Here is a 72,089-nt window from a genome sequence, read left to right on the forward strand (position 1 = left end):
CCAAGGGACAGATCAACCAGACAGAAAATGAGCAAAGAAATAACAGAACTGAATCACACCTGTGAACAAATGGATTTGATAGACATATACAGAATGTTCCACCCAACAACATCAGAATACACATTCTTCTCAGCAGTACGTGGATCATTCTGTAAAATAGACCATATATTAGCTCACAGAACATATTTAAACAAATGCAAAAGTGTTGAAATCATCCCTTGCATGTTATCAGATCATAGCACTCTGAAATTAGAAATTAATGATAAAAGATACTGCCAAAATCCCACCAACACATGGAACCTGAATAACACACTCTTGAGTAATCAGTGGGTCCCAGAAGAAATTAAAGACGAAATTAAACAATGCGTACAAGAAAATGAAAATGCAGATAAAATTTACAGGAATCTGTGCGATGCAATGAAAGCCATCCTCAGAGGAAAATTTATTGCACTGAGTTCCCACATCAGGAAAACAGAACGCATACAAATAAATAACTTGATACTACACCGCAAACAGCTAGAAAAAGAAGAGCAAGTCAAGCCCGAAGCCAAAAGAAGACAGGAAATTATAAAAATAAGAGCAGAAATCAATGCAATAGAGACTAAGAAAACAATCCAAAGAATCAACGAATCAAAGAGTTGGTTCTTTGAAAGAATAAATAAAATCGATAAGCCCATAGCCAACCTTATTTTAAAAAGGGAAGAAAAAGCTCAAATTCTTGCAATAAGAAATGAAAAAGGTGAAATCACTACAGACTTTACAGAAATACAGAAGACCATCAACACCTATTTTTTTTTTGTCTTTTTCCTTTTTAATTGTACCGGGGATCGAACTCAAGACTGCCTGCTTGTAAGGCAGGTGTTTATGCCACTGAGCTAAACCTCCAGCCACTCAACATCTATTTCAAATACCTCTACACTCAAAGGTTTGATAACACAGAAGAAATAGACAGATTCTTAGAAACATATGAAGTACCAAAGCTAGGTCAAGAGGATGTAAAACTGTTGAATAACCCAATCTCTGTTAATGAAATCAAAAATGTAATTAAGTCCTTACCTACAAAGAAGAGCCCAGGCCAAGACAGATTCACTGCAGAATTCTACAAGAAATACAAAGAAGACCTAATGCCAACACTCCTCAAACTATTCAATGAAATTGAAAGACAAGCAATCCTTCCTAAGTCATTCCTTTAAGCAAATATTACCCTAGTACCAAAACCTGAGAAGGAGCCAACTAAAAAAGAGTACTACAGACTGATCTCCCTAATGAACACAGATGCAAAAATCCTCAATAAAATATTGACAAATAGGATGCAGCAAATCATCAAGAAGATTATACACCATGACCAAGTGAGATTCATCCCAGGAATGCAAGGATGGTTCAACGTATGTAAATCAATAAATATAATCCACCACATCAATAAAGCCAAAAGTAAGAATCACATGATCATTTCTATAGAGGCAGAAAAAGCCTTCGATAAGGTAAAACATTCATTCATGATAAGAACTTTACAGAAAATTGGAATAGATGGTCTTTACCTCAATATAATAGAGTCCACTTATGACAAACCAACAGCCAGCATCATACTAAATGGCCAAAAATTGAAAGCCTTAATTTTAAAATCAGGCACAAGACAAGGATGTCCTTTATCACCACTCCTATTTAATATAGTACTGGAAGTACTAGCCAGAGCAATTAGGCAAGAGAGAGAAATAAATGGGGTAAAGATAGGAAAAGAAGAAAAATTGTCATTGTTTGTAGATGACATGATACTCTACATAGAAGACCCCCTAAATTCCATTGAAAGACTCTTAGATACAATAAATAAATTCAGTAATGTGGCTGGATACAAAATCAATACTCAGAAATCAATAGCATTCCTATACACAAACAACAAAATCACAGAGAGGGAAATAAGAGAAAGTACACTCTTCACATTAGCAAGCAAAAAAATGAAATATTTAGGAATTAGTCTTATGAAAGAAGTGAAAGACCTATAAAGGGAAAATTATAATACACTGAAATGAGAAATTAAAGATGATCTCAGAAAATGGAAAGACATCCCTTGCTCATGGATAGGAAGAACAAACATTGTGAAAATGGCCATTCTCCCAAAACTGGTATACAGATTCAATGCAATCCCAATAAAAATACTGTCAACATACCTTATAGATCTAGAGAAATCACTCCTAAATTTCATCTGGAACCAGAAGAGACTTAGAATAGCAAAGGCAATTCTAAGCAGCAAAGACAAAATGCAGGTGGCATCACAATCCCTGACTTGAAGTTATACTACAAAGCAACAGTAGTAAAATCAACATGGTATTGGAATCAAAACAGAGCCGAAGATCAATGGAATAGATTAGAGATACAACCACAACTACAAACACACTCAACTACCTTATCTTTGATAAATGAGCCAAGCAGGTTCATTGGAAGAACGACAGTCTCTTTAATAAATGGGGCTGGAAAAAAACTGGCTCTCGATTTCCTGAAAACTAAAGCTAGACCCCTGTCTATCACCACATACAAAATTAAAATCTAAATGGGTCAAAGATCTGAATATTAACACAGAAACACTAAATCTATTGGAAGACAAATTGGGTAGAAACCTTGAAGACATAGCAGTAGGGAGAGAATTCATGACCAGGACTCAAACCGCACAGGAAATACTTCCCAGAATCAATAACTGGGACCACTGCTTATTAAAAAGTTTCTGCATGTCAAAAGAAATCTCCAGCATAGTGAAAAGAAAACCCACAAACTAGGAAAAGATTTTAGTGAACTCTCTCTCAGACTAGGGACTCTTTTCTAAAACATACAAAGAATTAAAAAAAACTCAGACCCCCAAAATTCAAAGATCCAATCCAAAAATGGGCATCTGAGATGAATACTCACTTCTCAGATGAAGAAATGCAAATGGCAAATAAATACATGAAAAAATGTTCATCATCATTGGTCATTAGAGAAATGCAAATTAAAACCACACTGAGTTACCATCTCACTCCTGAAAGAATGGCCAGGATCAAGAAAACCAACAACAACAAATGCTGGAGTGGCTGTGGGGAAAAAGGAACTCTCCTACAGTGTTGGTGGTAGTGTAGACTGGTGCAGCCTTTTTGGAGGTCAGTCTGGAGATTTCTCAAAAAGCTGGGATTGGAAGTCCCATTTATTCCAGCTATTCGACTTCTAGGCATATTCCCAGAAGAACTGAAAGCATCATACCACAGTCATATACGTGCACCTATGTTTATAGCAGCACAATTTGTAATCGCCAGATCTTGGAAACAACCCAAGTGTCCATCAACTGAGGAATGGATAAAAAAGTTGTGGTATTTCTATACAATGGAGTATTATTCAGCTATAAAGAAGGATCACATTGAGATATTTATAAATAAATGGGCGCAGCTTGAGACCATACTCATAAGTGAAATAAATCAATCTCGCATGTGTGAATAATGAATAGTTTCCCTAATGTAAGTAATGATTCAAATATATAAAAATATGTGGTAATCATGATTCCTCATTGTGTGGCCTTGAAGCCTTATAAAGTTTTCATTTATTAATTGGAAAGGCTTTATTCTGGGCTTCTTGATATGGAAGTATTTGAAGCTATAGTATATGAAGTTTTATTCAAATATTTCAAGGAAAAGGACAAACACTATGGTAACTACTATTAAGTCAGGTTATTTGGTGGTGAAGCACTGGGTTGCTGAAACAGTCATGCTTTGACCTGTATTGTTATATTGTTATGTCCTGTTTTATCTCAATCTCTCCCTTATTCATTAAAAAATTATTTAGTTATTTCTTATGTTTTTTTTTTAATTAATGGGAAAATTTTTAAAAAAAATTAGCAGGATATATAATAGTAACTTTTTTTGATTTCCTATTAACTTGTTTTGAAGTCCTGTTATACTCCCACAATCTTGTTTTGACTGATTAGACTCTGTTCCATTCTGTATGATAGTATCAAGTTTGATGGTATAGGCAACTACTTTCAAGGCAATAAGATTCACTAAGATGTCCATTCTAGTTTGACTATTGTCTCCTTTGGAAGTCCTGTAATGTTTACAATGCTTAAGTTTTATTGGTCTTGTTCTCTACTGTTTTGTTCAACTTTATAATATCTAATGAGATAGACAATTCTTTTTAAGGAAACAAGAGACATTGTTGATAACCATTGTCGATAACCTTGTACTCTGTTTTACATCATCTGCTATATCTATCCTTGGTTTTGACTGACAGCTCTGTTTTGCCATATTTGACTTTATTCTCCCCCCCCAAAGTAATAAGAACTAAGGTGTAATAAAACCCAAAATGTGTAAATTTTGTTGTAAAAAAGAGAGGGAAAAAAAGAGCTCTAAAGGATACAACAGCAAGTGTGTTTAGGGGTGTTAAATAGCTGACCATATTAATGTTTTTGGTTGGATCATTGAACACAACTGTTTGCAGTCTCACTGTTTGAATGTCCGCTTTGTATGCTTTGATACTGTGATTTGAGCAACTATCTCTAAGATGATAATATGTAATCTATTAACTGGTGATTTCTTACTTTTTTTTTTTGTATTTCTGTATTACTTGTACCCTTACACTTCTTTGTTTTGTTTTGTGTTTTTCTCTTTTTCCTTTTAAATAAAATAAAAAACTATACATTTAGAATCCTTCATTACTATGCTTCTATCTGGCAATAAATTGGTGTAATCATCACTCAAGAATGCCCCATCACTAACACTTCTCATCCTCAAAATACTAGTGGCAGCGCAACTCCCAAAACAGGGAGCAGTCATTCACCACAGGGGACACCAAACAACAGCAGAGCCTGATTCTCAGGGTAGTACCTTTGTTTCCTCACAGATCAAACTAGCTACACAACAATCACATCACTCATCTGTCTCCCTTATGCCACACATGTCCATTTTCACCAACAGAACTACAATTAACTTACAAACCTACCTTTGGCCAAAACACTCAGGGATGGATTTTCCAGGGGTTCAAACTACTCTGCAAAAACCAACAGCCCTTAAACATCAACACTAACTTATACAATTGCTTTCATACAGGAATCAAACTCTATATAAACTCCTCCCCCCTATCTAAAATCATTATTCATCAGGTCACTTGCAACTGTCATGTTTGTGCTGTATCTTCTTCTCATGACACTTATCTCCCCCTTCCTTCAAACTGTAGTGAATGGGTATCTGGTGGCCAGTTTAAACACCAGAAGAAATTAACTGTTGTAATGCTGAGCATGGAGGTTTCTACCTCAGGACTGTTTCCAGCATAAGGAGGAGGCCTGGAGAGGAAGCATATCTTTGATGTCTTTCCCAAAATTTTTTGAGACATTGGTTTTCATAAACAAGCTTAGTGTGCTGGTTCCCCTAATAGGAACTGACAGTTATCATTAGAGATTCTTGAGATCTTGTTACTGAGAATGGCTGTGGTTTACTTTGGGGAAGCCTGAGTGATTACTTAGAACATTGCTTCCTAGCTTCAGAAGGCAAGTTGTGTGCTATATACACTCCTGGGGAAGCTATTCATTCTGGTTTCCTGATATGAACTCAGCTGTGCTCATTGTTGGAGGAACTTAGAAACTGGTTGTCACTAAGGATCGCTGCTGCACTTTTCAGGGGAGCCCTGGTCCTTATTTTGAGTGTTGTTTCTTGGCTCCACTACAGAGCCTTTGACCTACTGGCACAGACCCTTCACCCTACTGGCATAGACTTCCTAGCTTCCACCACTGACTTTTGGGTCTTCCTTATGTAGATTTGTGGGATTGGCTTGCATGAGTCACTGCTATGAGCGCTGGGATTTCACCTGAACTTATGCAGGATATTGCCATGGGATCCAGGTCCTTTCCTGGATTTGGGGGGTTCTTTAGGGTTTCAGACAGAGTTTCACTTTTTAATTTGACTCCTTGGGTGACTATCATAAAATAATACTATAAATTATTTGTCCTTGCAATCTCTGGTTACAATGCCAACCTCCCAATTTGGGGGACATACACCAGATGAATACTGGCTGATAGACTACACACATGCCTAAACACAGAACTGTCAAATATCTCTTTACTTTTGTATGCACTTTCTTGAGAAAGATAAAAGCTTTTTTTCTCATTGCTCAAAAGGCTGCAGAAAGTTTGTGTAATGTTTATACAAGAGAGTATTCCCTGATTTGGATTACCTCAAACTATCCAATCAGACAAAGGACTAACTTTCTTTTTTTACTTGAAAAACAAAAAGTCCAACAAGAAAAACAAAAAACAAAAGATATAAACAACAGCAGATTCAAAACAATAACAATTCAGGTCTTCAAAATAGAAGGAAAGAGATTTAACAATGGTTGTTATGTTGCATATTGTTAACTTTTTTCAAATATAAAGAAAAATATTAAAGAAAGTAGAAAAACAGAAGTGTAGAATAATACCAAATTCAAAAACATTATCATTGTAGAATCCTTAGTTGTTACATTTCTCATTATTGTCTTAACAAATAGTTGCCAAAGTCAAAAAATGAAAGCATAAATAGTGGCTAGACACTCAAACATTCATACTGCAAATCATTCTGTTCAATATTCAGAGATTCATGGTCATCTATCTTACACACTATACACACCATGAAAGAACTCTAAAGAGTTCTTTCCTTCCCTTTCATTTTCACAGTATCAATTATGCATTTGGGATCCCATTATTCTGTAAGATTTAGGTTTAGGATTAGGGTTATTGTTTCTTACACTACAGAGACATTGTGATATTTACTCATGTGAGTCTTGTTTATTTTGCTAATGAGGATATTTTCAAGTTGTCCATATTTACCTATAAAGGCCTCAGGATCATCCTTTTTTATAGCTGAGTAGTATCCAATTGAATAAAAATACTACATTTTTTTGGTCCAGTCTTCAGTTGATGGGCATTTTGGTTGTTTCTTAGATTTAGCTATCACAAATTGTGCTACAATAAACATGGGTGTACGTCTATCTTTGTGACATGACCTTTTCAATTTTGGGGGGAAAATACCCAGGGGGAGGGAATAGCTGCATTGAAACTTCTAATCCTAGCTTTTTGAGGAATCTCCATGCTGATTTCCATAGTGGTTACACCAGTCTGCACTCTCACCAGCAGAGAAGAGGAGTACCTTTCCCCCTGCATCCTCGCCAACATTTGTTATCAATTGTTTTCTTGATTGCAGCCATTCTTTCCAGGGTGAAATGAAGTCTCAATGTTATTTTAATTTCCACTGCTCAAATGGCCAGTGATGGTGAAGATTTCTTCAAATATTTATTTGACATTTGTATATCTTCATCTGAGAACTGTGTGGTCATCTCAGATACCCATTTTTGGAGGAGTCTTTGAAATTGGGGGGCTTGGTGTTTTTCCCCTCTGTATATGTTCTGGATATAAGTCATTTGTATGAGGAATTGTTGGCTAAAATTTTTCCCATTCTGTGAGTTTTCTTGCCACTTTGTTGGTGATTTCTTTTGAAGTGCAAAATCTTTTTATTAATATGAGATCCCAGTTCTTGATTCTTTGCAGTATTTCCCATGGAGTTTGTGTTTTATTCATGAATCGTCTTCCTTCCCCTCTGTCTTCAAGGTTTTTACCTATTTTGTCTTCCAGTAAGTAGATTTAGGTTTTCTTTTTAAATATTTATATAATTGATCCATTTTGACTTCAGCTTAGTGTATGGTGATAGACATATTTCTATTTCCAGTCTTTGTCATGTGGAATGCCGACTTTTCCATTAACATTTATTAATGAGGCTATCCTTCTTCCAGTGAACATGTTTAGTCCTTTTGTCAAATATAATATGGCTGAGTGTTTTGTAATAGTGTTTGCATCTTCTAATATCTTCCACTGATCTTCAGATCTATTTCTTTACCAATAGCATGATGATTTTATTACTGTGGCTTTGTCGTATAGATTCAAGTCAGGAATTGAGATGCTTCCTGTCTGCCTTTGTTGCCCAAAATTGCCTTTGATATTCCAGGTTTTTTCTGTCTTCAGATGAACTTTAGGAATATTTTTTCTAGGTCTGTAAGGTATTTTGATGGTATTTTGAAGGGGATTGCATGTAATCTGTATGACAGTTTTAAGAATATGGCCACTTTCACAAAGTTGGTTCCTCCTAACTAAGAGCATGGAATACCTGTCATGGTTTATGTTGGTGACCCCCAAGCTTGATGTGTTTGCATTATGCATTTGTTTAGAACTTGGAATGATAGTGTCGGTGCTATATCCACAAAGGGGTGGAACTAGCATACACTGTAAAGGTACAAAATAGTTTTTTCTTCCTCTCTTGCTGGTTTCTGACTTGCTGTTTGCATTTGCCATGAACTGCATCCACACTATGGCACCTTGCCTTGGAGCCACCTTTGTATGGTCTGAAACCTCCAAAAACTGTGAGTAATAAATCTTTCTTTTCCCAACATTGGGCAATAGATGTTTTTTTCAACAGTGAGTAAAACCTAAGTAAGACAATATCCTTCCATTTTCTAATATCCTCTTCAATCTCCTATATTATAGTGGTATAATTTTCAGCATTTGGATCTTCTACATTCTTGGTTAGATTGATTCCTAGGCATTTTATTTTTTAGACGCTATGGTGAAAGGTGATATTTACATAATTTCTCTCTCAGTGAGTTTTTGTTTGTGTACAGGAATGTTGTTGATTTTTGAATGTTGACTTTGTATCCAGCTACATTTCTGAATTTGTTTATCAACTCTAGCAGTCTTTTAATGAAGTTTTAGGGCTCTTCTTTGTAGAGTATCATATCGTCTGCAAATAGTTATAACTTAATTTCTTCTTTTCCTATTCTTGTTCCTTTAATTTCTTCCTGTAGTCTGATTGTTCTGGCTAACATTTCTAGAACTATTTTGAATAGAAGTGGTGATAGTGGGCATCCTTATCTTGTTCCTGATTTTAGAGGGAAGGCTTTCAGTTTTTGTCCATTTACCATAATGTTGGCTGTTGGATTGCCATAAATGTCCTTCATGAGATTGAAGCACATCCCATCTTTTCTGAGTTCCTGTAGGGTTTTTATCATGAAAATGTGTTTGACTATCAAAAGTTTTTTCTGCATCTATTGAGATGATCATGTGATTTTTATTCTTTGCTCTGTTGATGTGGTATATTATATTTATTGATTTGTGTACGGTGAACCATCCCTGCTTTCCTGGAATATGTTCCAATTGATCATGCTGTCTTATCTTCTAGATGATTTGGTGCATTCTATTTGCCAGTATTTTATTGAGAATCTTTGCATTAGTGTTCACTAATGAAATCCATCTGTAGATCTCCTTTTGGGCTGGGTCTTTCTCTGGTTTTGATATCTGGGTAATACTTGCCTCCAAGAATGACTTAGGGAGGACTGCTTTTCTTTCAATTTCATTGAAGACTTACTTTAAGGAGTGTTGGCATTAAACTTTCCCTAAATTTCTTGTAGAATTCCGTGATGAATCCATCATCACCTGGGCTTTTCTTTGTTGGTAAATTTTTAATCATGTTTTCAATTTCAGGATCTGACATTGGGTTCTTCAAGATTATTATATCATTTTGCTTGGGCTTTGGTAGTTTGTATGTTTTTAGAAATCTTTCCATTTCTTCTGTGTTTTCCATCTTATGTGGGTAGATATTTTCAAAGTAGGTGTTCATGATCTTTTGAATTTCCATGGGATCCATAGTAATTTCCTTCTTTTCAGTCATTATTACATGGATTTGAGTTTTTACTTTCTTTTTCTAGATAAGGTTGGCTAGATGTTTATCAATTTTTTGTTTATCCTCTCAAAAAAACAGCTCTTTGATTCATTAATTCTTTGTATTTGTTTCAATTTCACCAATTTCTGCTCTACTCTTTACAAATTCCTCTCTTCTATAAGATTTGGGTTTGATTTTCTTTTTCTTTTCTAGGAGCTTGAGATCTAGCATTAGGTTATTTATTTGTGCTTATTCCATTTTATTGATGTGACTATTGATTACTCTACATTTTCCTCTTAGGCCTGATTTCATTCCATCCCATAGGTTACAATATGTTGTGTATGCATTTTCGTTGAGTTATAGGTATTGTTGTATTCCTTCTTTAATTTCATCTATAACATAGTGGTTGTTTAGAAAGTTGTTATTTAATTACATGTACTTATGAAGTTTTCACAGTTTTTTGGCCATTGATTTCCAATTTTAGTGCGCTATGATCTGATATTATGCATGGAACAATTTCACTCAGCTTGCATTTACTTAAGAATGTTTTATGAATTAATACATGGTCTGTTTATAAGAATGTCCCATGTGCAGCTGAGCAGAATGTATATTCTGATGTGGTTGCATGGAACACTCTGTAAACATCCACTAAATCAATTTGTTCACAGGTGTGATTCAGTTGTATAATTTCTTTGCTGACTTTTTGGCTAGTTGACCTCTTTGTGACAGTGGTGTGTTCAGATTTTCTATTACAATTGTGTTTTTGCATACTTGGTTTTTCATGTCCATTAGATTTTGTCTTATACAGTTGGGTGCTCCTATATTTGGTGCACATATATTTATACTTGTCAGTCCTTCCTCTTCTAGTTTTCCACTTAAGATTATACAGTGGCCTTCTATATTTCTTTAAACATTTTAAGTTAGAAGTTCACTTTGTCTGCAAACATGTCTGTTGCATGAAATACTGTTTTCTATCCTTTGTGTTTTAGTCTATGAGTTTCTTTTTGAGACAAATGTGTTTCTTGTATACAGCATATGGTGCAGTTCTGTTTCTTGATCCATTCTGCCCACTTGCTCCTTTTGACAGGTGAATTGAGCCCACTTACATTTATGGACATCACTGATCTGTACTGGCTTGACTTTACCATATTATGTTCCTATTGTTGGGTTCCTGATTTTCTCCCTTGTTTAATTTCTTGTCCATCCTGGTGGTTTCTTTTTATAGTTGTTCTGGTGATAGTGGTCATTTACATCTTTTTCTAGTATGTTTTTCAATACTCTTTTTTAGTATTGGTTTGGTGGACATGAATTTCTTCAGTTGTTCTTTATCATGGAAATATCTTGTTTGAAAGATCAATTTGAAAGATCATTTTACTGGGTACATTAATCTTGGTTGAAAATTGTTTTCTTTTAGAGCTTCAAATACTTCACTCCAAGCTCATCTTAATCTGAAAGTTTGTGCTGAAAAGTCTGCCAAGATTCTAATTGGTATTGCTTGATACTGAATTGTGTCTTTTCTCTGACAGCTTTTAGTATTCTGTTTTTATGCTGTATGTCTGGGATCTTAATTATTATGTTTGTGAGTAGATCTAGGTGTGTTATGACTGTTTGGGTTTCTGTATATCTCACTTATTTGTATATCAGATTTTTTCCCATGTTTGGGAAATTTTCGGCTATTTCTTCTGTGAAAAGCTTGGTTATGTGCTTTGCATTCTCCTGCCTCCTCACTGATCCCAATTAGTCTTACATTGTTTCTCTTGGCATCATCTTGGACCTGCTGTATTGTCATTGCATGCTGCTTTGTTCTTCTTAGAAGTTCTATGTTTTCACGGTTGCTATTTGTGATCTTATCTTCAAGGTCAGAAATTCAATCCTCACCCCCATTTAAGCAGTTTTTCCAGCTTTCAATAGAATTTTTTTCTTTCTCAGATATCTCTTTGAAATTGTTTCATGGATTCTGCTTGTTTTCTGCATTGTTCAAAGTTTCAATCAATTTCCCATGCTTCTGTGTTTTTAAAATCTATTTCTTCCCTTGCTATGTTGAGTAAATCCTTTACTAAGGTTGTTATTTCTGTCTTTACAAAAGACATTACTTCTAATTTGATTTCCTCTATATCCTCATGGATTTGTTTCTTTACTTCATTTGCTATGTTTTCAGAGATTTCTGGCATATGACTTTCAAAGTCCTTCATTCCACTCTCACCTGTTCTTTCCCCTGATGTACTAGATGTTTGCGATTGCATTTTGGTTTTTCATTTTGTCATTTTCACCTTCCAGGCAAATATCTGATTGTTTAATCCCAAAAGCCACAACTGTGGACCATATATGTCCCAGAGTTTTAATGTGTGGTTGATGTCACCCTGATGGTTGGGTACATACTGACCAGTAACTACCAGGATCCTCTGTCTGAGCAAAGTGCTACTGAATCTCCCATCCAACCAGCATTGCAGTCAACCAAGTTCAAGACTCGTGGAGGGACATTGGGAGCTAACATTCACACAAATGCTTGGTCTAAGAGTTGTGGAGGATAACCAAGGGCATCAGGTTGAGTCAGCATGAGTGTGGTGGTTCTATGGGTGAGAATAGGAGAGGAGCATGCTGGGTTAATGGGAAGGCTCAGCAGCCTCAGCCAGGAAGGAGCATGGCAATCATCCTCTGTGTTTTGGCAGAGAGAAGGCAGTGATGCAGACAAGTACAATGCAGATGCCTGAGCTGGAGCAGACCTTTGTGTTCTTCCAACAAGCAGAAGGTTGGCCGGTGGTAGCCTGAGATGCTGAGGCACTCAAGCAGACCCAGTGACTTGAGCCTCTGTGGACCTTGGTGGCCTGCTCAATGCAGCACCTTCCACTGTGCAGAAGCAGCAGGGGGAACGCACTGAGGATCACCGGGAATCCCAGTGGATGGGCAGGAACAGAGCTTGGTGTTCTTCCTCCGCCCTGTTAGTCAGCTGTTAGTGGTCAGGGACACTGAGGCACTCATGCATACCAATGGACATGCTTTCATCTCCCAGCTATCCTCAAGCCTAAACATCACTTCGCATTTACACATACAACACCACCCACAATCTTTAGGAAAGAAGAAAAGAGAAACTGTACTTTAAAAACAAACTTCACAAAACACATTCTTGAACTACATCTCCCTGGCTCCAACTAGTTTCCTTTCCCTAACCTGACTTAGGCTGCTTCCTTAAACACCTAAGCCTCTTTGAATTCATGTACAGTAGGCCTTTTTTATTCCACAATATTCTACCCCACAAGACCTTTCTCCTACATCCAATTATGTCTCAATTTTTGATTTCTCAGACACCTGCTATAACTACATGCTGATCTTTGTCTCCCACAACCAACAGATAACCCCAAACTGGAATGCCCCTATAACTCCGTGGGATGTAATACATCTCAATGTTCTAAGTCCACATGTCTAAAATCCAACTGGAAGGAACCACACTTGGTTCCTCTCATTACATCAATAGCCATCAAGGTCACTGGACTTTCTTCCTTGTTACACTTCACCTAGGCTAGCCACCCATGTTCATCTCACTGAAAATCCCTAACTATCTTCACTTTTAACTGGCGTGCTAAACCCCCTCCTTATTAAGCACATTATGAAGTCTTTTATATTCTAGGCCCTCATCCCACTTGCAGTGACACTAATACAGCCCTCTTCACCTCAAGTTTATAAGGTCTAGGTCACCAACAAGGAGGATCAGCTGATTCCCACCATGTGAATATGGCTCAAAAAATGCCATCGAGCACAGATACACTTGATGTTCAGAGGTTTTCCCCAAATTCTGTCATAGACAGCAATGGTAAGAGCCTATGCTCAGTCTTGTCTTGGGGTCCATCATTTTACTTTGTCCAGAATTCCCCAACTATCCATTTTTCCATGATGATTCACCCTTTTATTGTCTCTATTGTTGCTGAGTCAACAGGAGTAAAATCATTGGCCAACTTTTGGATGAACCATGGTAATTATCTTTATTTAAACATTACCTGCAATTAGGTTATAATTCATCATACACTGCATCATTACGCACCCATTATCATCTGTGCTACTCCCAAAGAGCTGAACATGGAGACTGTGAACCTATGTGGGCTATACTGATGTAAAGACGTTCTTAACCCTCAACAAGACACTAATTCCTAGCAGTCTGTCTCTCTTGATCTCCTTCCCTCCTATTCGTCTTCTTGTTACACCTCCATTTCATGCTCCATTCCTAAGCTTCTTAACCAAAACTTTCACAGTTCAAAAACCACTCTTCAGTCCTTTCCGACTGTTGGCTCTGTATGCCCTTTTAGCAAGACCAGTACATAATTTATCCAGACACACAAAACACGTTCTCACTCCAGCCAACTTCAGTGCCAACACTGTTCTAGTCTATGTTCCAGGACAGATATGTTCAGATAACCTTTCTTACTTATATCATCCCAGGCCCTCCAGGTGTGCCTCTAAGATGAGAACCCTAACCTCCTGTATACACATTTACCCTATCCTGAATCCTCATCTCCCATCTGCCCACCCTGTAGATGGTTCTTCTTCTGTGGTCTAGGAGCACAACATTCCACTGATACAACAAGGTTCCTATACTGTTTTTGCTGTAGCACCACAAGTTATACTCCTTACTAAACCCCAAATCATGACAGAGTTACATATTTTGATGCCTACATCAATAAATATCCCACAGGGACATATGTGTTACTCCAAATCTAATGAGTATAGGTCTCTTTTGACCTATTAGCATCGGTGCTGGAGGTGTTGTGATGAGTACCCACTTTTATACCCACTTATCTTATGAACTAAAGACAAATATCTCAAAGTGGTTTTGGGGATGATAGGTCATACCCATAAAGAATCTGATTCCAGGGGTGTCAGCTAAGATGAGAAGTTCTTTGCTGGTAAGGGTCCACATCCTGAATCAGAGAAATCTCTCTCAAAGTCCATTAACTTTCTCCAAGATGAAACCAGCTTGTTGGCTGTGGTAGTCCTCCAGAATCACAGAGTTCTTGATGTCCTGGCAGTTGAAAAGTGGTGGCACTTCTGCCAAGCTGGGAGAAGAAGACTGTTACTTCATAAATCAGTCAGGTATTCTCAAAAATGAGGTTAGAAAACTTCAAGACCTTGCTGGAAACATACAAAAAAGTTCTGGCTCCTCTCTCTGGTCTCCTTGGTGGCCTTCTATACACTGCAGAGTCCCCATCATCCTCACCTTTTGAGGCCCCCTCATCACAATTATGTTTCTGTTACTCATAGCACCTTGTGTCTTTAATATTGTCTCAAGATTTCTCCAACTCAGAATGTGGGCCCTCACCACAAAAGAACTTCTCATCTTAGCTGATACCGCGGCACCAGCTGCTACTTGTGCATTACCTATCATCTCGACAACCACATCAGCCTCTGTCATGGTGTTTCCGTTCAGCAGGTAGCAGTGTAAGAGAGCCACTGCCCTTGTAATAGCCAAAAGATGAGAATTATGGTTTTCCTCTCACATAGAACTTCCCCAGTCATCATGGCAGCAATCTAATATTCTGAAGGACCCAGAGACAATACAATATCAATTTATTCTTTTTCTTCCCTCAGCACAAAACAATTTTTTCTTTCCTTTTGTGTGTGTGAGCCAATGCTCCTCCAATCAGTAGCTAATATGTCACCTTGCCCACCCCAGTGAGATCTCATAAGAGTCCAACCACCTCTTTGTTTGGCTCAGAAGGAACTCCTCCATGTTCTGTTTTCACTAAGTGTGGCCCATGGAAATCTATCATTTCCCGGTGATATTGCATACAGAGTGCCACTGCTCTCTCCCCCTGCTTATATTGTGGGAGCCTAGGTGTGGTCACATTGGATAGTTCATGATGTCTGAATACACAGAGCAGCCACTGATAGCTCTTCCCCTAATAATAGAACCCTCAGAACTAAAGAAGATATTTCAAAAATTTCTGCTATACTCTTGGCTCATAGGGAAAGCTCAGGCCCCCAGCTACCCCATGGACCATGGAAGCCGGTCCCATTCTTTGTTTATGGACCAATCTGATCTTCACTGTCATCACTGTGCTCCTGTCACTTTTTCTTTTCTTTAGATAAATTCCTTCCAATTTTTCCCTTTTCCTCAACTAAATCTTGGTGTTGTTGGCTGAGGTCTAATTTCTATTATCATTGAAGCAGACTACTCCCATCTAAGTAGAGCATCACCAAATACCTAGTAAGCCCTGCATTCAATGATTAAGATAATAAAACCAAGTGTGGAGAGGCCCTGGGACTCAGATTTGAGCTTCAAACTCCAATACAGTCCCACTTTGCCCTTCGTGTTCTCCATTTCCGTGAGAACAAGGACCCTCAAGCTCCTAGTGACAGAGGAACCACCTGGCTGCAGATTTTCAGCCCATTTCTTCCTCAAGAAGTCACCAGATCGTTCCTCCCTGGGGTGCATCCATATGTCCTGTCCATGGCTCCTAGTCCATCTTGCTTCACAGATCCCAGAGGACATCTTTTCACCCCACGCAGACTCTGAGTTCTTTCATATCACTGCTTAACACGAACTGCTTTTGAGAATCTCTGCTGTTGAAAGGGCTGTGTGTGCAGCTGGTGATGTTGGGGTGGTTGGGGTGCACAGAGCTTCATGTTGAGGAACAAGCTGGAATTCAATGCGGCCAGTTCCCCTTTCCTTTACCCTGTGCTCTATGTGTCCTAGGCCAAGAAGTGTGGTGTGAGAGGGAGCCCACTTCTGCATCTCACCTATTTGCTCATTAACTTTTGAGAGAAATATTTGTGACACTTTCAAAATATATTCTGTCTTATAATCTATGGTTCTCATATGACAGAATAAGTGCCCTTGAGGTGCTGCATCTGGGATATGGGCCCATGGATGCTCTGGGAAGAAGACGTGACCTGTTTCCTGCTCTGGTCTGGTTGGCAGCTGCACACATGACTCAGTATCTGCAGCTCAGTGAGATGTTGATGGATGATATCTGTACTTCCCGGTGGGTGTCTGTCTTTTAACGATCACTCTTAAGCACTAGTTCTCTCTCAACACTCAGTCCTACAGTTCTTCCTGGAGCTTCAGTGGATTTGTTTGGGTCTTTTCTACAGGAGTTGCGCATGAGTTTTGGGTCTTGTATTCTGTTTTTGATTGGTTCTGAGCAATGAACTCAATGCTTCCTTCATGGCAGGAAAGCATGATTTCTGGAAGAAACAACAGCTGTTCTGATTAGTCAGGTCTGTAATTTTCTTCCTGTTTGATTTAACTCAATGACTGATATAGAAATTTCTTGTTGTGTCTTTTTTTTAAATGCGGGGTACAAGGAAAGAGCTTCTACCCACAAAATGTTCACTGTGAATCTGATATAAATAGTACAACTCTTGCAGTCATACAGGCCTTTGTTTCACTAGGAACACAATTTCTCTAACAAATCACAGAAGAAAAACAGAAAACAATGTGTGTGCAACCCAATTGAATTAAAAGCTGTATGTAAATTGTACAATCTCTGCATGATAAGGAGACAAATACCTCTGTTAAGTGGAGAACTAATGAGCCTAAAATTCTGCCTGAACTGTGAAGAGGTGTAGGGATTTTTATGTAATGGGTGTAGATCTATGTGAATTAAAATTCTTTGTTCAACCTGTATGTGAACTACACTAAATATTTTCAAATACTCATCAAGATTTTATTAATACATTCCTGCACTTTACTGAAATGCATCAGGAGGGAATTCTCTGTTCAATGCACATAGAATCAGCTTCTTTATAATTCCTTGAGGGCAAAGATACTGGTACCACGATGAGAAATAAGCCACAAATATTAAACATAATTCATTTTTAATTATACAAATAGCTGAATTCACATACATGAAAATAGAGAATTATGAACTGTATTAAATGAAATTTTTCTCTATATATTCATTTAAAATTTTTAGTTTCTCCATAGTCTTCTAAAAACTTTATGTACAGAATACAAAATTTAATAATTTCCACTGTACTTTATAATATTTATTGTTGCATTCTTTTTCTATTGATTAAAAATCTTATATATAATTCAATATTTGTAATCTCAAATTCTTGCTCAAATTTCCTGAAGTTTTTTTTAAATTGATATTTACAGAGTTTTCAAGTACACCATAAAAGTAGTTCACTTGGCCAGCACTTACCATGCAGTTAGATAATAATGAAGATTACAGTTCAAAGAAATTTTTCTAGTTCTAACTATCAAAGAGAGAACATATTAGTAAGATTGTATCGAGAAATCAAATCGTTGGCTTCTCATAATTGTAAACAATTAACCAAATGACGCTCTGCTAAAGCAGTAGCCCTATAGTACATCGTACATGCAGTAAAATTAGAGCCACTTCTACAGAGTGGCTGTGTGGAGACTTAGATTTGTGCATTGGTCCGTGTTTCTATTATGTGCATGTAAGGTCAGGTTGCAGGATCTAGGACAGCTGAAAATGAAGTCTTATTTGTGTAGACTAGTTTAATATGATTAGTTTCACAAACTGCACAAAAGAATCAAGTACTGTTCAATACTTAAGTACTAAAAAGACAAGTTCCATAGTCATGTGTCAGCATCTTTCTGTCCCACAAGTGCCCCCACAATGAACAAGGTGTCCCTCTCGGTGAATCAAAATAAATGGACTAAGAACTGCATAACCAAGGGTGAGAAATTCTCGAGCATTTATGACAGTAGACTGAGACATTAATGAGGAACTTATAAAAAAGGAAAGGAGACAATCTATCCAGTAAAACACAAGAAAACAAAGCATCAGAAGGAGAATGCTTTGGGCAGCTTTGATTTCAGGAGGAGCTGTGTAGAGGAACTTGGCATTCTGCAGATAAAGAACCTGCTGGTGATGTTTGTGGAGAACCCACACCATGTAGCTGCTGGCCCCACACATGATGCCTTGAAACCCCGCATCCCGCAGCACCATGCAGATGAGAAAAATCAACTTTATCTTCTTACTTTCTCTTAGAAAAAAACAGTAACTGTCAGTGTTACTAACTTTTGATGTGTTCGTGCTGATATTTGTGATGGAGTAGAGTAAGTTCGTGGCTATCAAGGAGTTTAGACTCCAAAAAGAGAGAAGCACAAGGAGGACATAGCGTGCAAACCGTGGCTTACTCCTCTTCCATCCTGAGTGTCTGGGACAGATGGTGACCGCCTGGACCACCGTGAGGAGACTGGTGGTACACATGGAAAGGCCCCAAGCCACCCTCTCCATATAAACAACAATCTTGCAGCCTGTGTCATCTAGGAAGTTTCTCACACCCAAAGCTGCTAAGGTCCTTGGCACTCCCTTGGAAAGCAGATTCATGGCATTTGTAACAGCCAAATGGATGAGAATGAGATGTATAGGTTTCATCTCACTGCCTCCAACCACGAGCATGTACTTCACAAAAACAAAGACATTCCCTATAGTGCCAACTCCAGTTAGTGAGGCAGAGATTGCTCCCTTGACAATGTTAGCTGGCATTTCTAACATAACAGGTAAGAGTGGATTCTGTACATGCATAGCTTTCTGAAGAAAACTTCAGTAATAATGACACATACGTGTCTGTAACACATAGTCTCATAGCAATTTTCTGCCCTGTGAGAGACAGCAGTGCTAAGTAAAGGTGCAGATTCTGTTGAAAGGTCTCTGTGCCTTTTGCTGCTCACTCTTGCAGGTTATTCCAGATGTATTCTAGTGCAGGTCTGGGCCTCGTATTCACAACTGCCAGTTAATGAGACAGATTTATTTTACCTCCAAAGTTGTAAAAGTTTCTGCTTGTTCAAATCCTCGTATACTCAGCTATGTTCAACAGTTACATGCCTGAGTTGAACCCCAAATCTCCCCAAGCAGGATGGATTTTTATGCTTGTATTTAATTCTACCAGATTTCTATCAATTTATATCAAAAACCATGGGTAGCATGAAATTATGTCACTCAGTGAGTGTCATCATCACATCTGAAACCTGTGGTGTGACAATGGAAACCATGTTTCGGTTAACTTTTCAGCTGCTTCTTCTGTGTTGTGTTTTCCCCATTAATTAACGATAACAGTAACTTTGCTTTCATCATTTTCAGCTAAAGCTGCTCATGTGTGAACTTCAGACCTGGAGAGGATTTTATCTTTTCACTACTAGGAGCTCCTATGTCACTTTGTCACAGAGAAATTTATGTCCTCTACTTCCTACAGAAAACTAAGGGAATCTGTTAGATTTCTTTGCACTGAAGGCCTCTGATATCGTAAAGTACACAGAAGCAGATTTGACCACAGGATTGACTTCAGCTGATGTGATGACTGCAGGACACCAGTTAATGTTTAGGCCTTGCCGACCAGGCAAATAATTCTTCACTACATCAGAGAAGCACAGGAACAGGACTCTGTGCTTCCTGTCTAGCACAGAATGAAGTTGTTCCTACCTCAGCAGCACTGACTAGTAATCTAGTATAAGAACTGCTTAAGTGTTCAGTCACATACTGCAGTTTCTTCAAAAATCATGTGATTAATGCACCTCCAAATCCTGAAGTCATTTTTAAACGCTTTCCTATTCCTTTTTGTTTCTGTGTCTCTAGTCCAGGGCTCCCTACTTTCACCTGCTCCCTCCTTCCTTCCTCAAACTCCAAAGCTCGGAGTCATACTAAACCCAGAAGTCACATCCTCAGTAAGTGACATCCTTTTCTCCCTGTCAAAACATCAGAGGAGAATGAAGGAAATTGTCATGCAGTATGTCTGGGGAGAATGTTTTGCTATTTCTAAAGAAACAGACAGCATTCAGATGCATGTATGCTCCATTTAGGTGAATGAACTTACACTTTAGAAAGGTAAGAACAGTTATGTCAGGTTCAATTTTCATCAGTAAAAAGCTAAAATTAGTGCTGTTTCCTTCATGACACTAAGATAAAATTAAAGTGAATTATTTCTAGTTATTTAAAATCAAAGCCTAGGAACTTCATGCTAAAAAACAACTGCAAATTTTATTCTTAATAATGATTAATTGTCTTCCTATTAAACATATGTGTATTGAACTAAGCAAATTGGCCTGTTATATTATGTGTTAGCTGAAGGAGGCTTATGTCTTCCTGCAGAGACTAAGTTACAAGGTAAGGCATTAGGGGAGTACACAACACAGTGAGAAACCACAGTTAGCCCGTATTGAAGAATAGAACTTAACCAAACAGGAAACATCCACATTTATAAAAGGCTGTGATGCTGACAAAGCCCTAGTGCAAGTGAAATCTGAGGAAAAAGAAAACACGTTTTCATAGACACTCAAAGGCTTCTGCAGCTTTCCGCTTGCACAAGGCATGCCTAGGAGGAAACATTATGCAAAGGCCAACATACCAGCTCCCTGGTGCTGTCAGAGCCCGGCACAGGAACAGAAACGGCTTGGTATATCTGCAGTACCGATCTCTGGACCTGCTGCCCCCTTTTCACCTGAAGTGCTGGCATTTTAAAGATCTCAGGAAGAGTGAGGGTCCTAAGGCTCACAGATCTTCTCAACAACTTTTTGCTAAAGCAGAGATAGATAAGGTTTAGGATTCTGGGAGAACATCTGAAGACAATTTGATGCAAGTAAACGCGCCTTGTGAGGGCTCCTCACCTTTCAAAATGTGGTGTAGTCAGTTCTGTGATGAGTCTCATTTGGAGGTGTTTCTCCAGCCACTGTTTTGCAAGAAAGCTCCCGTCATATTTATATGTTCAAGTTTGTTGAGCTCTTGGCTATGGTAAGTTATGTTCTGGAGTTTAAATTTCAGTACTGTCGCCTTGTCAGGGAAAAGGAAAACTTCTGCAGGATCCTAGTCCCTGGTGTACAACTGTCCCTCTATCCTCGCAATTACACCGTTGTTTAGTTCAGAAGTTTTCTGAGGCTCAGTTGGGCCTTAATTATCTCAAGAGAAGATTGCGCAGTGATGAAGTAAAGATCTAGCCCTGTTATTGTGTCTAGGGACACCAGCTATTCAGATCCTCCCTTCAGTTCCTAAATTCCAAGCTGGGAGGGAAAATGAGGAACAGTTTCTCAATCACGGAAATGAATTGCTTTCCTCTCATTCTCATGGGAGTGAGCATTGATGATCTCTCAGCTTTCTGAGCACATCCCAGTCATGCACATGTGCAGGGTCAAGTCATCCTGCTTTATCAGTCTACGGGCACTGGCCAGTTATGGTCCTTGGTAAAATAGCTCTTTTCCCATCTGTGTGAACGTTCCGCTTGAAGTGAATTCCAAAAATACGTGGACTCCCAGTACCAGTCTACCAGTCTTGCCCTGAAATGCTGTATCTGCAACACAGAGGGATGAAAAATTCTTGCCCCACAAGGGAAAGAAGAGCTGTCTGAGACCAGTGAATTTTGGTCTGCAATTCTGAATAAAGAAATTGAAGCAGAGTCATGTGAATCTGTTGTCAAAACACAAAGCACCCTAAATGAAAATGTACATATGAAATAGTTCTCTGGGGAAAAATAATGGCCTTTAGGTTTTCTTCCCTTTTTGTACATTTTTGTAGAAATTGTATATTTAAAAATCATTTCCATAGACATCTTTCCCATGCTAATTTTCTTTTCAATTTTGCACCCCAGTAAGCTTCCGCAAGGCCCCAGAAAACTTAAAAAGGTCCTCATGCAGGAGCACTTCCCTTCTCCAACTTTCCACTGAAATTATGGGTTTTAAGTTCGCTGGGTGCCTGGTTCTGATTTTCAAACTTTCCTCTCTCATCACATTCAGAGAAATTTGTTTATTTACTTTGTGATAAATGTATTATAATTTGATATACATCACATTTTATTTAACCGTTCAAGTGTTGACAGGCACCTAGGCTGGTTGGATATTATGAACTGCACCACAGTAAACAAGGCTGTACAGCATCTGTACCCTGACTGCTCCTTCCAGGTGAACCCGAGGAAGACACAACAGGCATGAATTCGAGCTCATAAGGGAACCCTACAGGAGCTCTGCCAGTTTACATCCCACCAGCAGATTACAAAGCTTCCTGTGTCCAGTGGCCTGACCAGCACTTGTGGATTCTTGATAGTGTCCATGCCAGGGCGTGAGAGGGAATCTCAGTGGATTTGTGCTTTCCTATGGCTGAAGATATCGAATATGTTTCACATACTTTCCATTTGTATTTCTTTTGAAAAATATGTGTTCAGCTTATTTGCCTGAGAAGTGTTTTGTGGGGTATTTGGAGATTTTTTTTTTTTGAGCTACGTCTGTATTTTGAACATCAGTCCTCTGTCAGAAGAGTTGTGAGGATGTATTTTGCTGTGTTTTGAAGACTTGTAGGTTATGGATGCATTTTCAGTTGATTTTGCATAGAGTAGCAGGCAGGGATCATGCTCAGTCTCCTACATCTGGGTATTCAGATTTCCCCGCACCTTTTGTTAAAGAGATTATGTTTCTCACTTTTGTTTTTGTCTTCTTCCCTGAAAATTAAATGGCTGAGTCTGGGAGCATTCATTCAGCCCTTTGTTCAGTCTCGGCAGTTTAAATGCTCATTTTGAGAACGATGCTGTTTTATGACTATGTTTTGGTTGTGTATTTTTAAATTTTGTACTGTGATATGTCTAACATGGTATATGAGCTTGGGGTTTTTTTCTAGTTGTCTAGGTATTCTGTTGTTCCATAAAATATGTAGAATTTTTTTCTGTTTTTGTGAATCATGTCACTATAATTTTGATGGAACTACCTTGATTCTGTGGAAAACTTTTGATAATATGATTATTTTCACAGTATTCATCCTGCTGGTTCATGAACATTCGTGGCCTTTCTAATGCCTAGTTTCTTCTTCATTTTTTACATATTCTTCATATTCATTTCAGAATATGCATTGTCTCCGTCTCTTACTAAATTGGATTCAGTTCATGTCCAGACATTTTTTGAAGATATTGAAAGTGGAATTACTTACTTAATGAAACTTTTACTGGTGTATAAAACAGCTATTGATTTTTATGTTGGTTTTAAAATTTGGCTCATTGCTAGTTGTGTTTTATCTGATTGAAAAGTCTTCTGGTGGAAATTTCAGAATATTCTAGGAAACCCATCAACTACAAATCAGGATGATTTCTTTCTTAAATATTTGTGAAGTGTTTATTTTTTTTTTTTGCACAATAGTTCAAGCTAAGAAGTAAAGTAGTATATCATGTAGCCGTGAGGCACCCTTGTGTTCATTCTTGTATCAGCAAAAATGCTTTTTTTTGCAATGTTCCGTAACATGCTGATGATGGACGGACTGTAGTACACTAAGGTAAGAAACTCCTATACCTTGTATCAGCAAGACTGTTTGATTTGAAAGAATGCAGAACTTAGTCCAGAGCTTTTATCTTGTCTGTTGAGATAATTAGTTGATTTTCATATCTAAGTGATATTATAATTGCTAATTTGCATATGTCAAATTCTTCTTGCATCATAAAGTTGATCATGATGCAAGATACTTTATTCTTAGATTATAAATATTTCATTGACTTTTACATTTGTGTTCATTCCCACCTCTAAAACTGCAGTAGTAACATAATTTGATAAAATGAAGAAAACATATTTGAATTAGCCAAACAAGCTGACTCATAGCTTTCCCAATGCTCTTTGATTAGCCTTTTTTATAGACAAGTCTATGTATTGGCTAATACAGAGCTGCAACCTAAAATTTAATGCATCTTTTAAAGTTCAAAGAAGTGAAGTATGTCCCAGAGAGAACACAGTATTTCAATCAAAGGCATCACATTTGAAATTTTATCCGATTTTGGTATCAATTTGCCTGAATGAATTTCTTACATGTGTGAAATTTTAATACTTGTTTATATTTATCTTACATGTGAGAAGTTAATGAAAATATATAGTGGCCATTTATAATTTATGTGTAATTAGGTTTATTGATATACCTGTGATATACATAATGATCATATTCATCACAGTGATTTGTACATGATTTATTTTAATTTCTCTATTTTTCTCAATCCTCTCTCCTTACTACAACCCATGTTCACCTCCAAATTGACAAAGATTTGTTCCCAACTTAATCGTTTAAAAATCTTTTTTCACCTTTTCCCTGCCTTCTTTCCCCATTTCCAAAGACTTATGTTTCTTTCCTTTTAAAAAAACACTTCCCATTGCAAAATAGTGTACATTTTGGTCCTCATTTACTCTTTCAGTTTCTCACAGCAAGTAGACAATGCAGTGTTTACACATGAGATTCCAATGTATTTCACTTAAAATCGTATTTTCAAATTGCATACATTTATCTTGAAATAGCTCCCATTTATCTTTTATAGCCAAGTAGTACTACTCCATTGTATAAAACAAACCACATCTTCTCTCTTCATTCTTTGGCTGATGGGTATTTCAGTTGTTTTCAAGATTTACCTGTGACAAACTATGCTTCTATAAATATGGGTGGGTATATATTTTAATTCTTCTGGGAAAATACCCAGAAATGGAAAAACTGGATCAAATGGGATATTTAACCCAATTTGTCAGAACTTTTCGATAGTGGTTGTGCTAGACTGCAAACAAGAGTGGAGTTCTCCTTTTTCCACAGAGCCCCTTCAGTATTTTTATTGTTTGGATTCTAGATATTAGCCATTTTTTGGAGTGAGCTTGAATATTAGCATTATATCAATTTGCATCTCACTAATAACCAGTGATGATGAATATTTTTTCATATGTTTATTTGCCATTTGTATTAACATCAACCTGTTTTTAACAAAATTAAGCATGTACCACACTCTTGTCCCCTTAGTGGCATGACTTTAACCTGTTTCAGGGCGGGAGGTGTTAAGAGGGGTAGGGGACGGATTAAGATATGAATGCAGACAAATATAGTAGAATCAGTAGTATGCCGGGCAAAGACTGACCTTGAAAATTTGGGGAATTGAAGGACATGAGAAAAAAATGAAAGAGAAATGAAAATAATATTGAAGTAAGTAATAAGGAGAAGACAAAAGATTCCTGCCAGAAAGTATAATAAATTCAGGGGAGGTAGAGGAAAGAAAGAAATGAAATCAATATAGAAAAAAAAGTGAAACATAAGAAATTAAATACTGAACAAAGGAAAGAAGAAAGAATAAAGCAGTTCAAAGCCAAAGGCAAAATAACCACAAAATACAAAGCAAAACAACAAAGCCCAACCTGACAGAAAAGGATAAGCAATCATCCAAAGTGAGTAAAATGAAAGCTTTAACATTTCTGTCATTTCCACAGATTGGGGTACTGGCCACTTCACGTGTCGGAAATGTGCTGTGTAGTCCAAACATATTTGTTGTGGAATTTATGCTGGCTGTGGAGATAATTTTGACCTCTACACATGAGGCCTGGGACTGGTCTGTTAGTGGAGCTCCCCAGAGCTCTGTGGTACACAGTGGTGAACTAACCTGCTTCTATTCCACATTTCTGTCTTCCACATCTCAATACTGGTTCATGTAATTTACTAGCTGCTGACTCCTCACTGCTGCTTCACAATTTTCAACACCCCTGCTCATGCCTGTGAGTGTACCTTCAGCTGGGACTGGCCTGGTCTCACTGGTTGGTCTTCCAGGCACTGGCCAGCTTTGCCTCTGTTGTGGAATGAATCTGGCTGTGGGCCTGTGGGAACCATTTTCAATAAAATAATAAAAATGGAAGAAGATGGATGTCTCGCAATGGAAAAGGGATGAAGCGCTGAGGTTTGTGGGTGACAGCTGGTAGTGACAGAGGTCTTCTCCCAGTGTCCTGGTGCCCTGCTTCTTCTACACATGAGTGGAGGGCTAAATTCCTCCTCTCTCCCCACTGAACCAAGCCCAAAATTTCCTCCAGTGGATCCCTTTCTGCAACCAGGGAAGTGACAGTCCTCTGAGTTAGGAGTGCTACCCTGTATGATCTGTGTGGTGGGCTAAGGGTGAAGTCTGCAAAGTGACTCAGCCAGGCCCTGCATATCCCTCATGAGTCCCAGGGCTCCTGGCTGACTCTTTTTGCTATCAAAACATCAGTGTCATCAGCCTGGGCTTCACCAGGGGAAAGGCCCCCTCTACTCCATTTCCATCACTGGGGTACAGATCTTCCCTCTTCTTACTGGTCTGCAGTATTATAGAACTGCAGTCACATAGCATGTGAGGCATCCTTTTGGTGTGATCATGCCATGGTGCCCCTGGATCCCTCTCAGAATATTTCCATTAAAAATACTTTCAGGTGAATAGTGTCTTGCTAAGTACTTGTAGTCTAGGTCACTTTTCTCTCATTGCTAAGACAAACTACCTGATGCTCAAAACTAGGGGAGGAGAGAAGCATTTATCTTATACTTTTTGTAGTTTGCACACCATACTCTGCTCCCTTCAGGACAGGGGTGGCAAGGAAGAGGGGCAGCTGTTGATGTTGGTCACAAACAGGGCAAAAGAAGGGGAAACATCCCTTTTTCCCTCCCTTATATATTATGCCAGGGTGGGTGCAGCACTCATACCAACAATGCCAGTGCTAGAAAATGAATCAATTCAAACACTAGATTCAGCCACCTCCATGTCTGCATGAGGCTTAGGGGGCACCTAGATTCATAACATAGCATTCTACCCATAAGCACCCAATGATTCATGCGCATAATTTATGCAAAAGATACTTAGTCCATCTCCTACAGTTGCCAAAGTCTTAACAGTTTCAGCACTACTGAAAAGTCCAAGGCCCAAGTCTCCTCTGAGATCTAAGGCAAACTCTAAGCTGCAAGCCCTTGTACTAATGAATACAAAGTTGAATACTTCCAACATACAATGGTACAAGACAAAATTATTATTCCAAAGGGTACAAACAGGAATATGCAAAAGATTGGGACTGAAGCAAGTCCAAAATCCAGAAGGCCATACTTAAATTCTGGAATTCCACACTAGCCATATGAAGCAATCTGGTGGCAAGCTCCAAAATATTTGAGTGATCCACCCCCATGGAACGTCTACAGGTTTTACCTCTGACAGCTTCTTTTTAGGGCCACTCTGTTAAATCCTTGCAGCTTTCCTTAAATGTTTCACATTCCTGGCTTTTCAAACTTTTCGATTCTCCGCTACAATTTTTGCTTCACACATTGCCTCCCAGGGGCACAGTGCCTGACCTCTCACACCCTCTGATACTGGGGTGGAATTTGCCTTCAATTCAGAGCTTGTACATTCTCCATTCATCTAAAACCAGTGCCATGAGTATTATATTAAGGTCTGTTGACATCTGGAGCTGTAGCCAAGGTTTCCTCTCTCGTGGCTATAAGGGTCGGGTGACCGGGTTGCTGGACATTTTCAACCTGATTGTGAGGTACAGATTCTCTGTGTCACTGCCGTTCTGGAGCCTGGTGTGGCTGCCTTGATTTTGGGACCTCATGTGTCCTCCATTGCCATTCTGGAGCATGGTACTCTTTGGTCTTCTCTTCCAAGTAGAGTCTTTGAAACTGCAATGGGTGGAGACCCACCATCGATTACTGTGATGACCCAGGCCATCTTTCTTATTCTCTGTTGCTTCTCAGCAATTGAATTCTTAGCTCTATCTTTACAGCCCACAGTTTCTGGTTAGACTCACAGCATATTGAACTGTCCTACTGGGCTCTTTGTTCTTCATTCACAACACAATTCTTGCTAAAACCCTCAACTCTACCGATCCCACCATCTCAACATTAGACAGCTTGAAATTTATTCTGCCAGATTAATCAGTACAAAATCATTACTGACAGTCTCAAGAAAATCTCTAGACATAGCAAAAGGCAGACAAACTTTCTGCCTATCCATAGCACACACTGTGTGGAGTCTAACAACTGATGCAATCATTCTTCCCTGTACAAAACTCCCAAGCCTGGAATTGACTGGCAGACTTTCTATCAGCCTTCTGGTCTTCTAGGCTCTGACCAGAATCTCCCCTACAGAACAGCCAAGGCTGCTCTAGCTCTATGCATTCAGACAACATCACTGAAACTTTCCAAGAACTGCACACAAACTTTTCCCAAAGATTCTTGAACCACATGTTCAGGTACAATCACACAATGCCCCCACTCCACTGGTACCCATTTCTGTCTTGGTTACTTTTCTCTACTTGTGGAGATAAAATATCCTATGCCTAAAGTTAGGGGATGGATGGTTTATTTAGCTGACAGTTTTGTGAAGCTTTCAGTCCATATTCAGCTGGCTCCAAGGCAAGGTAGTGTGGCTGAGGAGCAACCTTTCACTAGGGCTTCAAACAGGACAAAGGAGAAGAGAACATGCCTTCTTCTCTCTCTTATATTGTATTTTGGATCTGCCCTTGTGTGGGTGTAGCACTGACACTGTCAATCCCAGTGGTAGCCAATGAACCAATCACAAATGCTAGACTCAACCACCATGAATGAATGAGGCTTTAGGGGCATGTAGATACAAACTGTAACACTTGTCTCTTTTGATCAAAAGTATTTTGTTCAATACATCTCTTATCACAGTTATTTCACTTTAATTCTGAATATGTAATGCTTATTTCATAAAAAACAAAATGCTGTCATCTATACAGTTCAGTAATTAAAAGTAAGATCTAATTCTAGATCAGATTTTTATGTTAATTTCCTGGCACTTGATGGGAACATATAAACCACCACATACAAAGGAGGGAGGGGAGCTGGAAATGATAACCAGTGCACTGAGATTCCTGGGACTGACTGGTGCCAGAAACATGACCAACTCTATATCCAGACTGCTCATGAATTGAAAGCAATACCTATGTTTTTAGTAAGAAGTAGACAGTAAAGTCTTGTAGAAGTGCATTTCAAGGACGTAGGCCACACAATTTTACATAAATTATCAGGGGAGATATGCAATACAAAAACGTAGGTATGAAAGAACAAAGTAAATTTAGGCCTGGGTCATGAAAATCAACTGATAAACCCCAATTAATCCTTATTGTTCAGCAGGCTGAGAAAAAGAAACAGGAGAAGCAAACTACAAAGTGACCTGATTTGATTGTCTTTCTGAAGTCATGCAGCAGCGACCTCCTATGGCATGATCTCCTTTCAATGTTTCCTTGATCTCTGCTGTTAATGCAGTGATTACTGGGCACCCCAAATTCACAAGCTTCTCTCATTTAATGATGGCACAGGGCACACGGTTTGTACTCTTATCCTTACCCACTGTGATAAATATCACCATCTGGAATTTATCCAGGCTATGTTAGATTCCCCTGATTTCATTCACTGGGAACTCAGACCTCTGCTCACTTTCCAGCAGTGAATGACACTGTGTGTGCTGTAGGGCACGTGCCCAGCTTCAGCTGCTTCACTGAGTTTCCAAGGAAGAGACTTGTTCCTGGTTATCTTTACATGCATCAGCATTAACTACTAGGTGTTTGGATAATTATTCAGTGTAATTCTATTCAGAAGACATGAACCACCAATTATTTGTGAACAGTGAAATCACAGAATGAGCATGGGCTTTGGAAATGCCAGGATATTAAGTTATAAGGATCAAAAACATAAATACTTACAAGTATAAGATAAACCTTGAAATTAACACACTAATTTATGGATAGAAAAAAACATTGAACAAAATACAAGACTTTGGAAGAAGAAATGCATTTGAATTTGAGACTTTCTGAAGTAGTTAAAGTAACAGGGTTGTACAAGTGTTTGTGGGGCTGTGGGGAAGGCAGACAGAGTGTGCAAGAACTCCAGGTCTTCAGATTGAGTGATGAAGATGCAACAGAATTAAAGGAAAACCCAGAAAAATTCTTGTAGGGAAAATTTGGGTTTAAATTATTGCATGTTGCGATTGAATGCAGGATTGAACAAATAGTCTGGCCTGCTAGTATAGAGCTAAAAATATCTGGGTTGACAATAGATATTTTTATTACTAGTCTTCAAAAAGGCTTTTGAGACTGCAGAATAGCCCTTAAGAGATACACAGAAAAAGAATTGGAATTCTTTGTACAAACATCTGCACCATTACAGATGATCATAGCTGAACCATGCATCAAAAACGTGCTATGAATGAAATAATTTGTGAAGATCCCTATGCTCACTACTGACTTTTTTCATGAAGGTGGTTACTGTATGCATCTCTTCTGTTTGCAAAGCAATGCTTTAGAACTTGGCCAAGGGAATTGTTTTCCTTCTTCTAACTGGATTTGCCCTCATACTGGTTTTTGTTAGTTACATGTGTATTTTTGGACACATTCAGAAGAAATCTGTGCACATTATTTTGGTTCATTTGACATTTAAAAATTCCCTCTTGATTCTTTCCAAACGGATGTCAAAGATGACAGCAGCTTTTGAGTTCAGAACCTTGGTAGATGATATTGGCTGTAAGATGGTTGTTTCCCACCAGAAGATAGCCAGAGGACTCTGTCTGCACCAGCCTCTCCTCACAGTGGTCCATGCTGTCACCATCCATCCCAGGTGCCACAGTGGGGATGGTTACAGCTGAGGTCTGCATGGCAGGTCCTTCCTCTTTTTCTCTTTTTATAGATTCTCAGTTCTTTGTAGAGTGTACCCTTACTCCATATCATCACATCAGGGCTCAAGAACACATCACAAAGCACAAAGTGTGACAACTATTGTTATCTGCCTGGGAAGTCAGCATTAAGGTGGTTTTCTTCCCCTTCATATGGCTCCCTGATGCTGGGAGGTGCCAGCAGCTACTTGGTGTTTCTTCTTTATGGATACCACTAGTGTGTTCTCCCCCTGTATAACTCCAACTTCTACTAAACCCACACTGAAATGAAAGCTACTGAAATGTTCTATTTCTGATGTTCTGTTTTCCATTCTTCCATTGGATTGAATATGCCTTTTCTCTGTTATTAAATTTTTATCTCAAAAACAATTCTGTAGTAACAAATATTCAAGAATTTCTGAATCTTGGTTATGCAATCACCAGGCTCTTTGTTCTGATTCTCAGAGATGGACACCGGGCTGAGTGCTGGCCTTCACAGTAGGACAGCAATGCAGAGACACTTTAATTTTAATCTGCAGAGGAACAATACACAAACAATGGAGTTTAAAACATAGTAAATGTGTTAGTAGTAGTAGTAAATTTGATGTTATCTGCATGATGATACTTTGGAGAAATATAAAAGAAATGAAATTTTAACAGAAGTGGGTAAATGATTGCACAGTATATAAAATTTTTAAAAATGATTCCAGCCTTTCTCAAGATAAATAGATTAACTATATTTCACAGTATTTTGTCACCTCTTTTGGAGAAACATTTGGTAGATTCCTGGCACTCCCAACAATGCTACAGTTCTCTTTATGATAATGAATAATCTAATTCAATTTTGATTATTTTTTTATTCTATGCAGAAATGCTAAACAAAGATTCATAACAAAATAATATGAAAATGGCAATAGCTAATTAGTTCTGTATTATTATTTTTAAAGTTCATGCTTAGAGTACAAGATATAAATACATATTCTCTAATCGATTCTAGCACAAAGCTTTCTTTTCAATGAACTAAAAGTAGTATGAATGTATTAGTCTAACTAGCTTGCATTTGTTTTCCTTTTTAATTTTTCCTTTCCCCTCACCCATCCTAAGTTTCCTCTTCCTTTTCAACAATTTCTTCCCGCTTCACACAATCTATTGTTCCTTTTAGTATTTATTTACTCTTTCAGTTTCTCATATCAGGGAGACAATACCATGTTTTCGCATGTGAGTCTGATTTATTTCAATATGAGTGTGGTCTCAACTTACATCTGTTTGTGCACAAAAGTCTAACGTTTATCCTTCTTTATGTCTGAGTATTACTCTATTGTATAAAAATTCCATGTCAGCTTTATTCATTTTTCTCAGTTGATGGACATTTGGGTTTTTCCCCATGATTTAGCTTTTATAAATTGTTTTGCTGTCAACAGGGGTGCCCATATACTGCTGTGGTGTGATGCTGTTTTTGCTTTTTGTTTTGTTTTATTTTGTTTTTGGTACAAGGAATAGCAATCAGGACCATCCCTTCCATGGTGGGCACCTTGCAGCTGAGATTTATTCTTGGCTAATGTTTTTAATTTTTCTGAGAAGATACCCTGAAGGTGAATTGCTCATTAAAATGGGTCCTCTCATCCTAGCATTTTGAGGAATCTCCATTCTGATTATGGTAGGAATTACAGTAGTCTGCACTCCCCCCAACAATAGAGAAGGGGCTTTTTCCCCACAACTCCATCAGCATTTGTGATTCATTGATTTCTTCATGTTAGCAATTCTTTCTGGAAGGCAACAGAATCTCAGGGTTGTTTTTATTAGCACCTCTCACGATTCACTATTAATTTAAACAAAGAATTCAGCTTTACATTTCTTACATTGAATCCATTTAGTGTGGGGTGTGAAACTATGTGGTTCCAGCAATGAACATGTGCTGAGGTCAACTAAAATGTGTGTTGGTCAGCCTTGCTGTTGCTGAATAGTCTCAATGTGGCTCCAGTGTCAAGGGGACTTGGTTCACAGTCAACTGCTCCAATGCAGAAACATCACAGACAAAGGCTCTAGTGGAGAATTGACAGACGAAGCAGGGCAGTGAGGAGTGCAGAGGACAAGAGCAAGCACCATGTGTGTGACCATCAGACATGGGTGGAAGTGTGGGCCCATTCTCCAGGGCTCCAATGCAGACGACACACTCACCTAACCAGTACAATGTGGTCTTGAGGTCTCCCAAAACAATTGTATGATAGCTTATTTGATTTTTCATATCTGTTAGTAATTGTTTTATATAGTTGAATGAACTGGAATTTGTTGGATATATATTTATAATTGTTATGTCTTTCACATAGATTTTTCCCTTTATGAGATTGTAGTGACCTTCTTTATCTCTCTTAATAAGCCTTGGCTTGAAATTCAATTTGTTAATGGAACAGCTATCCCTGCTTTTATCTGGTTTCCCATCACATAGAGTATTTCTTTTCTGTCCTTTAACTTTCATTCTATAAATTTCTTTTTGAAATAAATCTGTTTGGCTGATTGGGTACACAGCATATTTTTGTATCTTGCTTCTTGATCCATTCTGCCAGTGTGTGTCTCTTGACTGATGAATTAAGACCATTAACATTAATGATTATAACCTGATATTTTTTTAAATTTTATTTAAGGAGAAAAAGAAAAAAAAAGAACAGAAAAGGGGTACAAGTTATACAGATTTCAGAAAAAAATAAACAGTAGGAAATCACTAGTTAATAGATTACATATTGTTATCTGAGAAATAGTTGTTCAAGTTACAAAATTAAGGCATACAGAGTGGACTTTCAAACAGTGAGACTGCAAAGAGTTTTGTTCAATGATCCAACAAAACTCAGTAATATGATTATCTATCTTATACACTTAAACATATATGCAGTTATAGCCTTTAGAGCACTTTTTTTTCTTTTCTTTTGTACAATGACAATTACACATTTTGGGTTTTATTACTCTCACAGTTCTTATTACATTTTTGAAGAAAGTAAAACCAATGCAACATATCAGAACAGAGTCAGTCAAATCAAAAGGATGGACGCAATAGATAATGTATAAACAAATACAAGGTGATCAACAATGGTTACCATACTGCCTCTTGCTATCTTAAAAAGAATTGTCTATATCATAAGTTATAATAAAATTTAACAAAACAGTAAACACTAAAACCAAAACATTGGAGACAATAGAGGACTTCAAAAGAAGATAATAGTCAACCAGAATGGGTGTCATAATGAATCTTATTGTCTTCAGAGTTATTGCCTATACTTTCAAACTTGATACTATCAAACAAAGCAGAATAGGGGAAAATCAGTCAAAACAAGATGGTGAGTGCAATACAGGGTTTCAAATCAAGTTAATAGGAAATCTAAGTAGGTTACTATAATGTATCCTGCTATTTTTTATTTATTTTTCCCCGAATTAAAAAGATAAAAATAGAAAAGTAAATAATTAAAAAAGGAGATTAAGAAAAAAGAGGGCTTAAGAACAAAGCAGCACAGGTCAAAACATAACCATTTAAGCAAAATACTGTTTCACAAGATATCCTGACATAAAATTAGTTACCAAAGTGTCTCTTTCCTTGAAATCTTTGAGTATAACTTCATATACTGTAGCAACAAACATACCGAGAAAATGTAAAACCATTCAAGAGAATGACAGTATTACAGGGTATTTAGAAGCAACTAACAGAAAATGAACAATGGTTTCTGTATAATCTCCTTGTCTATAAAAGTTTTTTGCTTATATTATCACATATAATAAAATCCAATAAGATACAACCTGTTAAGACCAATGGAGACAGGAGAATAAAACTTGATGGGACTTCAAAACAAGATGATACTAAATCAGCACTAGCTATTATAATGTCTTGTTTTCTCCAAAATAGCTGTTCCTACCATCCTGTCTTCTCTGCCTCATTTCTGTTGAGATCTTTTTCTGTCGCTTGTTGTCAGTTTGTCTTCTTCATTTCACTTTCTGCTCCATTCATTGTGGCCTCTCTGCCACTGCTTATGGAATCTTGGTATTTTCCTTTTATAGAATATCTTGCAGTATTTTCTGTAGAGTTGAATTTGTGATTACAAATTCCCCTAGTTCCTCTTTATCCTGGAAGCACCTTTTTTTCCATCAATTTCTAGGAACAGTTGTGCAGGATATATCAATCTTGGCTGGAGGTTATTATCTTTCAAAGCTTGAATTATTCCCCCCCCCATGCTCTTCGTGATTTGATGGTTTGTGCTGAGAAGTCTGCTGTAATTCTGATGGGCATTCCCTTGTAAGTGATCTGTTTCCTGTCTCTGATGGCTTTTAATATTCTGTTCTTATATTGGATTTCTGGAATTTTGATTATTATATGCCTGGGTGCAGCTCTTTTTGGGTTGTAGGTGGCTGGGGTCCTGTATGCCTCATATATCTCTTACCTTTTGATAAATTAGGGAAATTATCTTCGATTATTTCTGTGAATAGCTTTTGTAGTCCATTGTTTGTGTCCCTTCTTCTTCTTTTGTGTTCTTAATTCTTTTTTTTTTCTTTCTTTCTTTTTTTTATTTAAGAGGAAAAAGAGAAAAACACAAAACAAAACAAACCAGCGTAAGGGTACACGCAATACAGAACTACAAAACAAAACAAAAAAACATAACAGTAAGAAATCACCTGCTAGGAGATTACACACTATCTTCTTGAAAATAGTTCCTCAAATCACAGTATCAAAGAACACAAGGTGGACATTCAAACAGGGAGACTGCAAATAGCTGTGTTCAATGTTCCAAAAACATTAATAAAGTCAGCTATTTAACACCCCCAAACACACTTGCTGTTATATCCATTAGAGCTCTTTTTCTTTTTTTTTTCCCTCTCTTTTTTACAACAAAATTTACACATCTTGGATTTTATTACTCCTTAGTGCTTATTACTTTCTTTGGGGGGGGAGAATACATTCGAATATGGCAAAACAAAGCTGTCAGTCAATACCAAGGATAGACATAGCACATGGTGTAGAACAGAGTACAAGTTTATCAACAATGGTTATCAACGTTGTCCCTTGTTTCCTTAAAAAGAATTGTCTATCTTATTAGATATTATAAAGTTGAACAAAACAGTAGAGAACAAGACCAATAAAACTTAGGCATTGTAAACATTACAGGACTTCCAAAGAAGACAATAGTCAAACCAGAATGGGTATCTTAGTGAATCTTATTGTCTTCAAAGTAGTTGCCTATTTCTTCAAACTTGATACTATCATATACAATGGAACAGAGTCTAATCAGTCAAAACAAGATCGTGGGAGTACTACAGGACTTCAAAACAAGTTAATAGGAAATCGAAAAGAGTTACTATTTATATATCCTAATTTTTTTGAATTTTTTCTTTAATTAAGACAAACATAAGAAATGACTAAATAATTTTTTGAAACAATAAGGGGGAGATTGAGATAAAACAGGACATAACAATATAACAATAGAGGTCACAGCATGACTATTTCAACAACCTAGTACTTCACCACCTTATAACCTGACTTAATAGTAGTTACCATAGTGTCTTTTTCCTTGAAATATTTGGATAAAACTTCATATACTCTAGCTTCAAATATTTTCATATCAAGAAGCCCAGAATAAAGCCTTTCTAATTAATGAGTGAAAACTTTATAAGGCTTCAAGGCCACCTAATGGGGAATCATGATTACCACATATTTTTATATATTTGAATCATTATTTACATTAGGGAAACTATTCGGTATTCACACATGCGAGATTGATTTATTTCACTAATCAGTATGGTCTCAAGCTGTGCCCATTTATTGATAAATATCTCAATGTGATCCTTCTTTATAGCTGAATAATACTCCATTGTATAGAAATACCACAACTTTTTTATCCATTCCTCAGTTGATGGGCACTTGGGTTGTTTCCAAGATCTGGCGATTACAAATTGTGCTGCTATAAACATAGGTGCACATATATCACTGTGGTATGATGCTTTCAGTTCTTCTGGGAAGATGCCTAGAAGTGGAATAACTGGAATAAATGGGATTTCCAGTCCCAACTTTTTGAGAAATCTCCAGACAGATCTCCACAAAGGCTGTACCAGTCTACACTCCCACCAGCAGTGCAGGAGAGTTCCTTTTTCCCCACAGCCTCTCCAGCATTTGTTGTCGGTTTTCTTGATCCTGGCCATTCTTTCAGGGGTGAGATGGTATCTCAGTGTGGTTTTAATTTGCATTTCTCTAATGACCAATGATGATGAGCATTTTTTCATGTATTTATTTGCCATTTGCATTTCTTCATCTGAGAATTGCATATTCATCTCAGATGCCCATTTTTGGATTGGATCTTTGAATTTCGGAGGTCTGAGTTTCTTTAATTCTTTATATGTTTTAGACAAGAGGCCCTTGTCTGAGAGAGAGTTCACTAAAATCTTTTCCCAGTTTGTGGGTTTTCTTTTCACTATGCTGGAGATTTCTTTTGACATGCAGAAACTTTTTAATAAGAAGTGGTCCCAGTTATTGATTCTGGGAAGTATTTCCCGTGCGGTTTGAGTCCTGTTCATGAATTCTTTACCTACTCCTATGTCTCCAAGGTTTCTACCTATTTTGTCTTCCAATAGATTTAGTGTTTCTGTTTTAATATTCAGATCTTTGACCCATTTAGATTTTAATTTAGTACATGGTGATAGACATGGGTCTAGCTTTAGTTTTCGGCAAATGGAGAGCCAATTTTTCCAGCACCATTTATTAAAGAGACTGTCGTTCTTCCAGTGAACCTGCTTGGCTCCTTTATCAAAAATAAGGTGGTTGAGTGTGTTCGTAGTTGTGGTTGTATCTTCTCATCTATTCCACTGATCTTCAGCTCTGTTTTGATTCCAATGCCATGTTGATTTTACTACTGTTGCTTTGTAGTATAACTTCAACTCAGGGATTGTGATGCCTCCTGCTTTGTCTTTGCTGCTTAGAACTGCCTTTGCGATTCTAGGTCTCTTCTGGTTCCAGATGAAATTTAGGAGTGATTTCTCTAGATCTATAAGGTATGTTGATGGTATTTCTATTGGGATTGCATTGAATCTGTATAACAGTTTTGGGAGAATGGCCATTTTCACAATGTTTGTTCTTCCTATCCATGAGCAAGGGATGTCTTTCCATTTTCTGAGATCATCTTCAATTTCCTTTTTCAGTGTATTATAATTTTCACTGTATAAGTCTTTCACTTCTTTCGTCAGAGTAATTCCTAAATATTTCATTTTTTTGCTTGCTAATGTGAATAGTCCAGTTTCTCTTATTTCCCTCTCTGTAATTTTGTTGTTCGTGTATAGGAATGCTATTGATTTCTGAGTATTGATTTTGTATCCAGCCACATTACTGAATTTATTTATTGTATCTAAGAGTCTTTCAATGGAGCTTAGGGGGTCTTCTATGTAGAGTATCATGTCATCTGCAAACAATGATAATTTAACTTCTTCTTTTCCTATCTTTACCCCTTTTATTTCTCTTTCTTGCCTAATTGCTCTGGCTAGTACTTCCAGTACTATATTAAATAGGAGTGGTGATAAAGGACATCCTTGTCTTGTACCCGATTTTAAAGTAAAGGCTTTCAATTTTTGGCCATTTAGTATGATGCTGGCTGTTGGTTTGTCATAAATGGCCTTTATTATATTGAGGTAAAGACCATTTATTCCAATTTTCTGTAAAGTTCTTATCATGAATAAGTGTTGGACCCTATCGAAGGCTTTTTCTGCATCTATAGAGATGATCATGTGATTCTTATTTTTGGCTTTATTGATATGGTGGATTACATTTATTGATTTGCGTATGTTGAACCATCCTTGCATTCCTGGGATGAGTCCCACTTGGTCATGGTGTATAATCTTCTTGATGATTTGCTGGATCCTATTTGCCAATATTTTATTGAGGATTTTTGCATCTGTGTTCATTAGGGAGATTGGTCTATAGTTCTCTTTTATAGTTGGGTCTTTCTCAGGTTTTGGTACTAGAGTAATATTTGCTTCCAGGAATGACTTAGGAAGGATTGCTTCCCTTTCAATTTCATTGAATAGTTTGAGGAGTGTCGGCATTAGGTCTTCTTTATATTTCTTGTAGAATTCTGCAGTGAATCCATCTGGGCCTGGGCTCTTCTTGGTGGGCAAGGACCCAATTACATTCTCAATTTCTTTAGCAGAGATTGGGTTATTCAACAGTTTTATATCCTCTTGATCTAGCTTTGGTACTTCATATGCTTCTAAGAATCTGTCTATTTCTTCTGTGTTATCAAACTTTTGAGAGTAGAGGTTTTTGAAATAGGTGTTGATGATCCTCTGTATTTCTATTGGGTCTGTAGTGATTTCTCCTTTTTCATTTCTTATTGCATGAATTTGAGCTTTTTCTTTCCTTTTTTTAATAAGGTTGGCTAGGGGCTTATCGATTTTATTTATTCTTTCAAAGAACCAACTCTTTGATTCGTTGATTCTTTGGATTGTTTTCTTAGTCTCTATTGCATTGATTTCTGCTCTGATTTTTATAATTTCCTCTCTTCTTTTGGCTTTGGGCTTGACTTGCTCTTCTTTTTCTAGCTGTTTGAGGTGTAGCATCAAGTTATTTATTTGTATTCATTCTGTTTTCCTGATGTGGGAACTCAGTGCAATAAATTTTCCTCTCAGAACGGCTTTCATTGCATCCCACAGATTCCGGTAAGTTGTATCTGCATTTTCATTTTCTTTTAGGTATTGTTTAATTTCTTCTTTAATTTCTTCTGTGATTACTCAAGAGTGTGTTATTTAGTTTCCATGTGTTTGCGGAATTTTTGCAGTATCCTTTGTCATTGATTTCTAATTTCAGAGCGCTATGATCCGATAATATGCAAGGGATGATTTCAACTCTTTTGCATTTGCTTAAATATGTTCTGTGAACTAATATATGGTCTATTTTAGAAAATGATCCATGTACTGCTGAGAAGAATGTGTATTCTGATGTTGTTGGGTGGAACATTCTGTATATGTCTATCAAACCCATTTGTTCACAGGTGTGATTCAGTTCTGTTATTTCTTTGCTCATTTTGTGTCTGGTTGATCTGTCCCTTGGTGTCAGTGGTGTATTAAGGTCTCCTGTTACAATTGTGTTACTGATAATTTGAGTTTTCATTTCTGTTAATAATTGTTTTATATAACTGGGTGCTCTGGAGTTTGGTGCGTATATATTTAAGATAGTTATCTCTTCCTCTTGGAGTTTTCCCCTTACGAGTATGTAGTGACCTTCTTTGTCCTTTATGGTCATTGTTGGTTTAAAGTTCACGTTGTCTGCAAACAGAATGGCTACTCCTGCCTTTTTTTTGGATTCCTGCTGCATGAAGAATTGTTTTCCATCCTTTGACTTTCAGTCTGTGAGTATCTTTCTGGGTTAGATGGGTTTCCTGTAAACAGCATATGGTTGGATTTTGTTTCTTGATCCATTCTGCTAGTCTGTTTCTTTTGATTGGTGCATTGAGACCATTTACATTAATGGTTATTACTGTTAAATGCTGGTTAATTGTAGGAATGTTATCTCTCTGCTGTTGCATCTTTATCTTTCTGTTCTGTTTAATTATTTGCTTTGCTTAGTGCTTTTTTACTTTGTGTATCTAAACTGTCTTTCAATAATTTTTGCAGGGTTGGTTTGGTGTTCATGAAGTTCTTCAGCTGTTCTTTGTCATGGAAGTATCGTATTGCACCATCTATTTTGAATGATAGTTTTGCAGAATATATCAGTCTTGGTTGGAAATCATTTTGCTTTAGGATCTGCAATACTTCACTCCATGCTCTTCTTGACTTTATCGTTTGTGCTGAGAAGCAGTTTGTGCTGAGAAGTCTGCTGTGATTCTGATAGGTTTTCCTTTATAAGTGATTTGTCTTTTCTCTCTGACAGCTTTTAATAATCTATTCTTGTGTTGGATTTCTGGGATGGTGATTATTATATGTCTGGGTGTTGTTTTATTTTGGTTATGACTATTTGGAGTTCTATATGCTTCACTGATCCTGATGTCAGTTTCTGATCTCATGCTTGGGAAATTTTCAGCTATTACTTCTCTAAATATCCTCCTGACATCCTTCATGTTGTCTCCCTCTCTTTCATTAATCCCTATCATTCTTATGTTATTCTTCTTTGCATCGTCTTGCAGTTGTTGAATTGTTGTTTCCTGGTTCCTTGTTATTTTCAAAAGATCTTTCCTTTCCTGTTCACTAGCTGCAATCCTGTCTTCAAGGTCTGAAATTCTATCTTCACTTTCATTAAGGCGGTTTTTACAACTTTCAGTGGAGTTTTTTATTTCCTGTATATCTCTGTGCATCTGCATTATGTATTCTGTTTGTTTCTTATATTGCTCGTCTAGGGATTCTATCTTTTTGTTTAGTTCCTCCAATTTTTTATGTGTGTTTTCTTTAGATATATTTAGAATCTCTTTCATTTCTTTTATCATTTCTTCTTTTATCTGGGAGATTATTTCGAGTTTGAATTTCTTTTTTTTTTTTGTATTTTTTTTTAAATTTTATTTAAGGAGAAAAGAAAAAAAAAGCAGGGAAAGGGTACAAGTTATACAGATTTACAGAAAAAAAAGAACAGTAGGAAATCACTAGTTAATGGATTACATATTGTCATCTTAGAAATAATTGTTCAAGTCACAAAATTAAAGCTTGTAAAGTGGACATTCCATCAATGATACTGCAAACAGTTCTGTTCATTGATCCAATAAAACCCTGTGATATCATTTTCTATCTTATACATTTAAATATACATGGAGTTATATAGTTTGGAGCACTTTCTTTTCCTCTCTTTTGTTCCATGACTATTACACATTTTGGGTTTCATTGCTCCCATGGTTCTTATTACTTTTTTGGAAGAGAGTATAACCAAATGTGACATAACAGAACAGAATCGGTCAAGTCAAAAGGGTGGACATAATAGATAATGTAAAAACATAATACAAGCTGATCAACAATGGTTACCATAATGCCTCCCGCTATCTCTAATAGAATTGCCTATATCGTTAGTTATAATACAATTGAACAAAACAGTAAAGAATAAAACCAACAAAACCAAAACATTGGAGACATTGTAGGTCTTCAAAAGTAGATAAAAGTCAACAAGAATGGGCGTCATAATGAATCTCATTATCTTCACAGTTGATGCCTAAACTTTCGAACCTGATACTATCCAGCAAAACAGAATAGGGGAACATCAGTTAAAAACCAGATGGTGAGAGTAATACAGGGCTTTAAATCAAGGTAATGAAAAGTCAAAGTGGGTTACTATAATATATCCTGCTATTTTTTTCCTTTAATTAAAGGGATAAAGATAAAAAAGTAAATAATGGAGTGGAGATTGAGATAAAAGAGGGCATAACAACGAAACAGCGCAGATCAAAACATAACCATTTAAGCAGAATAGTGTTTCACCACCAGATAATCCTAACCTAAAAGTAGTTACCATATTGTCTCTTTCTTTGAAATCCTTGAGTACAACTTCGTATACTGTAGCATTAAGTATATCAAAACAATGTAAAACCATTCAAGAGAATGACAGCATTACAGAGTATTTAGAATCGACTAACAGAAAATGAACAATGGTTTCTGTATAATCTCCTTGTCTTTAAAAGGTTTTTGCTTATACTATCGTACATAATAAAATCCAATAAGATACAGCCTATTTAGACCATTGGAGACAGAAGGACAAAAGCTAGATGAGACTTCAAAACAAGATGATACTAAATCAGTATTACCTATTAAGATGTCATTTTCTCCAAAATAGCTGTTCCTATCATCCAATCTTCTCTGCCTCATTTCTGTTGAGCTCTTTTTCTGTCAGTAGCTGTCAGTTTGTCTTCTTCATTTTGTTCTCTGCTCCATTCGTTGTGGCCTCTCTGCCATTATTTCTGGATTCTTTGTATTTTTCTTTTTTTAGAATATCCTGCAATACTCTCTGTAGAGTTGAATTGGTGGTTGCAAATTCCCCCAGTTCCTCTTTATCCTGGAAGCACCTTGTTTTTCCATCAATTTCCAGGGAGAGTTGTGCAGGATATCTCAATCTTGGCTGGAGATTATTATCTTTCAAAGCTTGAATTATTTCCCCCCATGCTCTTCGTGATTTGATGGTTTGTGCCGAGAAATCTGCTGTAATTCTGATGGGTGTTCCCTTGTAAGTGGTCTGTTTCTTGTCTCTTACAGCTTTTAATATTCTGTTCTTGTATTGAATTTCTGGAATTTTTATTATTATATGCCTGGGTGTTGCTCTGTTTGGGTTGTAGGTAGCTGGGGCCCTGTATGCCTCATACATCTGAGTATCTTTACCTTTTGCTAAATTAGGAAAATTCTCCTGGATTATTTCTGTGAGTAGCTTTTGTAGTTCACTTGTTTGTGTCCCTACTTCTTCTTTTATGTTCTTAATCCTTAAGTTATGGATCCTCTTATCATCTTCTTGTCTTTGTATTATTGCTGTTTGTTTCTTTGTTATTTTTAAGAAGTTTTTCATTTCATTCTCCTATATTACAAGTCTGCCCTCCAGTTCAGATAGTCTGTCCTTAGTTTCTTTCAAGGTGTTATGCCAGTCTTCGATAGACTTCTTAGTATCTTGGTAGTCCCTTTGAACCTGCTTCATGTATTCTATGCTTTCTCTGTTTTCTCCATCAAACAATTCTCCCCTTTTTTTCTGTTCTTCCATTCCACCGCCTGTTTTTTCTTGGGTGGTACTTAGCATTTCTCTAACTATTCTGCATACTTCTAGCTTCAGGTCGTTGATAACTTCATTCCTGAACTGGTCTATGAGGCTCTCTATATGGTGCCTTATGTGTATTGGTGCGGTGTCTGCTATTGCCTGTTTCTCAGAATTGGGGGCCGAGGAGCCTTTCTTGTTGCTGCCTCTTCCCATGCTGCCTCTTCTTCTCTGTTCCTTATATATGCAAGCTTATATAAGAGGCCCAGCTTCTCTCCCAGTCAGCCACAGCCTGATCGAATTGTGCCGGTTAGGTGTTCCCACTCACCGCTGCGTACCAGGGAGTTATGGACCAGGCAGCCTACGTGTCTCCCCTCCCGGCCACCGTCAGGCTCTGGGATCTGGGTTCGGACAGCCTACCGAGTCCGCCCGCAGCGTCTCGCAGGCCAGGCACTTTTCACCAATCCCGCCTGAGAGGGGGATGTGTGGCTGGAATCGCCACCGTGCCCTGCTCCCACAGGACTGCTCGGGTCCAGAAAGTCCTCCGCTGGAGTCAAACTGTGGTAGAGTGTCAGTTTCTCTCACTCACCTCACCACAAGTCAGTGCACGCCTCCCTGCCGTTCGCAGATTGCCGTTCTCAGAGCTTCTGTGCGTCTCTCTCCTTGCCGAGCCACTGTAGAGGCAGCCAGCTGCTGCGCGGCGGGAAACCCAAATCGCGGCTTACAATGGCGCGGGGTCCAGCCTCCACACCAAGGCTTTTCTGTTCCTGTTTTAGCACCAGGAATGCATTCCAAGTTGGTTTCTCTCAGCCCAGTTCGTTCCTGAGTCAGCAGAGCATATCTCTACCTGCTTATGTCTCCTTAGTCCGCACCATTCCTGGCTTCTGAGCCAAGTCTTTCAGAGAGCCTCCGGTAGTTGCTGTTATCTGTCCGCCATGTTCTCCCGGAAGTCCGAGTTTGAATTTCTTTAAAGCTTCCTGGAGTTGCTTGTCAATTTCAGTGGCTATTGTGTCCGATATATGAGGTGGATGGGATATATTTTCTTCTATATACATCGCTCCTAGGGTTTCTTGAGATGGGCTGGAGGTTTGAGGTTGTAATTTGGTCTTTCGTTTTGTCATTTTCCTATATTTCTGTGTTTCAAGTGTTATTTGAAAGCTTACTCAGGATCTGTTGAAAATCCCCTTCTATGTTTGGAGCTACTGAGACTCTGGCACCACGCTACCCCAAGCCATTAGGCCTACAGAACCAGTGGCCCTCCTCTGCCTGCTCAGAACTCCGCAGTTGCAGACAAGCTGGGCCTCAGGACACTGTGCGCCCACCTGCCCCTTGGAAGCTCCACAGTTCTTCAATCGCAGCCGGGTTAGGGTACTCACCACAGGCCGCAGTGCTTCAGGACCCTGTGGACCCTCCCTGCTTGCAGAGATATCCACAGTCCTCCAGACACATGGAGAGGCCGATGCAGGCACCACAAATCTGCCCATCTCCTCCTCTGCAGACCAATGGCCAGGCGCGGCAGCTAAACAGGCTGGGCTAGGCTGGTAGTGTGGGCCAGCCCACCTATGGGGAGCTCAGCAGGTCTCCAAATGAAGCCGGGAATGGGGAGGCTGATGTGGAAGCCTCAAACCCACCTCTCCCCTTCACTGCACCTGGAAGCCTGAGGGAACTCCAGCAGTCTGGGTGCAGATATCCAGAGTCCTCCAGACAAGCAAAGAGGCTGGTGAGGGCACCCCAGATCTGCCCAGCTCCTCCTCTGCAGGCCTATGGCCAGGCGCGGCAGCTAAACAGGCTGGGCTAGGCTGGTAGTGTGGGCCAGCCCACCTATGGGGAGTTCAGCAGGTCTCCAAATGAAGCCGGGAATGGGGAGGCTGATGTGGAAGCCTCAAATCCACCTCTCTCCTTCACTGCACCTGGAAGCCTGAGGGAACTCCAGCAGTCTGGGCGCAGATATCCAGAGTCCTCCAGACATGCAGAGAGGCCAGTGAGGGCACCCCAGATCTGCCCAGCTCCTCCTCTGCAGGCCTATGGCCAGGCGCGGCAGCTAAACAGGCTGGGCTAGGCTGGTAGTGTGGGCCAGCCCACCTATGGGGAGCTCAGCAGGTCTCCAAATGAAGCCGGGAATGGGAAGGCTGATGTGGAAGCCTCAAACCCACCTTTCCCCTTCACTGCACCTGGAAGCCTGAGGGAACTCCAGCAGTCTGGGCGCAGATATCCAGAGTCCTCCAGACACGCAGAGAGGCCAGTGAGGGCACCCCAGATCTGCCCAGCTCCTCCTCTGCAGACCTATGGCCAGGCGCGGCAGCTAAACAGGCTGGGCTAGGCTGGTAGTGTGGGCCAGCCCACCTATGGGGAGCTCAGCAGGTCTCCAAATGAAGCCGGGAATGGGGAGGCTGATGTGGAAGCCTCAAACCCACCTCTCTCCTTCACTGCACCTGGAAGCCTGAGGGAACTCCAGCAGTCTGGGTGCAGATATTCAGAGTCCTCCAGACACGCAGAGAGGCCAGTGAGGGCACCCCAGATCTGCCCAGCTCCTCCTCTGCAGACCTATCTGTGTTCTTAATTCTTAAGCTATAGATCCTCTTATCATCTTTTAGCCTTTGTATTATTGCTGTTTGTTTTCTTGTTATTTTTAAGAAGTTTTTCATTTCATGCTCCCACATTACAAATCTGCCCTCCAGTTCAGATAATCTATCCTTAGTTTCTTTCAAGCTGTTATGCCAGCTTATAAAACGAGTTTTTCGAAAAACGAGTTTTTCGTTTTCTGGCAATCTCTTTGAACCTGCTTCATGTATTCTATGTTTTCTCTATTTTCTCCATCAAATAATTCTCCCCTTTTTTTCTGTTCTTCCATTCCACCATCTGTTTTTTCTTGGGTGGTGCTTAGCATTTCTCTAACTATTGTACTTATATCTTGCTTTAGGTCATTAAAAATTTCATTTTTGAACTCGTCTATTAGGCTCTGGAGATATCGCTTCATGTCTATTGGTGCCGTGTCTGATATTGCATGTTTCTCAGGATTAGGGAATGGGGACCCTTTCTTGTTGCTTCCTCTTCCCATATGTTTTGTTCCTTCCATAAAAGCGAGTATAGGAGGCCCAGTTTTTTTTTTCTCTTTGTCTGTTACAGTTTGTTTGAATTGCGCTGCTAGGTGTTCCTGCCCACTGCAGTGTACTAGGGAGACACAGACCTGGGCACCCTCTTCTGGGCCCACCCTTCCAGGTCAACCTACCAAAGACTTCACTGCTAGGGTGCACCACCAGGTGCTGGGACCTGGTTTGGGCTAGTCTACTGGGCCTTAAGTCAATGGTGTCACCCAGGCCAGGCACTTCCCACCAATCCCGCTTGAGAGGGGAATATGTGTCACTGCAGCATCCTGTTCCAGCAAGTCTGCCCATTCCCAGTATGTCCTTTACTGAACCCCCCTACTCTATCGAAGGTTCCCCGTTTCTCTCACTCACCACAGAACAATGCAGGGCTCCCAGCCAGTCCCGCTCTCAACTCTATTTGCTGCTTTCTACTCTCAGAGGTTCTGAGCCTCTTTCCTTGCTGTGCCTATTGGGACACAGCAGCAGGGTGTGGGCTCCAGCTTCCACACTGAGACCTTATCTGTTCTTGTTATTGTACCGGGATTGTGTTTCCAGTTGGTTTCTCTTAGTTTAGTTCATTCCTGGGTCAGCAGGGTATATCTCCCCTTGCTTAGGACTTCTCACCCCGCACCATTCCTGGACTCTAATTGGGATATCTCAGAGAGCCTCTGTAGCTGCTGCTATGATCTCCCGGAACAACCTGATATGTTTTGACTTATCCTGGTCCTTTTGTGCTTGTTGGCTCCCATTTTTTAACCACTTCCTCTAATTGTTTGCTTTCCTAGTGAATTCCTTCTATTGCATTTCATGGAGCTGTTGTCCTTATTATCTCTTTCTAGAATGTCCTTCAGAATATTTTGGAGTGCTGGTTTCATGTTCACAAAGGTCTCTGCTTTATGAATACCATTTCTTTCCTCTGCTCAGCTTCCACAATTTTCTTCAGGTCATCTATTTTGTTGTCCGTATCTTCTGTGATGTCACTAAGCATGATGTGTAGTTTGCTAATCTTTGTAGCTATCTGAGAGACTACTTCTGTTTTTATTTCTTCCAGAGCCTCATTCAATTGCTTTGTTTTTACCACGTTAAAGAGACTTGGTGAGGGACTTTCATATTGTCTCACCTCATTAACCCCTCCAGTTGCCTTTGGTGAACTGGATTTCCGGTATTGGATTTTGCTTAAGTATCCTCTCATTTATTTTCTCTCTTTTTTTTTTTTTTGGTTTAATTCCTGAGTGACACTTGTAAGTTGCCTATTTGCTTTATTGGTAGTATTTAGGGTAATTGGTAATGGTTACTTCTCTGAGCTGTCTTCCAGGTGTAGCTTATTCTTGGACTTTGCATTTGTTGGAAGACTTTACTTCTTCACTTTGTTGGAGATGATAAGTTGTTGCTTTTTTTGGTTCTTTATCACTGTGTAACAGTATTTTCTGTGACTCTTAGTCAGTTCTCATATATCGAACTCCAAGACAAACAGCTGTTTAGAACAATTAAGTCAATCTTGGTAACAATGGTACCAAGAGTATCAAGCATAGCCTAAAAAATAACAAATCAAGGTAACCCTTAGTTTGCAACTTTTAATCATGCACACCACCCTTGTGATTACATAACAAAAATGTAAAGCAAATCAGATAATTAAATGCAGTGCATAAATACTTAATGTGTCAATTTTGCCCTTGGGATTTATCCTTTAAAACGTATTAAGGAAAAAATAGACAAACAGAAAAAGAGAAAGAGATTAGAAATAATATTTGAAGATACAGGGGGATCAAACCAACCTATGTAAATTGGTGCAGAAGACTGAAGGAAAAAGTGATATGAAGAAATTTAAAGAACGGAACAAACCACATGCTGAAGAGATTAGGAATTACTTACATATGCATATGAAAACCATGAAGAAGAAAGAGATGGATAAAAAGAAAAGTAAACAATCCAATTCCAGGATTTTTTCTAGTTTCACTAGTAGACAATGTGTGGAGATAGAGTCTCGACTCTGCTGATCTACCCCAGGAAGTCAGAGGTCCCTTTTTGTGCAGTAGTAATCTCAGCAGCCCTGCCTCAAGACCAGATGCATTGGGCTTGCCACAGACCAAACAATTTCCACTGGTCTAAGAACAGCTGGAAGCCTCTAGATGAGGTCTGGGATTAGCTCAGCTGCACTCCTGGCAAGCTGGCAGCACTTCACAGTTCTGAGCTCCACCAGCCCAGCTCCAATATGGCTCCAAGCCAATCACTCTCTCCCATCAAAGGACTGAATCTTATGCACTCAATGCTAGCCAGTGCAGTCCTGTGCGTTTACTCACAAAAAGTTGTCCTCAAACGTTCTCTCAGAGTTCTAAACTTACCTATCCCTTCCTGTACAAGAAGTTGTTCAGAAGATGTGTGAGACTTAGGGCCTTGAATCTTCCTGAGATCTTTAAAATGCTAACACCTGAGGTAAAAAAAGGGGAAGCATGTCCATAAATCAATACTGCAAACATACCAAGCCATTTCTGTCCCTTTGCCCAGCTCTGACAGCACTGGGGAGCGGATGTCTTCACCTTTGTATAGTGCTTCCTCCTTGCGTGACTTGAGCGATCAGAAAGCTGTAGAAGACTTTGAGTGCCTATGAAAAATTGTTTTGTTCTTCCTCAGATTTCTCTTGCACTAGGATTCTGTTGGCATCACAGCCTTTTATAAAATGTGGATGATTAATGTTCAGTGCAATTCTGTTCTTCAATATGGGCTGTGTGAATTTTCACCATACTGTGTATTCCTTTAGCGCCTTACTGTTTAGTTTGATCTCTGCATGTAGGTATAAGTCTCTTTAAACTAACACATAATATTTGTTCATGTCTACTTAGTTTATTATAAATATTTTCAATGAGGGATAACTGATGATTACTAAGAATGAAAATTACAGTTTCTTTTACAGACTTACAACAATGGAGCTCCTAGTTTGCAAGCTTCAATAGCAGGAAATAATTTGCTTGAATTTTATTCTACTGCTATGAAACAAAGAGCATTAATTTCAGTGTTTTACTCATGAAAATTGGACTTGAGATAAGTGCTCTAGACTTCCTGAAGTGTAATTAGTTCAGCCACACTGGAAATCACATATGTATTTGAATGTGATGCATATCTTTAAAGATCATATTTAAAAAATATTTCCCACGTCATGCTGAGTGATAATTCACTTCTTTCTCCTCTCATGTTATGCCATCAGTCAGAGAGAAAAGGGTGTAACTTACTGTCTGACATCTGATATTAGAATGACTCAGAGTTTGGACTCTGAGAAAAGTAGTAAAAAGTAGGTGAAATTAGGAAGCCCTGGACCATACACACAGAAACAAAAACAAACAGTAAAGCATTGAAATATATTCAGAAAAACAAAATAATAAAATGCTGTCAGGATGTTGAGATGCATTAACCATAAGGATTTTTAACAAAGTCTCTGACTGAACAATTGATCAGTTCTTATTCTAGATTTGCTAGAATCAGTGATGCTGAGCTAGGCACAGCTTGTATCCTGTTTCATTCTGTGTGAGACAGTAAGCACAGTGCCCTGCTTCTATGCTGCTCTGATGTAGAGAAGACTTTTCTGATTATTTGGCAAAGACAAAACAATAACTGGCATTGAAGCCACTTGGAAGACAGCAACACACACCATATTAACCACTGCCAATTTCCTATAAGCCTGTTTAGAAATTCTTTATCCTTCCTTTTATTTCTCTCTCTTTAAAATTAAAACAAAATGAAATGAAACAAACCTAAAATCAAAGAAACCTGGTATCTTGTAGTCATCACACCAGCTGAAGCCGATCTTGTGATCAAACCTACTTCTGTGTACTTTATATTCTCAGAGGCCTTCAGTGCAAAGAAATCTGACAGATTCCTTAGTTTTCTGTAGGAAGTAGAGGACATAATGTGACATAAATTTCTCTGTGAAAAGGGACATTGGAGATCTTAGCTGTGAAAGGACAAAATCCTTTCCAGGTCTGAAACACACACACAAGCAGCTTTATCTAAGAAACACAAATGCAGCACTAATGTTACTGCACTGACTGGGGAAAGAAGACACAGAAGAAGTGGCTACCAAGTTAACAGAAACATGGTTTCCATGCTCACAACACAGGGGTCAGATATTAAGATGAAACTCATTGAGTGACATCATTCCATAATACCCATGGTCTTTTGAAATTAATTGATGGTAATCTGATAGAATTAAATGCAAGCATAGGAAACCATCCTGATTGGAGAGATTTGGGTTCAATTCAGGAATGTTTCTGTTGAACATAGGTGAGTATACAAAGATTTGAACAAGTAGAAGGCTTTTACAACTTTGGACGTAAAGAAAACCTGGCTCATTAATTTGCAGTTGTGAAAAGGAGTCCCCAGAACTGCACTAGAAAACACCAGGAATGACATGCAAGAGTGAGCAGCAAAAGACACAAAGTTGTTTCAACAAATCTGCATGTTTACATGGCACTGCTGTCTCCTACAGGCCAGAAAATTGCTTTGAGACTGTGTGTTACAGACATATATGTGTTATTATTAGTTAAATTTTCTTCAAAATGCTAGATGTGTGCAGAATCAATTCTAGCGTATTGGGTTAAAAATGCCATCTAACATTGTCAAGGGAACAATCTCTGCTTTTCTAACTGGACTTGGCACGATGGGGAATATCTTTCATTTTGTGAAGTACATGCTCATATTTGCAGGCAGTGAGATGAAACCTGGACATCTCATTCTCATCCATTTCGCTGTTACCAATACCATGACTCTGCTTTCCAATGGAGTGCCAGGGACCTTAGCCGCTTTGGATGTGAGAAACTTCCTGGATGACACAGGCTTCAAGATTGTTGTTTATTTGGAGAGGGTGGCCCGGGGCCTCTCCGGGGCCATCTGCACCACTCTTCTCCTCACTGAGGTCCAGGCCATCACCGTGAGCCCCAGACGCTCAGAGTGGAGGAAGCTACTACCCAGGTCTGTATGGCATCTCCTTCCCTTGAGTCTGTTCTTTCGGAATCCTAAATAAGCGTGAACTTACTTCTTTATATCACAAGTATAAGCAAAAGGTCATTAAAAGGAAATTTGGACCTTAGAGCTTGTTATTGTCAACCGGAAAATCCAAAAGTGAAATGGGCTTTTCTCACTGCCATGGTAGTACTAGACTTCATGTTTTTGGCTGCCATGGGCAAGTCAGGTGGTCACACATTTTTCTTCTCCGCAAGCAGCACCAGCATGCTCTCGGCCTACAGATCTTCAAGTCACTCCACAAAGCTGCCCTTGAGGTCAGAGCCTCTAAAAGTGTGCTCCTTCTGATGCTCTGCTTTTTTTTTCTTCTATTGGACAGATTTTGGTTTTTCTCTGTTTATTAATTCTTTCTCCCAGAATAATTCAATTTTATTAGGTATTTGGAGTATTGTGACCCTTGGTTATCTGATTGTCAGCCCATTTGTGCTGATTCACAGAGATGCACACCTGAGGGAGTGCAGGCGAGCTGTGTGGTACACAGCAGGCACTGGAAAGCTCTGTATTCCTTGGACATTTCCTTAGGTAAGTTTGAAATAGCTATCAGTTTTTCTCTGCTGTAGGTAACAAAGTATCACCTGTAAGTAGAGAAAAAATGTCCAGTTATATTCTCGTAGAAAGACACTGGTGAGAGCTCTGAGGGGACACAGAAGTTACTGAATCCTCAGCTGTGTTCTCACTGCACAGACTGCAACCCTGTAGAAAGCAACTCACATGGAATCTGTGAGTTGGCACTTTCACTCCCAATGCCTGTGGCACAAACAAGGAGGTGGGATGGGTCCCATCACGGTGTGATGTCTTGGGTTTGGAAGTATCAGGAGGACATGTTAATATGCAATCAAAGTACGTTAATATCTGTAACTTTAAATGCACAAACTGTACTACTTATAAATGAAAAAGTGATATGGTCAATCATATCACATTCATTTCCATATTCATACTTCGACCAAGAATTTCTTCAAGAGCATGATCTTGCAGATAAACTTGTTCATGTGAGCCAAACAGAATGAAAAATGTACATTTCAGTACTGTTTTTAAAGCATCATAAATATATTGTAGAAAGGGCATTTGCTTATTAGGTGAAAAACCCATGGATACCTGCATGACAAAGGGTTATGCATTAATCCAGAAAAAGAAAGCAAAGTGTTAACTGTGAAACTATGTGATGAGCTCATCTAGATTCTACCTGTAATTAATATCAAATGCTAAAAGTACCAGTACAGAAAATGGAGTATGATATTGCATTTGATCTTACTGTGATTATTACCCTTTAAAAATGAAAGTAATTAAAAGAGTGGTTGTCTCACTACAGAGGAAATATAAAACTAAAGACATAGTACAATTTCATTTTTTCTAGATTAGCTGAGTTGTAAACCATTTCAACTTTTTAAAGACATTAATGAAATATTAATGTTAAATGTGGTTTATTTACAGACATCATATGTGAAGATCTTTAGAGTATCCAGCACCCAATAGTTATTTTTATATTGTATTAAGAATTTGATTTTTTTTTTGCACTGTGGGAGGCTGAGGCAGGTGGTTCTCAAATTCGAGTCCAGCCTGAGGAGCGATGAAGTTATCTGACAGGAGCTGTCCATCTGAAAGGAACTCATCATCCTTTCCTTGATCAATCAGTATGTCCAGCTGAGAACCTGGATGAGACTTCACAAGATGAGTTGCATCGAACCCAGATGGAAAGGATTTATATAGTCAGCTGAGGCCCTGACTTACATATAAGGAAAGCAGCAATCATCTCAACTCTGAGACCAGGCTGAAAGGGTGAGAGTAACAGCGGTGGCTGGGAGCTCCGCCCAGCCTGTGGGAACTTTCGCCCTGACCTGGGGACCAGGCCAGTTCAGAGACTGTAGCAGCTGCGGCTGGGAGCTCTGCCGAGCCTGCAGAAACTTTCTCCCTGACTTGGGGGACCAGACCGGCTCCCCACCGGACCAGAGAACAGGCCAGAAGGGTAAGTGTAACAGCGGTGGCTGGGAGCTCCGCCCAGCCTGCAGGAACACTCTCCCTGATCTGGGGACCCAGGCCGGTTCTCCACCAGACCCGGGGACCAGTCCAGATCAGAGAATGTGGCAGCCCTGGCTGGGAGCTCCACCCAGCCTTCAGGAACATTCTTCCCGATTTAGGGGACCAGACAGGCTCCCCACCGGACCAGAGACCAGGCCGGAAGGTTGAGAGTGATAGTGGTGGCTGGGAGCTCCAACCAGCCTGCGGGAACTTTTGCCCTGACCTGGGGACCCAGGCCAGTTCCCCACTGGACCTGGGGACCAGGCCAGTTCAGAGACTGTAGCAGCTGTGACTGGGAGCTTGACCCAGCCTGCGGGAACATTCGCCCTGACTTGGGGGAACAGACTGGCTCCCCACCAGACCAAAGACCAGGCCGGAAGGGTGAGAGTAACAGTGGTGGCTGGGAGCTCCTCCAAGCCTGCTGGAACTTTTGCCCTGACCTGGGGACCCAGGCTGGTTCCCCACCTGACCCGGGGACCAGGCCAGATCAGAGACTGTGATAGTGGTGGCTGGGAGATACGCCCAGCTTGAGGAGACACTCTTCCTGGCCTGAGGAGCAGGCCATAGTTTCCGGCTGGATCCAGTGAGTGGGGCCAGCACAAGATACCCCATCCCGGGTGGGTAGATCTCTCTCCAACACATGGAACAACACTTGAAGCTCACAAATACAGGAAAATGACAAAGCGAAAGTCCAAAATGTAATCTCAAACATCCAGCCCATCCCAAGAAAGCCCAGGAGCCATGTGCATAGAAGAAAACACATGCCACATGACTGAAATACCTGAAATAATGATAACTGAAATAAACAAGCAAGTATAGGAAGCCTTAAAGGAATTCAAACTAGAAATATTCTCTCAGATGAAAGAAGAATTGATAAAAGAAATGAAGCAGATACTAAACATAGCTAAAGAAGAGGCAGTTAAAAAATTAGAGGAACTAAACAAAAAGATAGAATCCATGGATGAACAATGTAAGAAACAAACAGAATACATAAAACAGATGCAAAGACATATACAGGAAATCAAAAACTCCATTGAAAGTTGTAAAAACTGCCTCAATGAATGTGAAGATAGAATCTGAGACCTCAAAGACAAGACTGCAACAAGTGAACAGGAAAGAAAAGATCTTTTAAAAATAGCAAGAAATCAGGAAATAACAATTCAACACCTACAGGATGATGCAAAGAGAAACAACATAAGATTGATAGGGATAAATGAAAAAGAAGGGGACAACATAAAGGATGTCAAGAGGATATTTAGAGAAGTAATAGCTGAAAATTTCCCAAACATGAGATTGGAAACTGATATCAAGATCAATGAAGCATATAGATCTCCAAATAGTCACAACCAAAATAAATCTACACCCAGACATATAATAATGACCATTTCAGAAATTGAACAAAAGAATAGAATATTAAAGGCTGTCAGAGAGAAAAGACAGATCACCTATAAAGTAAAACCTATCAGAATTACAGCAGACTTCTCAGCACAAACAATAAAGTCAAGAAGAGCATGGAGTGATGTATTTCAGATCGCAAAGGAAAATGATTTCCAACCTAGTCTGATGTACCCTGCAAATCTGTCCTTCAAATTTGATGGAGAAATAAGATACTTCCATGACAAAGATCAGCTGAAAAACTTCATGATCACCAAGCCAACCCTGAAAAGAATACTGAAAGACAGCCTAGATACATTTGGGAAAAAAACCACTAAACAAAGCAGACAGTTGAACAGAGTAGAAAGATATACATGCAACAGCAGAAAGATAATATGTCAATAATAAACCAATTTATAACATTTCTTACTATTAATGTAAATGGTCTCAATACACCAATTAAAAGAAACAGACTGGCAGAATGGATCAAGAAAAAAAAATCGAACCATATGCTGTCTACAAGAAACCCACCTAACTCAAAAGGATACTCACAGACTCAAAGCCAGTGGATGGAAAACAACACTCCATGCAACAGGAACCCCCCCAAAAAAGCGGGGGTAACAATTCTGTTTGCAGACAAAGCCAACTTCAAGCCAATAATGATTAGAAAGGATAAAGAAGGTCACTACATAGTGGTTAGGAGAAAACTTCAAAACGAAGAGATAACTATCTTAAATATTTATGCACCAAACTCCAGAGCACCCAGTTATGTAAAACAAGTACTAACAGAAATGAAAAACCAAATCAGCAGTAACACAATTCTGACAGGAGATCTTAACACACCATTGACACCAGTGGACAGATCAACCAAACAGAAAATCAACAAAGAAATAAAAGAACTGAATTGCACCTGTGAACAAATGGACTTAATAGACATATGCAGAGTATTCCACCCTACAACAACAAAATAAACATTCTTCTCAGCAGTACATGGGTCATTCTCTAAAGTAGACCATATATTAACTCACAGAACATATTTAAATAAATGCAAAATAGTTGAAATTATCCCATGCATGCTATCGGACCATAGTGCCATGAAATTAGAAATTAATGATAAAAAATACTGCAAAAATCCCACAAAAACATATAAAGTGAATAACACACTCCTGAGTAATCAGTGGGTCACAGAGGACGTTAAAAAAGAAATTAAGCAGTACCTACAAACAAATGAAAATACAGATACAACTTACCGGAACTTGTGGGATGCAATGAAAGCCGTCCTCAGAGGAAAATTTATTGCAATGGGCTCCCACATCAGAAAAACAGAACAAATACAAATAAACAACATGATGATACACATCAAACAGCTAGAAAAAGAAGAGCAAGTCAAGCCCAAAGCCAAAAGAAGAGAGCAAATTATAAAAATCAGAGCAGAGTGCCTGCAGAAGCCCCTTCCTTTGTCTGGAGGAGTGAATACTTCTGCAAGCAGGGAGGGATCCCAGGTTCCTGAGGCACCTCAGCCTGTGGTGAGTGGCCAGCACAGTCTGCCCAAATCTCAGACTGTTCCGGACCCCCCAGGCTTCTGGGTGCAGTGAAGTGGAGCAGTGGGTTAGAGGCCACTACAGCCGCCTCCCCATCCCGGCTACACCTGGAGGTCTGCGGAGCTCACCGGGTGGGCGGGCCTACACTATCCCCTGAGCCCAGCCGCGCCTAGCCATCTGCGAGCAGAGGAGGAGCTGGGCGGATCCGGAGTGCCCGCAGAAGGCCCTTCCTTTGTCTGGAGGACTGTGGATATCTCTGCAAGCAGGGAGGGATCACAGGCTCCTGAGGCACTGCGGCCTGTGGTGAGTACCCTAACCCGGCTGGGATTCAAGAGCTGTGGATCTACCAAGGGGCAGGTGGGCGCACAGTGTCCCTGAGGCCCAGCTTGTCTGGAACCGCGGAGTTCTGAACAAGCAGAGGAGGGCCATTGGTTCTGCAGGCCCAATGGCCTGGGGTAGAGTGGTGCCAGAGTCTCAGTAGCTGCAAACATAGAAGGGGATTTTCAACAGATCCTGAGGAAGCTTTCAAATAACACTTGAAACACAGAAATATAAGAAAATGACAAAACGAAAGACCAAATTACAACCTCAAAACTCCAGCCCATCTCAGGAAACCCTAGGAGGAATGTATTTAGAAGAAACTATATCCCATCCTCCTCATATATCAGACACAATAGCTACTGAAGTTGACAAGCAACTCCAAGAAGCTTTAAAGAAATTCAAATTCGAAATAATATCGCAGATAAAAGAAGAAATGATAAAAGAAATGAAAGAGATTCTAAATATATCTAAAGAAAACACAGATGAAAAATTAGAGGAACTAAACAAAAAGATAGAATCCCTAGATGAGCAATATAAGAAACAAACAGAATACGTAATGCAGATGCACAGAGATATACAGGAAATAAAATACTCCACTGAAAGTTGTAAAAACCGCCTTAATGAAAGTGAAGATAGAATTTCAGACCTTGAAGACAGGATTGCAGCTTGTGAACAGGAAAGGAAAGATCTTTTAAAAATAACAAGGAATCAGGAAACAACAATTCAACAACTGCAAGATGATGCAAAGAAGAATAACATAAGAATGATAGGGATTAATGAAAAAGAAGGAGACAACATAAAGGATATCAAGGGGATATTTAGAGAAGCAATAGCTGAAAACTTGCCAAGCATGAGATCAGAAACTGACATCAGGATCAGTGAAGCATATAGAACTCCAAATAATCATAACCAAAATAAAACTACACCCAGATATATAATAATCACCATCCCAGAAATCCAACACAAGAATAGATTATTAAAAGCTGTCAGAGAGAAAAGACAGATCACTTATAAAGGAAAACCTATCAGAATCACAGCAGACCTCACATCACAAACAATAAAGTCAAGAAGAGCATGGAGTGAAGCATTCCAGATCCTAAAGCAAAATGATTTCCAACCTAGACTGATATATCCTGCAAAACTATCATTTAAAATAGATGGTGAAATACGATACTTCCATGACAAAGAACAGCTGAAGAACTTCATGAACACCAAACCAACCCTGCAAAAAATATTGAAAGACAGTTTAGATACACAAAGGAAAAAACCACTAAGCAAAGCAAATAATTAAACAGAACAGAAAGATAAAGAGGCAACAGCAGAGAGATAAGATTCCTACAATTAACCAACATTTCACAGTAATAACCATTAATGTAAATGGCCTCAATGCACCAATCAAAAGAAACAGACTAGCAGAATGGATCAAGAAACAAAATCCAACCATATGCTGTTTACAGGAAACCGATCTAACCCAGAAGGATACTCACAGACTGAAAGTCAAAGGATGGAAAACAATTCTTCATGCAGCAGGAATCCAAAAAAAGGCAGGAGTAGCCATTCTGTTTGCAGACAACGAGAACTTTAAACCAACAATGACCATAAAGGATAAAGAAGGTCACTACATACTCGTAAGGGGAAAACTCCAAGAGGAAGAGATAACTATCTTAAATATATACGCACCAAACTCCAGAGCACCCAGTTATATAAAACAATTATTAACAGAAATGAAAACTCAAATTATCAGTAACACAATTGTAACAGGAGACCTTAATACGCCATTGACACCAAGGGACAGATCGACCAGACAGAAAATGAGTAAAGAAATAACAGAACTGAATCATACCTGTGAACAAATGGGTTTGATAGACATATACAGAATGTTCCACCCAACAACATCAGAATACACATTCTTCTCAGCAGTACATGGATCATTTTCTAAAATAGACCATATATTAGCTCACAGAACATATTTAAACAAGTGCAAAAGAGCTGAAATCATCCCTTGCATGTTATCGGATCACAGCGCTCTGAAATTAGAAATTAACGATAAAAGATATTGCAAAGATCCCACAAACACATGGAAACTGAATAACACACTCTTGAGTAATCAGTGGGTCACAGAAGAAATTAAAGAAGAAATCAAACAATACCTAAAAGAAAATGAAAATGCAGATACAACTTACCGGAATCTGTGGGATGCAATGAAAGCTGTCCTGAGAGGAAAATTTATTGCACTGAGTTCCCACATCAGGAAAACAGAACGCATACAAATAAATAACTTGATGCTACACCTCAAACAGCTAGAAAAAGAAGAGCAAGTCAAGCCCAAAGCCAAAAGAAGAGAGGAAATTATAAAAATCAGAGCAGAAATCAATGCAATAGAGACTAAGAAAACAATCCAAAGGATCAACAAATCAAAGCGTTGGTTCTTTGAAAGAATAAATAAAATCGATAAGCCCCTAGCCAACCTTATTTAAAAAAGGGAAGAAAAAGCTCAAATTCATGCAATAAGAAATGAAAAAGGAGAAGTCACTACAGACCCAATAGAAATACAGAAGATCATCAACACCTATTTCAAAAACCTCTACTCTCAAAAGTTTAATAACACAGAAGAAATAGACAGATTCTTAGAAGCATATGAAGTGCCAAAGCTAGATCAAGAGGATGTAAAATTGTTGAATAACCCAATCTCGGTTACTGAAATTGAAAATGTAATTAAGTCCTTACCCACCAAGAAGAGCCCAGGCCCAGATGGATTCACTGCAGAATTCTACAAGAAATACAAAGAAGACCTAATGCCGACACTCCTCAAACTATTCAATGAAATTGAAAGGGAAGCAATCCTTCCTAAGTCATTCCTGGAAGCAAATATTACTCTAGTACCAAAACCTGAGAAAGACCCAACTAAAAAAGAGAACTACAGAGCAATGTCCCTAATGAACACAGATGCAAAAATCCTCAATAAAATATTGGCAAATAGGATCCAGCAAATCATCAAGAAGATTATACACCATGACCAAGTGGGATTCATCCCAGGAATGCAAGGATGGTTCAACATACGCAAATCAATAAATGTAATCCACCATATCAATAAAGCCAAAAATAAGAATCACATGATCATTTCTATAGATGCAGAAAAAGCCTTCGATAAGGTCCAACATTTATTCATGATAAAAACTCTACAGAAAATTGGAATAGATGGTCTTTACCTCAACATAATAAAGGCCATTTATGACAAACCAACAGCCAGCATCATACTAAATGGCCAAAAATTGAAAGCCTTTACTTTAAAATCAGGCACAAGACAAGGATGTCCTTTATCACCACTCCTATTTAATATAGTACTGGAAGTACTAGCCAGAGCAATTAGGCAAGAAAGAGAAATAAAAGGGGTAAAGATAGGAAAAGAAGAAGTTAAGTTGTCATTGTTTGCAGATGACATGATACTCTACATAGAAGACCCCCTAAACTCCATTGAAAGACTCTTAGATACAATAAATAAATTCAGTAATGTGGCTGGATACAAAATCAATACTCATAAATCAATAGCATTCCTATACACGACAACAAAATCACAGAGAGGGAAATAAGGGAAACTGGACTATTCACATTAGTAAGCAAAAAAATGAAATATTTAGGAATTACTCTTAAGAAAGAAGTGAAAGACTTATACAGTGAAAACTATAATACACTGAAAAAGGAAATTGAAGATGATCTCAGAAAATGGAAAGACATCCCTTGTTCATGGATAGGAAGAACAAACATTGTGAAGATGGCCATTCTCCCAAAACTCTTATACAGATTCAATGCAATCCCAATAGAAATACCATCAACATACCTTATAGATCTAGAGAAATCACTCCTAAATTTCATCTGGAACCAGAAGAGACCTAGAATCACAAAAGCAATTCTAAGCAGCAAAGACAAAGCAGGAGGCATCACAATCCCTGACTTGAAATTATACTACAAAGCAATAGTAGTAAAATCAACATGGTATTGGAATCAAAACAGAGCTGAAGATCAATGGAATAGATTAGAAGATACAACCACAACTACAAACACACTCAACCACCTTATCTTTGATAAAGGAGCCAAGCAGGTTCACTGGAAGAACGACAGTCTCTTTTATAAATGGTGCTGGAAAAACTGGCTCTCCATTTGCCGAAAACTAAAGCTAGACCCATGTCTATCACCATGTACTAAATTAAAATCTAAATGGGTCAAAGATCTGAATATTAAAACAGAAACACTAAATCTATTGGAAGACAAATTGGGTAGAAACCTTGGAGACATAGGAGTAGGTAGAGAATTCATGAACAGGACTCAAACCGCACAGGAAATACTTCCCAGAATCAATAACTGGGACCACTTCTTATTAAAAAGTTTCTGCATGTCAAAAGAAATCTCTAGCATAGTGAAAAGAAAACCCACAAACTGGGAAAAGATTTTAGTGAACTCTCTCTCAGACAAGGGACTCTTGTCTAAAACATATAAAGAATTAAAAAAACTCAGACCTCCAAAATTCAAAGATCCAATCCAAAAATGGGCATCTGAGATGAATACGCAATTCTCAGATGAAGAAATGCAAATGGCAAATAAATACATGAAAAAATGCTCATCATCATTGGTCATTAGAGAAATGCAAATTAAAACCACACTGAGATACCATCTCACTCCTGAAAGTATGGCCAGGATCAAGAAAACCAACAACAACAAATGCTGGAGAGGCTGTGGGGAAAAAGGTACTCTCCTGCACTGTTGGTGGGAGTGTAGACTGGTACAGCCTTTGCGGAGGTCTGTCTGGAGGTTTCTCAAAAAGTTGGGATTGGAAATCCCATTTATTCCAGCTATTCCACTTCTAGGCATATTCCCAGAAGAACTGAAAGCATCATACCACAGGGATATATGTGCACCTATGTTTATAGCAGCACAATTTGTAATCGCCAGATCTTGGAAACAACCCAAGTGTCCATCAACTGAGGAATGGATAAAAAAGTGGTGGTATTTCTATACAGTGGAGTATTACTCATCTATAAAGAAGGATAGCATTGAGATATTTATCAATAAATGGGCACAGCTTGAGACCATACTCATAAGTGAAATAAATCAATCTCACATGTATGAATACCGAATAGTTTTCCTAATGTAAGTAATGATTCAAATATATAAAAATATGTGATAATCATGATTCCCCATTATGTGGCCTTGAAGCCTTATAAAATTTTCACTTATTTATTAGAAAGGCTTTATTCTGGGCTTCTTGATATGGAAATATTGAAGCTATAGTATATGAAGTTTTATCCAAATATTTTAAGGAAAAAGACAGACACTATGGTAACTACTATTCTTTAAAAAATTATTTAGCTATTTCTTATGTTTATTTTAATTAAGGGAAAAATTTAAAAAATTAGGATATATAATAGTAACTCTTTTCAATCTCCTATTAACTTGTTTTGAAATTCTGTAATACTCCCACGATCTTGTTTTGACTGATTAGACTCTGTTCCATTCTGTGCGATAGTAGCAAGTCTGAGGGTATAGGCAACTAATTTGAAGGCAATAAGATTCACAAAGATGCCCATTCTGGTTTGACTATTGTCTCCTTTGGAAGTCCTGTAATGTTCACAATGCCTAAGTTTTATTGGTCTTGTTCTCTACTTTTTTGTCCAACTTTATAATATCTAATGAGATAGACCATTCCATTTAAGGAAACAAGAGACAACGTTGATAACCATTGTTAATAACCTTGTACTCTGTTCTACATCATGTGCTATGTCTATCCTTGGTTTTGACTTACAGCTTTGTTTTGCCATATTTGACTTTATTCTCCCCCCCCCCAAAAAAGTAATAAGAACTAAGGAGTAATAAAATCCAAAATGTGTAAATTTTGTTGTAAAAAAGAGAGGGAGGAAAAAAAAAAGAGCTCTAACGGATATAACAGCAAGTGTGTTTAGGGATGTTAAATAACTGACTATATTAATGTTTTTGGATCATTGAACACAGCTGTTTGCAGTCTCTCTGTTTGAATGTCTACTTTGTATTCTTTGATACTGTGATTTGAGCAACTATTTCCAAGATGATAATATGTAATCTATTAACAGGTGATTTCTTACTGTTATGTTTTTTTTTTGTAGTTCTGTATTATGTGTAACCGTACACTGCTTTGTTTTGTTTTGTGTTTTTCTCTTTTTCCTCTTAAATAAAAAAAAAGAAAAAAATGGGAAGAGCTTAAATCCATGCAATAAGAAATGAGAAAGGTGAAGTCACTACCGACTCAATAGAAATTAAGAAGTTCATCAACACCTATTTCGAAAACCTCTACTCTCAAAGGTTTGATAACATAGAAGAAATAGACAGATTCTTAGAAACATATGAAGTACCAAAGCTAGATCATGAGGATCTAAAATTGCTGAATAACCCAAACTCTATCAATGAAATTGAACATGTAATTAATTCCATACCTACAAAGAAGAGCCCAGGCTTAAACGGATTAACTCCAGAATTCTACAAGAAATACCAACAAGACCTAATACCGACACTCCTAAAACTCTTCAATGAAATTGAAAGGGAAGCAATCCTTCCCAAGTCATTCCTGGAAGCAAATATTACTCTAGTACCAAAACCTGGGAAAGACCCAACTGAAAAAGTGAACTACAGACCAATCTCCCTAATGAACACAGATGCAAAAATCCTCAATAAAATATTGGCAAATAGGATGCAGCAAATCATCAAGAATATTATATACCATGACCAAGAGGGATTCATCCCAGGCATGCAGGGATGGTTCAACATATGTAACTCAATAAATGTAATCCACCATATCAATAGAGTCAAAAGTAAGAGTCATATGGTCATCTCTGTAGATGCAGAAAAAGCATTTGACAAAGTACAAGATTCATTTATGATAAGAACCTTGCAGAAAATTGGAATATATGGTCTTTACCTCAACATAATAAAGGCCATCTATGACAAACCAACAGCCAATATCATACTAAATGGCCAAAAATTGAAGGTCTTTCCTTTAAAATCAGGCACAAGACAAGGATTTCCCATGTCACCTCTCCTATTTAATATGGTACTGGAAATTCTAGCCAGAGCAATTAGACAAGAGAGAGAAATAAAAGGTGTAAAGATAGGAAAAGAAGAAGTTAAATTAGCACTATTTGCAGATGATATAATACTCTACATAGAAGACCCCCAAAACTCCATTGAAACACTCCTAGATATAATAAATAAACTCAGCAATGTAGCTGGATACAAAATCAATATTCAAAAATCAATAACATGCCTATAAACTAACAACAAAATCACAAAGAAAAAATAAGAGAAGTCACACCCTTCACACTAGCAACCCCAGAAATGAAATATTTAGGAATTATTCTCATAAAAGAAGTGAAAGACCTATACAGGGAAAATTATTATACACTGAAAAATGAAATTGAAGGTGATCTCAGAAAATGGAAAGACATCCCTTGCTTGTGGATAGGAAGAATAAATATTGTGAAAATGGTCATCCTCCCAAAACTGTTATACAGATTCAGTGCAATCCCGATAAAAATACCATCAACATACTTCATAGATCTCAAAAAATCACTCCTAAAATTCATCTGGAGTGAGAAGAGACCTAGAATAACAAAACAGTTCTAAGCAGCAAAGGCAAGGCAGGAGGCATCACAATCCCTGACTTGAAGTTGTACTACAAAACATCTGTAGTTAAATCAACATTGTAATGGAATCAAAACAGAGACGAAGATCAATGGAATAGATTAGAAGATACAACCACACTCAACCACCTTATCTTTGATAAAGAGACCAAACATGTTCACTGGAAGAATGACAGTTTCTTTAATAAATGGTTTTGGAAATACTGGCTCTCCATATTCCAAAAACTAAAATTAGACCCATGCCTATCACCATATACTGAACTAAAATCTAAATGGATCAAAGATTTAAATATTAAAACAGAAACACTAAATTTATTGGAAGACAAGTTGGGTAAAAACCTTGAAGACATAGGGGTACGTAGAGAGTTCATGAACAGGACTCAAAATGAACAGGAAATACTTCCCAGAGTCAATAACTGGGATCATATCTTATTTAAAAGTTTCTGCACTTCAAAAGAAATCAAAAAGAAAAACCACACACTGGGAAAAATCTTAGTGAACTGCCCCTCAGACAAAGGACTTCTGTATAAAATATATAAAGAATTTTAAAAAATCAGACCCCCAAAAGTCAAAGGCCCATCCAAAAATGGGCATCTGAGATGAATAAACAATTTTCAGATGAAGAAATACAAATGGCAAATAAACATATGAAAAAAATGTTCATCATCATTAGTCATTAGAGAAATGCAAATTAAAACCACACTGAGATTTCATCTCACTCCTGAAAGAATGGCCAAGATCAAGAAAACCACCAACAACAAATGCTGGAGAGGCTGTGGGGAAAAAGGAACTCTCCTGCACTGTTGGTGGGAGTGTAGACTAGTGCAACCATTGTGAAGGTCAGTCTCGAGATTTCTCAAAAAGCTGGGACTGGAAGCCCCATTTGACCCAGCTATTCCACTTCTAGGTATATTCCCAGAAGAACTGAAAGCATCATACCACAGTGATATATGTGCACCCATGTTTATAGCAGCACAATTTGTAATAGCCAGATCTTGGAGACAACCTAAGTGTCCATCAACTGAGGAAAGGATAAAAAAGCTGTGATATTTTTATACAACGGTGTACTACTCAGCTATAAAGAATGATCACATTGAGACATTTATAAATAAATGGACGCACCTTGAGACCATACTCATAAGTGAAATAAATCAAAGTCACATGTATAAATACCGAATTGTTTCCCTAGTATAAGCAATGATAAGAATACATAAAATTACGTGGTAATCAGTATCCCTAGTCACACTAGTTTGAAGCCATATAATGTTTTCACTCACTAATTGGAATAGTTTTAATCTGGGTTGTTTCATATTATTGTCTGCGATACTACAAATAGTTATTTTGAAGAAAATAAGGCAGCGTGATAGCTATTGCTGATTTGATATCATCCTGTTTTGAAGCCCCATCAAGTTGTTGTTCGTCTGTTTCCACTGATTTTAACATGTTGTATCTTATTATGTTTTAGTGTGTGTAATAGTATAAGCAAATTTTTTTATAGGTAAAGAGATCACATAGAAACCAAAGTTCGGTTTCTGTTAGCTGGTTCTAAATACCCTGCAATACTTTCATTCTCTTGAATGGTTTCGCACTGTGTTGATGGGTTTGATGCTATGGAATACGAAGTTAGACTGAAATGTTTCAAGGAAAGAGACAGTATGGTAACTACTATTAATGTCAGGCTATCTGGTGGTGAAATACAATGATGCTTAAATTGTTCAGTTCTGACCTATGTTGTGCTATTGATATGCTCTTTTTTATCTCAATCTCCACCTCCTTTTTGAAAATTTCATTTATATATTAGTATCTTTTAATTAAGGTAAAATTAAATTTAAAATAGTGGGATATATTATAGTACCTTTTGTTTTTTCCTATTAACCTGATTTGAACCCTTGTACTGTTCTCCACATCTTATTCTGACTGAGTTTATTACATTCTGCTTTGATTTAATAGCATCAAATTTGAGGGTATAGGCAACCACTTTGAAGGCAACCAGATACTCTATGATGCACATTATGGTTTGACTATTATCTTCTTTGGAAGTCCTGCAAGGTCTCCAATGTGGGTTTTACTGGTCTTATTCTGTACCATTTTGTTCAATTCTTTTATACCAGCTGATATAGGCACCTCTTTGTAGGATAACAAGAGGCATAATGGTAACCATTGTTGATAACCTAGTAATCTCTTTTAGCATTATGTACTATGTCCATCCTCCTGTTCTAACAGACTCTGTTTTGCTTTGTCACATTGTGGGGTTTTTTTTGTTCTGTTTTGTTTTGTCTTGTTTCTTGTTTTATATATATATATATATATATATATATATATATATATATATATTCTTTTCCTTTTTAAAGGAAAAGTTATAAGAACTGTGGGAGCAATGGAACCCAAAAATGAGTGACTGTTAGCGTAAAATAGGGAGAAAAGAAAGTGATCTAAAGGATATAACTGCAAGAGTATTTAAGAGTGTAGGATAGAAAACCATATTACTGAGTTTTTGTTGGATCATTGAACAGAACTGTCTGCAATCTCACTGTATTAATGTTCACTTTGTATGCTTTAATTTTGTAACCTGGACAACTGTTTCTGAGATAACAATATGTAATCTATTTACTAGTGAATTCTTACTGTATAATTTTTCTCTTGAAATTCTGTATTACTTGTATCCTTTTTCTGTCTTGCTTTGTCTTGTTTTGTTTTTCTCTTTAAATAAAAACATATTTCAAAGAATATAATAGGAAACCATGATTACCATAAAATATCCCCTTATGTTCAAAATAGTTTCCCCTACCATCTGACAGCATAAAATCTAGTAAAAGAAAACAGAAGAAAGCCATACATAAAAAAATTATATAAACAATGTGAGAGTTCCTGACAAGACAATAAGAAATTGACAGTAGTTTCCACCTTTGTCTCCCAGGTGTTTCCTCCCATTTGCTCTAACATTAAGTAGCTTGCTTTTGCATCCCATTAGCTCCTTCTGCTTCTTATGCTAGAGTTCATGCGTGTGAGTTCAAACTCTTTTGGCCATGAGCATGATCTCCATTTATGGACCTGCTAGAGCATTGAGATAATTCTACTTCATAGCTGGGTAGCTTTCCATAGCATGAAAATGCCATATGTTTCTTTTTTTAGTTTTTGAAGAGGGTATAAATAAACAGAACAAAACAGATCATAAGATAACAACGTGACAGAGATTTCAAAGAAAGACAGATGGAGATCTTCACTGTATATCATATTATCTCTTGTTTTCTCCCATATCTTGACATACAATGAATTCATACCAAACAAAATAATATAAAACAAATCAGAACAGGATGATGAAAGCGTTTTAGGTTTTCACGATAAGACAATAGGGAAGTCAACAATGGCTGCCATAGTGTCTCTCATTCTCTTCAAAATAGTTTCATAATAGCTTCAAAATGTTCATTTATGTTGAAATTAAACAAAACAAATCAGATTAAAATCACTCTGAACAAAGAATAATAATATTGCTAGATTTCACATCATGACACTGTGGAATCAGCACTGGTTACCTTAGTGTCTATTTTTCTTCAAAGTAGCTGTTCATTTTATCATGCATTATATTAATGATTTTCATAAACAGTTTAGTTCCATGCATATATGAACCTCTACATGTATACCTACCCTTTCTGGATTAGAGGGAAAAGCAAAACAAAACAAAACAAATTCCTAGAAAAACATGAAACAAAAAAGACACATAAACAACAATAGCAAAGAGCCCAGAACACTGACAATATAAGTCTTCAAAACAAGAAGTATGAAGATAACTAGGGTTGTTATCCTACATAATGATATTCAAGAGATCCTCAGATCACTATACAATAGTATGCACACTTTTTCCAATCCTATGAATGTTAACTACTTTGTTCCAAGAACTTACAGTGTTTGTACAGCAATCATCTTAGCTATCCTAAGTGTGTTAATATAATTTTAGACATTTTTTCTTTGCCCTTCTTTTTGCATTTTCCTCATTTTCTGTGAGATATTATTTTTCATCGTTAAGCAGATTCTTATCCTTTCACTGTAATTATTGAGTTTATTGTGTCTTACGTACACTTCCCATTTCTTACACTAGGCAGAGTATATGATATTTACAAATTTGAGTTTGACTTAGTTCACTTATGAATATGGTCTCAAATTGCATCCATTTACTTATAAATATCTCTGTGTGATCATCCTTTATAGCAGAGTGGTACTCCATTGTATAGGAATATCACATCTTTTTTATGCATTCCTCAGTTTATGGGCATTTAGGTTGTTTCTAAGATCTGGCTATTACAAATTGTGCTCTGTAAACATGGGTGCACACATATCCCTGTGGTGTGATGTTTTCAGTTCTTCTGAGAATATGCCCAGTAGAGGGATAGCTGGGTCAAATGGGACTTCCAAACAGTGTTTTGAGGAACATCCAGATTGACCTCCACCGGGGTTGTACCAGTCTACACTCTCACCAAAAGTGTAGAAGACTTCCTTTTTCCCTGAAGCCTGTCCAGCATTTGTTGTTGGTAGTTTTCTTGATTCTGGCCATTCTTTCTGGAGTGAAATTGAACTTCTGTGTTGTTGTAATTGACATTTCTCTAATGACCAATGATGCTCAATATTTTTCCATGTATTTATTTGTCATTTGTATTTCTTCCTCTGAGAACTATGTAATCATCTCAGATGACCATTTTTGGAATGGGTCTTTGAATTTTGGGGATCTGAATATTTTAAATTCTTTATATATTTCAGACAGAAATCATTTGACTGAGGGACCATTCACCAAGATTTTTATTCAATTTTTGGAGAGATTTTTTGGCTATGCTGGAGATTTCTTTCAACATTCGAAAACTCTTTCATAGGATGCAATCCTATTTATGGATTCTGTGTAGTATTTCGTGTGCAGTTTGATTCTTGTTCATGAATTCTCTACCTACTCCTGTGTCTTCAAGATTTCTACCTACTTTGTTTTCCAACAAATTGAATTTTTGTTTCAATATTTAGATGTTTTATCCATTTAGACTTTAGTTTAAGTACATGGTGATAGGCATGGGTCTACTTTTAGTTTTTGGCATATGGAGAGCAAATTTTCCAGCACCATTGATTGAAGAGACTATCTTTCTTTCAGTGGACATTTTGGGCCACTTTTTAAGGTGGCTGAGTGTAGTTGTAGTTGCAGTTGTATCTCCTATTTCGTTCATCTTCAGTTCTGTTTTTATTCCAGTACCATGCTGATTTTATTGTAATAATTTGGTATGATAACTTCAAATCAGAAATTATGATGCCTCCTGCCTTGCCTTTGTTGCTTAGAATTGCCGTTCAATTCTGGATCACTTCTGGTTGCAGATGAATTTTAGGAGTGATTTCTCTAGATTTGTGAGGTATGCTGGTGCTATTTTGATTGCAATTGCATAACAATATGTATAACAGTTTTGAGAGAATGGACATTTTCACAGTGTTTGTTCTTCCTACCCATGAACAAGGGCTGTCTTTACATTTTCTGAGGTGCTCTTGATTTATTTTTCAGGGTATTATAATTTTCCCTGAATAAATCTTTCACTTCTTTTGTTAGATTAATTCCTAAATATTTAATTTTGTTGGATGCTATTGTAAAGAGTGTGTCTTAGCTTATTTCTCTCAGGGGGTTTTTGTTAGTGTATAGGAATGCTATTGATTTTTGAGTGTTGACTTTGTATCCAGCTGTGTTACTGAATTTATTTATTATACCTAGGAGTCTCACAATGGAGCTTTGGGGCTCTGCTTTCAAAAATATATATCATCTACAAATAATGATAATTTAACTTCCTATTTTCCTATCTTTACCCCATTTATTTCTTTCTCTTGTCTAATTGTGAACACTCGACTATACAAAACAAATATTCACAGAAAGGAAAAATCAAATAAGCAATAACACAATTATAACAGGAGACCTTAACACACCACTGACACAAAGGGACAGATGAACTAGATAGAAAATCAGCAAAGAGATAACAGAACTAAATCACACCAGTGAACAAATGGATTTAGTAGATGTATACAGAGTGTTCCACCTAGCAACATCAGATTATACATTCTTCTAAGCAGAACATGGAATAATCTGTAACATAGATGACATACTCACCCAAAGAACATGCTTCAGTAAATAAAAATGAATTGAAATTATCCCATGCATGTTGTTGGATGATAGCATCATCAAACTAGAAATTAATGACAAAAGAAACTGCAAAAACCACATAAACACATGTACATTGAATCATAAACTCCTGAGCAATCAGTGGGTCACAGAGAAAATTAAAGAGTAAATTAAACAATATTTGCAGGCAAATAAAAATACAAATATATCTTACTGGAACCTGTGGAATGCAATGAAACAGTTCTCAGAGGAAATTTTATTACAGTGAACTCCCACATTAGGTAAACAAAATGAATATAAATAAGCAACCTAATATTACACCTCAAGGATCTAGAAAAAGAAGAACAAGTCAAGCCCAAAGCCAAAAGAAGGCAGGAAATTATAAAGGTCAGAGCAGAAATCAGTGCAACAGAAGTAAGGAAAATATACAAAGATTCAGTGAATCAAAAAGTTGGTTCTTTGAAAGAATAAATGAAATTGACAGGCCTCTAGCCAACCTTATTTGAAAAAGAATAGAAAAAACTCAAATTCATGCAATAAATAATGAAAAGGGAGAAATGGCTACAGAACTTGTGGAAATACAGAAGATTATCAATACCTATTTCAAAAACTTCTACTCTCATAGCTTGATAACATAGAAGAAATGGACAGATTCTTAGAAACATAAAAATTACCAAAGTTGCGTCAAGAAGATATAAAACTACTGAATAACTCAATGTCAATTAACAAAATGGAAAATGTAATTAAATCCCTACCAACCAAGAAAAGCCCAGTTCCAGATGGATTCACTGTGGAATTCTACAAGAAATTCAAAGAAGATTTAATTCTGACACTCCTCAAAGACTTCAGTAAAACTGAAAGGGAAACAATTCTCCCTAACTGATTCGTGGAAGCAAATACTACTCTAATACCAAAACCTGAGAAAGACCCAACCGAAAAAGAGAACTACAGGCCAATGTCCCTAGTGAACACAGATGCAAAAATTCTCAATAAAATTTTGGCAAACAGGACTCAGCAAATCATCAAGAAGTTTATCCACCATAACTAAGTGGGATTCGTCTCAGGAATCCAGAGATGTTGCAACATATGCAAAACAATAAATGTAATCCACCTTGTATTCTTTGATACTGTGATTTGAGCAACTATTTTCAAGATGATAATATGTAATCTATTAACAGGTGATTTCTTACTGTTATGTGGTTTTTTTTTTTTGTAGTTCTGTATTACATGTACCCTTACACCA

At 38.0% G+C, this 72,089-nt stretch overlaps 3 pseudogenes; 2 read left to right on the forward strand and 1 right to left on the reverse strand.

Moving 5' to 3' along the window:
- Positions 1-18,334: 18,334 nt before the first annotated feature.
- Positions 18,335-19,147, reverse strand: Cavporv1r-ps724 (vomeronasal 1 receptor cavPorV1R-ps724 pseudogene; annotated as a pseudogene).
- Positions 19,148-30,680: 11,533 nt separating this feature from the next.
- Positions 30,681-31,536, forward strand: Cavporv1r-ps725 (vomeronasal 1 receptor cavPorV1R-ps725 pseudogene; annotated as a pseudogene).
- Positions 31,537-51,378: 19,842 nt separating this feature from the next.
- Cavporv1r-ps726 (vomeronasal 1 receptor cavPorV1R-ps726 pseudogene) lies at positions 51,379-52,319 on the forward strand (annotated as a pseudogene).
- Positions 52,320-72,089: the final 19,770 nt, after the last annotated feature.

The sequence above is a fragment of the Cavia porcellus genome, unplaced genomic scaffold (genome assembly GCF_034190915.1).
Source record: "Cavia porcellus strain 051 isolate PalLab524CR breed Dunkin Hartley unplaced genomic scaffold, mCavPor4.1 scaffold_13, whole genome shotgun sequence".
In the NCBI taxonomy this organism is placed as follows: Eukaryota; Metazoa; Chordata; class Mammalia; order Rodentia; family Caviidae; genus Cavia; species Cavia porcellus.